The sequence below is a fragment of the Neoarius graeffei genome, chromosome 27 (assembly GCF_027579695.1).
Source record: "Neoarius graeffei isolate fNeoGra1 chromosome 27, fNeoGra1.pri, whole genome shotgun sequence".
Lineage (NCBI taxonomy): Eukaryota > Metazoa > Chordata > Actinopteri > Siluriformes > Ariidae > Neoarius > Neoarius graeffei.
Genome location: NC_083595.1, coordinates 5,777,461 through 5,849,549, shown reverse-complemented (window position 1 = coordinate 5,849,549; position 72,089 = coordinate 5,777,461). Strand labels below are relative to the sequence as shown.

At 46.2% G+C, this 72,089-nt stretch overlaps 2 protein-coding genes across 2 annotated transcripts; one reads left to right on the top strand and one right to left on the bottom strand.

Annotated features, from left to right (window-relative positions):
• Nucleotides 1-44,020: 44,020 nt before the first annotated feature.
• Nucleotides 44,021-54,340, top strand: LOC132874710 (uncharacterized). The gene is made up of 5 exons (XM_060911065.1): nt 44,021-44,079; nt 44,199-44,543; nt 47,669-47,800; nt 48,323-48,405; nt 51,166-54,340. The coding sequence occupies exons 1-5, from the start codon at nt 44,055-44,057 to the stop codon at nt 51,244-51,246; spliced, it is 666 nt and encodes a 221-aa protein (XP_060767048.1). The 5' UTR covers nt 44,021-44,054; the 3' UTR covers nt 51,247-54,340.
• A 5,667-nt stretch (nt 54,341-60,007) lies between these two features.
• LOC132874783 (renin receptor-like) lies at nt 60,008-68,618 on the bottom strand. Its single transcript, XM_060911182.1, has 3 exons — nt 68,490-68,618; nt 66,364-66,480; nt 60,008-60,716 (listed from the first exon to the last, which is right to left on the bottom strand). The coding sequence occupies exons 1-3, from the start codon at nt 68,616-68,618 to the stop codon at nt 60,522-60,524; spliced, it is 441 nt and encodes a 146-aa protein (XP_060767165.1). The 3' UTR covers nt 60,008-60,521.
• Nucleotides 68,619-72,089: the final 3,471 nt, after the last annotated feature.

Here is a 72,089-nt window from a genome sequence, read left to right as displayed (position 1 = left end):
TAACTAAGTCAAAAAAGACTGTGTAGTTCGTGGTGCTGTTCACGACATTTTTCCAAGAGCTGGCGGACAGCGAACATTATATCTGGTCGCCAGGCCACTTCTAAAGCTGCACTGTGCCTCTAGGAGGTGTTTCTCCATGCAAGGTCACACTCTGCTCAGAATAATGCGGGTGAAGACCTTTCCAATAACAGAAAGTAGCGTGATCCCACGATAATTGCCGCAGATGAAGCGGGATTGCTTCTTGAAGATAGTAATAATGGAACCATTTTTCAGGTCCTGAGGCACCCTCTCTTCCTCCTAGATGGTAAGGAGGAGCTCATGGAGTTCCACGAGAAGGGTAGGACCACCTGCTTTAAGAACCTCTGCTGGGATAAGGTCTGGACCAGGAGCTTTGTTGTCAGCCAGATGGTGAAGAGCTGACTTCAATTCCTTGGTTGTTGGGGGTGCTTTGAGATCGGTGAGTGGCTCCTCCTGTGGTATATCATCGAGAACGCTAGCGTCTGCTGTCCCTGGCTGGTTCAGTAGGGCACTGAATTGCTGTTTCCAGCGAGCTAAGATGTCTTCTTTTTCGGTCAGTCAGTTGCCACCTTCATCATTGATGGGGCTCATGTAGAGGGACTGAAAATCCGCGATCGCGGAAAACGGACGGAAATCGCGGAATTATGCATCTGAAACGGAATTTTTTTTGTCAGAAATGGAATCTACACATTCTAAGCTTGGGGAGGCTGGGACCTCCCCTGCCCGAGCTACGGGCGTCCAAAGTGGGGCTGGAGCCGCCGATGGGAAAACGAAACCAAAGCCGAGCACCGTGGCTCTTCGTCCCGAGGCGCGGGGCTAGCGGGCCCTGGCAGGACTGGTTCTTTGGGGAGAGGGCAGAGGTCTCTGGCTGTCAAGTTTGGGGCGGCTGGAACCTCCCCTGCCCGAGCTACGGGTGTCCAAATTCGGGCTGGAGCCCTGGATAGAAGCGAAACCTAAGCGCAGCGCCGCGGCTTGCCTCGGGGCAAATTACGTCCCGAGGCGCGGGGCTAGCGGGTCCTGGCAGCACTGGTTCTTTGGGGAGAGGGGAGAGGTCTCTGGCTGTCAAGTTTGGGGCGGTTGGGACCTCCCCTGCCCGAGCTACGGGCGTCCAAATTCGGGCTGGAGCCCGGGATAGAAACAAAACCTAAGCAGAGCCCCACGGCGCACCTCGGGGCGAATTATGTCCTGAGGTGCGGGGCTGGCGCGCTGTGCCCACACTGTTTCTTTGGGGAGAGGGCAGAGGTCTCTGGCTGTCAAGTTTGGGGCGGCTGGGACCTCCCCTGCCCGAGCTACGGGCGTCCAAATTCGGGCTGGAGCCCTGGATTGAAAGGAAACCTAAGCGCAGCACCGCAGCTCGCCTCGAGGCGAATTACGTCCTGAGGCGCGGGGCTAGCGGGCCCTGCCCACACTGGTTCTTTGGGGAGAGGGCAGAGGTCTCTGGCTGTCAAGTTTGGGAAGGCTTCTTTAAATATAAACTACATTTCGAGCACAAGAGGCTGGTGCTAGCAACATTCAAACAGCCACAATAAAGCTATGCAGAAGCCTCCCCGCCACCAGATACCTGAAACAATAACTTTATATGTTAAAATGTACTTGAAATAATCTTAAACCTAGTTTTCAGTGCCAAAAAAAGCATTTGCGAAAGCATACGAGTTATTAATTGTAGCAAAATCAAAGATATAAACATCAAGTAAAATATAATTTTATTGTAACATATAACAAAGTGGGCTAAATGTCAGTTTTTAAATTTTATTAGTTTTTTTCTAAATTAAATATCAAATTATCTGAAACGGAATTGAAACAGAATTCACTATCCTCTGAAACGGAATTTGCTGTTTTTTGAAATGGAAAATCAGAAGCTCTAGGCTCATGCCACTCTCACGTCGCTGATAAACAAATTTGACCGACTGAAAAAAGGATCTAGAATCATGCCTTTCTGCATGCTGTTCGATTTCTTTGGCAAGATCCAGCCACCACTGGTCTTGGAGGTGGCGAATTTCCCTTTGGCAGATGTTCCTGGCAAGTCTGTAGCGCTCACGGTTTTGCTGGGTGTCACTGCCAAGTACAGCCTGGAAAGCAATTTGCTTCCGGTGCAGTAGGTCCGTGATAGTTGGATTATTTTCATCGAACCAGTCCCGATGATTGCGCTTTTGATAGCTGATGGTGGTAGCAGCGCTAGAATGGAGAGTATCCTGAAGGTTTTCCCAACATTGTTCGAGGGGCTGGTGTCCAGCACGGTTGCTTGGTAGGTTCTTACAGATGGATTCGTGCAGTTGCTCAGCTTTGCTAGGGTCCTTCAGGTTGTTGACATTGAATCGCTTAGGCGCGTTGCTTTTCCGCTTTTGAGCTGAGAGAAGGAAGCGGAGTTTCAGACGAGCGCATACCAATTTGTGGTCAGTCCTGCAGTCTGCGCTGCGACAAACCCTTGAATCAATTATGTCGCTCTTGTGTTGTTTAACAATAATATAATCGATGAGGTGCCACCTTTTTGACCTTGGGTGTTGCCACGTCCCCTTATGGATGTTCGCATGGGAGAAGAGTGTTGGTAATACAAAGGCCAAAATGGGTACATAATTCAAGCAATAGGGTGCCTTGATCATTCATGTCACCAAGCCCGTAACGGCCAATTACATTTGGCCAGGCTTCTGAGTCTGTTCCAACGCGGGTGTTGAAATCACCAAGCAGGAAAACTCTGTCGAGTCTGGGAGTTGCAGTTAAAACTTCCGATAGTTGATCATAGAACAGTGCTTTCTCCTCGGGTGGTCTTTTGAAGGTGGGGGCGTAAATACTAATCACTGTTGCAGTGAATTTATCCAGCTTGATCCTCATGCTCATTACTCTGGAGCTAATTCTCTTCCAGCTGATCACAAGGGGGCGGATGGTGTTCTTAATTACGATAGCGACTCCTTCAAGCTTAGGTTGTTCAGGGGGTCTTCCAGAGTGGAGAAAGGTGTAGTCTCCTTCTACGAATTCGCCTTCACCTGGTATACGACATTCACTGAGACAGGCAATGTCGATATTAAGGTGTTTAAGCTCTAAGGCCATCAGGGCTGAATGGCGCTCTGGGGCCTGGCGTTTGGTGGTAGCTTCGTCAGACATAGTCCTGACATTCCAACAAGCTAGTTTGACTTGCTTGGGGTTCTTACAAGCAGATCTGGGTTGATCAGGGCCACGGGGTCTTTTAGGTTTTACCCAGGGGCCGTCATGCTTGCTGTTAAGCTGCCCAGATCCACGGCGTACTAATTGGAGTTGATGTGCTTTTAATGGGTCCATAGCGGGTAAAAACTACCATTGCTCAGGGTTGCTAGCCCCTTGCAGTGGGCAAGCAGGCTGCCTTCTTCCGTACTTGTGTTCCTCAGTGGTTCAATTTTGGAGTGGAATCATAACGAGACACAAATCACCAGATCAAAACCAAGGAGGCTGACTTAAGGACCAGTGGGCTAACCCAAGCAGGGACTGGTCCTGATTTGTTTTCGGGGTTTACTCCCTTAGATCCGCCGCATTCTGCAAGACCAGGGGCGGCGCTTGGAGCCACAGCGTGCGGTCTTCAGCATAGAGGCTAGATGGTGTGATTAGGGGCAAAGGATCACTGGAGGGGTAGTACCTTTCTGGTCGGCCTATTCCATCTGGCATCCAAGACTGGTCTCCCCATATCCAGCGGCATGCGATGCGTGCATAGGTATTCACCCCCAAAAGTCAATACTTTGTAGAGCCACCTTTTGCTGCAATTCCAGCTGCAAGTCTCTTGGGGTATGTCTCTATTAGCTTAGCACATCTAACCCCAGGCGGCATGGTGGTGTAGTGGTTAGCGCTGTTGCCTCGCAGCAAGAAGGTCTGGGTTCGAGTCCCGTGGCCGACAAGGGCCTTTCTGGGCAGAGTTTGCATGTTCTCCCTGTGTCCACATGGGTTTCCTCCAGGTGCTCCGGTTTCTCCCACAGTCCAAAGAGATGCAGGTTAGGTTAACTGGTGACTCTAAATTGACCGTAGGTGTGAGTGTGAATGGTTGTCTGTGTCTGTGTCAGCCCTGTGATGATCTGGTGACTTGTCCAGGGTGTACCCCGCCTTTCGCCCGTAGTCAGCTGGGATAGGCTCCAGCTTGCCTGCGACCCTGTAGAACAGGATAAAGCAGCTAGAGATAATGAGATGAGACATCTAACCCCTGGGATTTCTGCCCATTCCTCAAGGCAAAACTGCTCCAACTCTCAAGTTAGATGGGTTGCATTGGTGTACAGGAATCTTCAAGTTATGCCACAGATTCTCAATTGGATTGAGGTCTGGGCTTTGATTAGGCCATTCCAAGACATTTAAATGTTTTTCCTTTAAGCCAGGATTTATGGCTTTTTTCTGGCCATTCTTCTATAAAGCCCCACTCTGTGAAGTGTACGGCTTCAAGTGATCCTCTGGACAGATACTCCCATCTCCCCTGTGGATCTTTGCAACTCCTTCAGTGTTCTCTTTGGTGTCTTTGTTGCATCTCTGATTAATGCCCTCCTTGCCTGGTCTGTGAGTTTTGGTGAGAGGAGCCTTCTCTTGTCAGGTTTGTAATGGTGCTATATTCTTTCCATTTTGCTGTAATGGATTTAATGGTGCTCCCTGAGATGTTCAAAATTTGGGATATTTTTATGACCCAACCCTGATCTATACTTCTCCACAACTTTGTCTCTGACCTGTTTGGAGGCTCCTTGGTTTTCATGTTGCTTGCTTAGTAGTATTGCAGAGTCAGGGTCCTTCCAGAACAGGTTGATTTATACAGACATCATGTGACAGATCGTGTGACACTTTGATTGCACACAGGTGGATCTTAATCAACTAATTATGGGACTTATGAAGTGAATTGGTTGGACCAGCTTTTATTTAGAGGTTTCATATGAAAGGGGGTGAATACCTATGCACACTCCAGATTTCTGTTTTTTCATCTTAATTATTGTTTGTGTCACAATAAAACAATTTTCACCTTTAAAGTGGTAGGCATATTGTGTAAATCAAATGGTGCTAACCCCCCAAAAAGCCATTTTAATTCCAGCTTGTAATGCAATAAAACAGGACAAACACCAAGGGGGTGAATACATTTGCAAGACACTGTATAGACTGTAAGCAGAAACCATGAATTTCTGAAGTTGTCTGAGGTTATAAAGTTGTTTGCTTGCTTTCTTTATTGTGTTCTGGGTGGAGTGTGACCAAGAGACATCTTTGGTGATGTGCACACCAAAGTATTTGAAGCTGACCGTCCTGTCCACAGGAATCCTGTGTCGTTTCCAGTCTGCTGAAGTCCACAACTATATCTTTGGTTTTACTGACACTGACTGCAAGGTTATTACCCCAGCACCACTGAGCTAGGTCATCCATCTTCTTCAGGTAGGCCTGCTTGTCACTGTTCAGATCAATCTTCATTGTGTCATCAGTGACTGTGATAACAGAATTAGGAGTCATGCATTTGTGGAAAACAGTCAGGGCCTCAGCACACAGCCTTGGAGGATGGTGATGATGGACTGAATGTATAGCAACCCACCTTTACCACCTGTGGTTGGCTGGTGAGGAAATTGTTTAGCTCAAGAATCTCATTTTCATGACCAGGAGATGAGGGAACATGGGTATTGAAAGCCGAACTGTAGTTGATGAATAGCAGTCTCGTAAAGTTCCCCTTCTCCTTGTCTAGGTGGGATAAAGTGGAGTGTAGCAGGTAGAAGATGGACTCCTTGGTGGTACTTTTGGGTCTGTAGGCAAAATAGTGAGGTGCAAATGAGCTGTAAAGGGAGCAGTGGATGCAGTCCTTCACGAGCCTTTCAAAGAACTTTACCACCATGACCATCACTTCATCAGGGCTACATGATGGTAGTCATTCCAGCCCCATGAGATGAAACGTCCCCAGAGGTGGAAAAACTGGATTGACAAAGTAAAAGTCCTGCTTAGGTTTTCCTTCTGCCTGTGCTCTCAACACAGGTGATTTCACCAATTAGCTCATCAACCTGGCTTAGGGGATGTGGTAATTAGGATCAGCTGGTTCATTGAACTGGCTGGAGCAAAAATGTGGCAGGGTTTTTACTTTCTGCACCCGGGTTTTTTCCACCTCTGAACGTCCCCACAACTTAATCATATAAGAATAACATCCTTTTAAAAACAGCCAAATGAACAATCAATAATTAGTGTGCTTTTTTTTTTTAATTTACAGGGGTGCTTCAAAGTTTGTGAACCCTTTAAAATGTTCTATATTTCTGCATAAATATGACCTAAAACATCATCAGATTTTCACACAAGTCCTAAAAGTAGATAAAGAGAACCCAGTTAAACAAATGAGACAAAAAATATTATACTTGGTCATTTATTAATTGAGGAAAGTGATCCAATATTACATATCTGTGACTGGCAAAAGTATGTGAACCTCTCGGATTGGCAGTTAATTTGAAGGTGAAATTAGAGTCAGGTGTTTTCAATCAATGGGATGACAATCAGGTGTGAGTGGGCACCCTGTTTTATTTAAAGAACAGGGATCTATCGAAGTCTGATCTTCACAACACATGTTTATGGAAGTGTATCATGGCACAAACAAAGGAGATTTCTGAGGACCTCAGAAAAAGCGTTGTTGATGCTCATCAGGCTGGAAATGGTTACAAAACCATCTCTAAAGAGTTTGGATTCCACCAATCCACAGTCAGACAGATTGTGTACAAATGGAAGAAATTCAAGACCATTGTTCCCCTCCCCAGGAGTGGTCAACCAACAAAGATCACTCCAAGAGCAAGGCGTGTAATAGTCGGCGAGGTCACAAAGGACCCCAGGGTAACTTCTAAGGACCTCTGCATGCTCTTGCGACAAGGCTTTCGCAGATAGTTTTTCGGAGACAGTTGTAATTTATCGTTGAGCGGGGAGTAATAGGCGTGTGTGATGTTATTCACCGCCATAACGCAAGGGGTCGCGAAATCGCTAGGAGTAGTTGGTGGGTGTGGTTAGTGGGGTGTTTATCCTCCGGTTACTTGTAATGACTAGAACTGGAGTCGTATAGATGTACGTACTTCCTCACTTCCTCGATCAACTGCTCTTCGTGCTGCTCCATCTTCGCTCGTGTTTTTAAAAATGGCGGTCGTGAAAACAAAACAAACCGGGAAAGTAGGGAAGCGGAAGTGCGTGTACAGTGGATGTAGAGTGGACCAATCAGAGCCCTCTTGTCTGCGATGCTGTCTGCGAGGCTTCTGCGGTGGTCACAATTTTTGGGAGGTGCACGCAGAGCGTCTGCGAAGGTGGGGGGGCTACGCAGACGCTATCTGCGGTGCCGTCTGCGAGGACTGGGTTGTCAGCATAAATTGGCCTTAAGCAACTGAAGGCCTCTCTCACATTGGCTAATGTTAATGTTCATAAGTCCACCATCAGGAGAACATTGAATAACAATGGTGTGCATGGTAGGGTTGCAAGGAGAAAGCCACTGCTCTCCAAAAAGAACATTGCTGCTCGTCTGCAGTTTGCTAAAGATCATGTGGACAAGCCAGAAGGCTATTGGAAAAATGTTTTGTGGACGGATGAGACCAAAATAGAACTTTTTGGTTTAAATGAGAAGCGTTCTATTTGGAGAAAGGAAAACGCTGCATTCCAGCATAATAACCTTGTACCATCTGTGAAACATGGTGGTGGTAGTATCATGGTTTGGGCCTGTTTTGCTGCATCTGGATCAGGACGGCTTGCCATCATTGATGGAACAATGAATTCTGAATAATACCAGCGAATTCTAAAGGAAAATGTCAGGGCATCTGTCCATGAACTGAATCTCAAGAGAAGGTGGGTCATGCAGCAAGACAACGACCCTAAGCACACAAGTCGTTCTACCAAAGAATGCTTAAAGAAGAATAAGTTAATGTTTTGGAATGGCCAAGTCAAAGTCCTGAACTTAATCCAATTGAAATGTTGTGGTGAGCAGTTCATGTGAGGAAACCCACCAACATCCCAGAGTTGAAGCTGTTCTGTACGGAGGAATGGACTAAAATTCCTCCAAGCCGGTGTGCAGGACTGATCAACAGTTACCGGAAACATTTAGTTTCAGTTATTGCTGCACAAGGGGGTCACACCAGATACTGAAAGCAAACGTTCACATACTTTTGTCATTCACAGATATGTAATATTGGATCATTTTCCTCAATAAACAGGCTAACAGCTGAGCGGCGAATGCTGGCTGTCCCAGCAACTTGCTACCAGGCTACATGGGTCCAAAGAAGATCCCCACTGCTGAGGAAGTCGATGAGATAAAAAAAGTCACTCGACTTCATAACTGAAGAAGTTTCTGTGGTCAGGCTGCAGCAGAAGAGCATATTGGACTTGGTGGAGGAAGTGAAAACGCTACAGATCCAGAATGCGGAGAAAGACAAGCGGATTGCCTACCTGGAAAGCCGAGTGGCCAACCTGGAGCAATACTCCAGAATGAACGATGTTGTCGTTACCGGGCTCCAGGTAAAACCTCGGTCATACGCTCGGGCAGTGACTGCTATCAATGGGGGGGAGCCCGGGGAGCTGGATGTGAGCTCCACGGAGCAGCAGGTAGCTGCTTTCCTGCAGTCCAAGGGAATTCACCTCGACTGCGATAACATAGAGTCTTGCCACCCGCTACCAAGGAGGAACACCAGCGACAAGCAGACAATCATCATGAGGTTTGTCAACAGGAAACATAAGACCGCACTATTAAAGCAAGGGTACAAGCTAAAGGGATCCAGCGTCTACATAAACGAGCATCTGACCAAACAAAATGCAGAGATAGCCCAGGGGCGCAGATAGGATTTTTGAACTTGGGGAGACTGAGCTGTCAGCAAATGATTCCATTTTGTGTGTGTGTATATATATATATATATATATATATATATATATATATATATATATATATACACACACACACACTACCGTTCAAAAGTTTGGGGTCACTTTGAAATGTCCTTATTTTTGAAAGAAAAGCACTGTTCTTTTCAATGAAGATCACTTTAAACTAATCAGAAATCCACTCTATACATTGCTAATGTGGTAAATGACTATTCTAGCTGCAAATGTCTGGTTTTTGGTGCAATATTTCCATAGGTGTATAGAGGCCCATTTCCAGCAACTATCACTCCAATGTTCTAATGGTACAATGTGTTTGCTCATTGCCTCAGAAGACTAATGGATGATTAGAAAACCCTTGTACAATCATGTTAGCACAGCTGAAAACAGTTGAGCTCTTTAGAGAAGCTATAAAACTGACCTTCCTTTGAGCAGATTGAGTTTCTGGAGCCTCACATTTGTGGGGTCGATTAAATGCTCAAAATGGCCAGAAAAATGTCTTGACTCTATTTTCTATTCATTTTACAACTTATGGTGGTAAATAAAAGTGTGACTTTTCATGGAAAACACAAAATTGTCTGGGTGACCCCAAACTTTTGAACGGTAGTGTGTATACATGTTATTTCACCTCCCTCACTGCCATCATCAGGAACTACCTGCAGGCCAGGACAATGATAACATTTTAACATAGCCTATGGAAATCCAAAGTTTACACATTACCATCACGCACAGAAATTGCAAAATTAGTTTTAAAACCGCCAAGTTCCAACTGTTAAACATAGCGAGAGGCTGGGCTACGTGTGTGTGTGTAAAGTGTAAACCAGTGCATCCTGACTTTCTAACTATGCCTGTGTGTTGCGTGAGCGGCAGTCAGTCAACAACTCTTTGCAAAGTTTCCTTATGAAACAATATGCTCGCTGAAATTATGGCAGGGAACGCCAGATTAAACATTAAAACTGCCTTCTGAGCACTGTATCTACAGGCTACCACCGAAAGAAGGAGGCTACCAGAAAGGCATCTCTACTCCGTACGATTTTACTTTCACTACGACATTACTTTGAACAGACTATCAAAAAATTGCAAGGTGATGTGATAAAGTAAGGCACAGTTTACTTACAGTCGTTGTTTGTTTGTTTTTTTGAAAAAACGATGCAATCGTTTTCTGCCTTTTGGCACCCTTCATCATGCCGTGTTGGGGTCCTGAACTAGGAGGCGCTGTCAAACTTGTTATGGGTAACCATAGCAACCAAGCTCGAGCTCACAACCTGTGCAGTCTGCGCAGTTGCAACTATGTCTGTACTGCTGTGCACCTCAATAAACCGAATGGTAATTAGTCTTTTGATTTTTCCGTGAGGTTTGCCTTATGCAAAGAAAGACAGCATAGACGTTTTTTCCTCCCTGTAAGTGGGGGGGGGGGGGGGGGGGGACGACCGAACGAGGTGAATTTAAATCTGGGTGGGACGAATCCCCCCCGTCCCCCCCTCTATCTGCGCCCGTGATATAGCCAGGAGTGCACACGTTTTAAAGAAATCGAGGAAAATTCAGAACACTTGGACTACAAACTGTAAGGTGTTTATTAAGCTAAACGGTACACCTGAGGAGGCCAAAGTATTGGTTGTTAAAAACATTGAGGACCTGGAAAAGTACCAGTGACCATCATGAGCGGGACCATAAGCCAGACATCTCAGAGGATTACGGAACAGGATTTATTGCAACTAAAATCATTTGAGTATACTGATTACAAATCACAGGATTTGGAATATGATATAGACCCGGACATTAATTTCTTCTCTGCCATTAACAACTGCTATTATTACACTGATGAACAGTTCAATCGGAGCATTAAAGCAGATGGCAAACTCTCAATTATCCACTTCAAGAGCAGCAGCATGTATGCAAATTTCAATCTCATCAAGGAATATCTACATCAGTTTTTGCAACCGTTCAGCATTGTAGTAATATCTGAAACTTGGATACATAACGTCAAAGGCACGAACTTTGAACTGGAGGGCTATGAATTCAACTACATGAATAGACAAAACAAGAGTGGAGGTGGAGTGGCCATATTTGTGGATAGGGCCTTGAAATTCAATGTGATGGAAGGTATTTCAACAGTAATTGACAACACACTGGAATGCATAACAGGTGAAATTTGCAGAGAGAAACATAAAAATGTAATTGTTAGTTGTGTATATATAGAGCTCCAGACTCTAGTACTGAGGTCTTCAACAACTGGATAGAGGAAATGTTTTCAAAAGTGAGTCACAAAACAGTCTTCATATGTGGAGACTTCAGTATTGACCTGCTCAATCCAAATAAACACAAAATGACAGACAATTTTATCAACACAATGTACAGTATGGCCTTATTCCCGAAAATTACTAGACCCAGCAGAATCACCTCACACGGAGCCACCCTCATAGACAATATATTCACTAACAGTATTAATGACAATTTAGTAAGTGGACTATTGATAAATTATTTCAGTGATCATTGACCAGTTTTCACAGTTTATGAAACAAAATTTGGGAATAATAAACCGGAAAAAACACAACTTTTCAGACAACTTGGATCGGAGGAATCAATGAACATTTTTAGACTTGCTGGCACAAAACTGGGATGAAATATACCAACTAAAAGACATAAAGCATATGAGGAATTCTTGAGGATATTTACATCATCTCATCTGATTATCTCTAGCCGCTTTATCCTGTTCCACAGGGTCTCATTATATAATAAAAATTGCCCAGTTGTTCAATGCCGTAAAAAAGTCAAACATACAGTATGTCCATGGATTACAAGGGGTTTACAAAATGCCTGTAAAAAGAAAAATACATTGTATAGAGAGTAAAGCAGAAAACTTGAGAGGCAGAGGATAGATATAAAAAATATAAAAATAAATTAACTAATATGATAAGGACTGGAGGCGGCACGGTGGTGTAGTGGTTAGCGCTGTCGCCTCACAGCAAGAAGGTCCGGGTTCGAGCCCCGGGGCCGGCGAGGGCCTTTCTGTGTGGAGTTTGCATGTTCTCCCTGTGTCCATGTGGGTTTCCTCCGGGTGCTCCGGTTTCCCTCACAGTCCAAAGACATGCAGGTTAGGTTAACTGGTGACTCTAAATTGAGCGTAGGTGTGAATGAGAGTGTGAATGGTTGTCTGTGTCTAATGCCGCTTTTCCACTACAAACGCGGCTGAATCGGGCTGAGCCGTGCCGTGCTGAGTCGAGCTGAGTGGGGCTGTTGGAGTTGCATTTCAACTACAACCGCGCTGAACCGTGCTGGCTGGAAGTGGGTGGACACATTGGGTGGAGTTAGCGAAAGTGGGTGGACGTCACGTGATGTCGTTAAGCAGCGCAAACAGTGACATCAATGAGCTTTTAAGCGGTAGTCTCACGACCCGGATAGTAAACAATAAACATGGAGGACATGGAGTCGTTAGTGTTGCTGGTCTTGGTGCTGTGGCTTGTTGTCACGACAACGCCAACAGATACTGGCAAGAGCGTATAGATGAGGCGAGGCGCATAAGGCTTCAGAAATTCTCGTAATTCGTAATTCTCCTTCTTCCGGGTTTACGGTGTTTACAGATCCCAGCGTGCTCGCGGGGCGTGTGTGGGCATGTGAGGACACTCCTCCTCACCAATCAGTGCACAGGGGAGTGTCTGCTCATGCCCCCAGCCTCACTCGGCTCGCTTTGGCTCGCTTCAGCCCCACTCCAAAACGGTGCGAGTTTTAGGGGCTAAGCAGGGCTGAAGCGAGCCGAGTCGTGCTGTTCTTTGGTAGTCGAAACACGAGCCGTGTCGGGCTGAAGTGAGCTGAAAAAGGGTAGTGGAAAAGGGCCATATGTGGCAGCCCTGTGATGACCTGGTGACTTGTCCAGGGTGTACCCTGCCTTTCGCCCGTAGTCAGCTGGGATAGGCTCCAGCTTGCCTGCGACCCTGTAGAACAGGATAAAGCGGCTAGAGATAATGAGATGAGATTATAAGGACTACTAAGAATATTATAAGAAATTATTAGACGAAAACAGAAATAATATCAAAATAATTTGGAGCACTTTGAACAGTATTATAAAAAAAAATAGGTTAAGACCAGGGCTTTACATTAGCACCCGCCCACCCACCAAATGCGGGTAAAATTCAGCTTTGGCGGGTAATAACTTTAGTCTCACTAGCTACTTTGGCGGGTGGTTTATTCTGTGGTATGACAATATATTTTAATTGTAGTTTTCTCTGAAGGCATCTGATATAATAAACACGTTGCAATGTAATATTATGCACCTACAACTCCCATGAGCACATGCATAAACATTCTGACAACATGTTAGAATTGTTTAGAACGTTCGTTAACGTCTCAGATAAAATCAGTGATACGGTAACCTGCGGTTAATGAACGAAGCAACAAAGTTGCTGACGACTGACAAGCGCACGATGTGGCGGCATATAGCTGGAGTTTCAAACCCTGCTGCTCAGGAAAAAAGGGGCAGAGATGAGCAGGGCCAGAGCAGCATTTTAAAATCACCGAGCGTGGTATTAGTAGTAAACTTGTGTCGACAAATGGATATACATTTATAATTAATTATATGATAGTCATAGAGAATTGATATCTGAATAGTTGAAGTAATAATTAATATAGTGTGTGTATATATATATATATATATATATATATATATATATATATATAGAGAGAGAGAGAGAGAGAGAGAGAGAGAGAGAGAGAGAGAGAGGGGGAGAGAGAGAGAGAGAGAGAGATAGTCAAGTTTATTTGTATAGCGCTTTTAACAATAAACATTGTCACAAAGCAGCTTTACAGAATTTGAACGACTTAAAATATGAGCTAATTTTATCCCTAATCTATCCCCAATGAGCAAGCCTGTGGCGATGGTGGCAAGGAAAAACTCCCTCAGACGACATGAGGAAGAAACCTCGAGAGGAACCAGACTCAAAAGGGAACCCATCCCCATCCGGGCAACAACAGACAACATGACTATAACATTAACAGTCCTAACATAAAGTCAGCTTCTTTGATGCTACAGTATAAACCCCCCCACCGACGGAAACCTGAGCGCAAAACCGTTCACGACAACCGTAGTCCCAAAGTTAGCAAGTCAACTGCAGTCCCCAGCCACAAAAGCACCACTGCAAGAGTCCAGAGCGTCCTCCAGGCACAACCCCCAACTGTCCACATGGGGCTGCCCTCCACAGGAGCAATGCGATGAGACTCCAACCAGACACAGGGCACCAGGATGGATCAGGCAGGTCCGAGGAGCAGAAGAGGTCAGCATCTCGATCCCAGGACCGACATGTAACTCAGAAGGACAGAATTGGGGGGGAACACAGGTTGTTAGGTATGCCCAATGTCACCTGAATAAGTAGGAACAGTATACATATTGCACTGAGTACAAGCAGGGACTCCGGCAACTAACTATGACAGCATAACTAAAAGGGGAGAGCCAGAAGGTAACACAGGAATGAGGGAGCCCCGGGACATAAAGCATCAGCCACTACACCGTCAACAAACTCAAGTGAGCAAGCGAGTGGGGACTGACAGCATCCATACATCCCAGTTTACCAAAACACTCTATGTCTGAGGATGCTCCAGATCTACACCTTTACCTCATAAACACCATTAACACAAGGCTTGATTAACAGATATGTTTTCCACCGAGACTTAAACGCTGAGACTGTGTCTGATTCCCGAACACTACTTGGAAGGCTGTTCCATAACTGTGGGGCTTTGTAAGAAAAGGCTCTGCCCCCTGATGTAGCCTTCACTATACGAGGTACCAGCAGATAGCCTGCACCTTTTGATCTAAGTAGGCGTGGCAGGTCACAGAGGACCAGAAGTCCACTCAGGTACTGTGGTGCGAGACCATTCAGTGCTTTAAAGGTCAATAGTAGTACAACCCCGATTCCAAAAAAGTTGGGACAAAGTACAAATTGTAAATAAAAACAGAATGCAATAATTTACAAATCTCAAAAACTGATATTGCATTCACAATAGAACATAGACAACTGTAAGACTCCCTATGTGTGGGTGGAGCACTGAGGACGGCAGGACAGAGATCAGGTTTGGAAAAGGCTTTATTGCCACACTTTTCAGTGAACAACGTTATTTTCGCCAGACAGACACACACACACACACACAGCCAGCGTCTAGTCCGGGGATGAGAGCCTCTGCTCTCACTCTCCCTCCTTAAATAGGGCGCGGTCACTGGGAAGACACACACAAACACAGGTTAATTGTTCTCAGGTGTCATGATTCTTCCACTTACCTTCCCTGACTCCGCCCTCCTGTCACAGACCGGCGCTTGACCACGCCCCCGCTGCCACATACCCCCACCGCCCGACTCAGGCCGGGCGGCCGTCCGGCCTGCAGCCGACTCCCCCCCCCCCCCCCCTTGACGGGAGAGGAAGTCCGCCACGACCATCTGCGCCCCCGGCCTGTGGACCACCTTGAAATTAAAGGGTTGGAGCGCCAGATACCAACGGGTGATCCGCGCATTGGCATCTTTCATGCGGTGGAGCCACTGGAGGGGCGCGTGGTCCGAACAGAGGGTGAAAGGGCGCCCCAGCAGGTAGTACCGGAGGGCGAGAACCGCCCACTTGATGGCCAGGCACTCTTTCTCGATGGTGCTGTAGCGCCCCTCATGCACCGACAGCTTCCTGATGATATACAGGACAGGGCGGTCCTCCCCCTCCACCTCCTGGGACAAAACCGCCCCCAGCCCCCTGTCCGACGCATCGGTCTGCAACATAAAAGGGAGAGAAAAGTCAGGGGAGTGTAGAAGTGGCCCCCCACACAGCGCAGCCTTTACCTCTGAGAAAGCCCGCTGGCACTGCTCCGTCCACTGGACCGGATCTGGTGCCCCCTTTTTAGTGAGATCAGTCAGCGGGCTGGTGACGTCCGAATAATTAGGTATAAACCTACGATAATAGCCAGCCAGCCCCAGGAACTGTCTCACCCCCTTTTTGGTCTTGGGCCTCGGGCAGGCCGCAATTGCTGCCGTCTTATTAATTTGGGGACGCACCTGCCCGTTGCCCAAGTGGAAGCCCAGGTACCGTACTTCCACCCGCCCAATTGCACACTTCTTTGGGTTGGCTGTGAGCCCCGCTCGCCTCAGCGACCTAAGGACAGCCCTCAGATGTTCGAGGTGCCGCTGCCAGTCATTGCTATAGATGATGATGTCATCTAGATATGCTGCCGCATACGTGGCGTGAGGGCGGAGGACTCTGTCCATCAGCCGCTGAAAAGTCGCGGGCGCCCCAAACAGCCCAAACGGAAGGGTGACGAATTGGTGTCAACCAAACGGTGTGGAAAAGGCCGTTTTTTCTCGGGATAGTGGAGTCAAGGGGATCTGCCAATATCCCTTCGTCAAATCCAGTGTCGAATAAAATCGAGCAGTGCCAAGTCGATCGAGCAGCTCATCAATATGAGGCATTGGGTACGCGTCGAATTTAGACACCGCGTTGACTTTTCTATAGTCCACACAGAACCGGACCGACCCGTCGGCCTTGGGTACCAAGACCACCAGGCTGCTCCAGTCACTGTGGGACTCCTCGACGATGCCCATTTCGAGCATGGTCTGAAGTTCTTCCCGAACCACCTTTTTTTTGTGTTTGGGTAGCCTGTAAGGGCGGCTACGCACTACCACCCCCGGGGGTGTCTCTATGTGGTGCTCTGTGAGGTTAGTGCGACCAGGCAGGGGCGAGAACACATCCGAAAACTCGGTCTGCAACTGGGCAACCTCCGTGAGTTGGGTCGGGGAGAGGTGGTCTCCACAGGGGACCGGAGAGGTACGTGATGCCAATGTTCCTTTTTGAACCTCCGGCCCCAGCTCCGCCTTCTCCGGAACTACCGACACCAACGCCACGGGGACCTCCTCGTTCCAGAGCTTAAGCAGATTGAGGTGGTAAATGTGTAGTGCCCCACCCCTGTCCGTTCGCCTCACCTCATAGTCGACATCCCCGACTCGCCGTGTGACCTCAAAGGGTCCTTGCCACTTGGCGATCAATTTGGAGCTCGACGTGGGCAACAGTACGAGTACCTTATCTCCCGGAGATAAGGTAAGGCGCGTACCCTTGTTGTACAGGCGGGCTTGCCGTTCCTGGGCCTGCCGCAAATTCTCCTGAGTTAGGTGGGTGAGCGTGTGGAGTTTTGCGCGCAGGTCCATAATGTACTGAATTGCATTCTTACTTTGTGAAGGTCCCTCCTCCCAATTTTCCCGCAGCACGTCCAGGATGCCGCACGGCTTACGCCCATATAATAATTCGAACGGGGAGAACCCCGTGGAGGCTTGGGGACCTCTCGCACTGAGAACAGCAAGGGTTCGAGCCACTTATCCCAATTACGTGCGTCCTCACTTACGAATTTTTTAATAATATTTTTGAGGGTGCGGTTGAATCGTTCTACCAAACCGTCTGTTTGTGGGTGATACACGCTGGTGCGGATCGGCTTAATCCCCAATAACCCATACAGTTCGCGCAGTGTTCGTGACATAAACGTAGTGCCTTGATCAGTCAGAATCTCTTTCGGGATTCCAACTCGGGAGATGACGCGGAAGAGTGCCTCTGCAATACTGCGTGCTGAGATATTGCGCAGAGGCACGGCTTCCGGGTATCGCGTTGCATAGTCCACCAGAACTAATATAAAGCGGTACCCTCGTGCTGACCGGTCTAATGGCCCGATGAGATCCATCCCAATTCTCTCAAACGGGGTCTCGATTAATGGTAGAGGGCGCAACGGCGCTTTTGGAATGGCCGCTGGGTTTACTAACTGGCATTCGTGGCATGCCGTACACCACCTACGGACATCGCCGCGAATCCCCGGCCAATAGAATCGGGCCATTATTCGGGCTAGTGTTTTATCCTGCCCCAAGTGTCCAGCCATGGGATTAAAGTGAGCCGCCTGGAATACCAATTCCCGGCGGCTCTTCGGAATTAAAAGCTGCGTGACTCGCTCTTTAGTTTGAGTGTCCTGCGTCACTCGGTATAATCTATCCTTCATAATCGCGAAGTAGGGGAAGGACGGGGTGGCGTTCGGCTGGAGCGTTTGACCATCGATTACTCTCACTTGGTCAAACGCATGCCGCAGAGTCTCGTCTCGCGACTGCTCTAATGGGAAATCCGCGAGGGATTCCCCAATAGAGAGAGGAGGAGCCGGCGGCTCCTCACTCTGACGCGGAGATGACGTAGACGGCTCTGTGACAGCTGCTCCCGCCAAAGCGACACCGGGACCTCCCCCTGTCAAATGGCAGGACCCACTCTCGACTAGGTGTGTCATTAAACCCCGAAATCCCGGCCAATCAGTCCCCAAAATTAACGAGTGGGTAAGGCGAGGATTAACCGCCGCCTTCACTATAAATCTTTCCCCTCTGAAAATAATGTGGACCAACACCAAAGGGTAGCTGTGAAAAGCCCCGTGCACACACAACACCTTCACCCCTTGTGCTCCCCCCAATGCCTCACTTTGAACCAGGCTTTGGCGAATTGAGGTCTGATTACAACCAGAATCCACCAACGCCTGATATGTAGCCCCTTGGATACTCACCGGTATGCGATACGCTCCGGCCCGATCGAGGGCGGCCTCTGGCGCGTCGGGGATCCGAACCACTGCACCCACTTCCATTGCTGTGCACTGCTGATGCCGGTGGCCCGGCTCCCCGCAGCGCCAGCAAACCGGCCCGGGCTTTCCCTCTGCACCAGTGATCTGGGGCTCACTCACCTGAGGTGGGGGAGAGACAGACACAGAAGGGAGAAACGGGAGGGCACCGCGGGTGCGGCGGGCCGGCTGGGGTGGAGCCAGCCCCCGCCTCCGCGGTGGGGGAATGGGGCGAGGACGGGACACAGGAGGAGAGGGAGAGAGAGAGAGAGAGAAGAGGAGAGAAGAGACGATGCCATCTGCTGTCCTGCCGCCGGGACAGCCGCCAGATGATTCTCCGCCAGCTCGACTGCCTGATCCAGCGACGCCGGGCGGTGGCACTGGACCCACTCCGCGGTTCCGGCTGGTAAGCGGGCGACGAACTGTTCCAGTACCACCTGGTCGACGATTCCCTCGGCGTCGCGATTGTTGGCCCTCAGCCACCGCCAGCAGGCGTCCCGGAGCTGCTGGCCGAACGCGAACGGCCGGCCGACTTCCTCCAGTCGCAGCGCGCGGAAGCGCTGGCGCTGTTGCTCCGGTGTGCGCCCCACGCGCTGGAGGACGGCCCGGCGGAGGTCCGCGTAGGCCAGCCGGCGGTCGGCGGGGAGCTGTAGCGCGGCCAGCTGTGCCTCTCCCGTGAGCAGGGGGAGGAGGCGCGCCGCGCGCTGCTCCATCGGCCACCCCGAGGCTTCGGCGACCTGTTCGAATAACGTGATGAACGCCTCGGGGTCGTCCTGCGGGCCCATCTTGGTGACAATGAGGGGAGACGGGCCCGCGGCCGGAGCGCTGGTGGACCCCGCCGACGCGAGGAGATGCTGGAACGCCTCGCGATCTTCCTGCTGGGCCAGCACCAGGGCTTCGAAGCGCTGCTCCTGCTCCTTTCGGAGCGTGATGAGTACCTGGTGCTGGCTTTGCTGAGCCGTGGCGAGGGCGTGGACCAGATCGGCGAACGGGGAGGATTCCATGGGGCTGCTGGTTTGGTGCTCCACTCCCGGGTTTCGGCACCACTGTAAGACTCCCTATGTGTGGGTGGAGCACTGAGGACGGCAGGACAGAGATCAGGTTTGGAAAAGGCTTTATTGCCACACTTTTCAGTGAACAACGTTATTTTCGCCAGACAGACACACACACACACACAGCCAGCGTCTAGTCCGGGGATGAGAGCCTCTGCTCTCACTCTCCCTCCTTAAATAGGGCGCGGTCACTGGGAAGACACACACAAACACAGGTTAATTGTTCTCAGGTGTCATGATTCTGCCACTTACCTTCCCTGACTCCGCCCTCCTGTCACAGACCGGCGCTTGACCACGCCCCCGCTGCCACAACAACATATCAAATGTCGAAAGTGAGACATTTTGAAATTTCATGCCAAATATTGGCTCATTTGAAATTTCATAACAGCAACACATCTCAAAAAAGTTGGGGCAGGGGCAATAAGAGGCTGGAAAAGTTAAAGGTACAAAAAAGGAACAGCTGGAGGACCAAATTGCAACTCATTAGGTCATTTGGCAACAGGTCATTAACATGACTGGGTATAAAAAGAACATCTTGGAGTGACAGCGGCTCTCAGAAGTAAAGATGGGAAGAGGATCACCAATCCCCCTAATTCTGCACCAACAAATAGTGGAGCAATATCAGAAAGGAGTTCGACAGTGTAAAATTGCAAAGAGTTTGAACATATCATCTACAGTGCATAATATCATCAAAAGATTCAGAGAATCTGGAAGAATCTCTGTGCGTAAGGGTCAAGGCCGGAAAACCATACTGGGTGCCCATGATCTTCGGGCCCTTAGACAGCACTGCATCACATACAGGCATGCTTCTGTATTGGAAATCACAAAATGGGCTCAGGAATATTTCCAGAGAACATTATTTTTGAACACAATTCACCGTGCCATCCGCCATTGCCAGCTAAAACTCTATAGTTCAAAGAAGAAGCCATATTTAAACATGATCCAGAAGCGCAGACATCTTCTCTGGGCCAAGGCTCATTTAAAATGGACTGTGGCAAAGTACAAAACTGTTCTGTGGTCAGACGAATCAAAATTTGAAGTTCTTTATGGAAATCAGGGACACCATGTCATTCGGACTAAAGAGGAGAAGGACGACCCAAGTTGTTATCAGCGCTCAGTTCAGAAGCCTGCATCTCTGATGGTATGGGGTTGCATTAGTGTGTGTGGCATGGGCAGCTTACACATCTGGAAAGACACCATCAATGCTGAAAGGTACGTATATCCAGGTTCTAGAGCAACATATGCTCCCATCCAGATGACGTCTCTTTCAGGGAAGACCTTGCATTTTCCAACATGACAATGCCAAACCACATACTGCATCAATTACAGCATTATGGCTGCGTAGAAGAAGGGTCCGGGTACTGAACTGGCCAGCCTGCAGTCCAGATCTTTCACCCATAGAAAACATTTGGCGCATCATAAAACAGAAGATATGACAAAAAAGACCTAAGACAGTTGAGCAACTAGAATCCTACATTAGACAAGAATGGGTTAACATTCCTATCCCTAAACTTGAGCAACTTGTCTCCTCAGTCCCTAGACGTTTACAGACTGTTGTAAAGAGAAAAGGGGATGTCTCACAGTGGTAAACATGGCCTTGTCCCAACTTTTTTGAGATGTGGTGTTGTCATGAAATTTAAAATCACCTAATTTTTCTCTTTAAATGATACATTTTCTCAGTTTAAACATTTCATATGTCATCTATGTTCTATTCTGAATAAAAAATGGAATTTTGAAACTTCCACATTATTGCATTCTGTTTTTATTTACAATTTGTACTTTGTCCCAACTTTTTTGGAATTGGGGTTGTACTTTATAATCAATATGAAATTTGATTGGGAGCCAATGCAGTGTGGATAAGACGGGTGATGTGTTCATATTTTCTGGTTCTAGTAAGGACTCTTGCTGCTGCATTTTGAACTAACTGGAGCTTGTTTATGCACTTATTGGAACATCCAAACAGTAAGGCATTACAATAATCCAACCTGGAGGGAACGAAAGCATGAACTAGTTTTTCCGCGTCATGTAGTGACATTAAATTTCTCATCTTAGCAATATTTCTGAGATGAAAGAAAGCTATCCGGGTAATGTGATCAATGTGAGTTTCGAATGAAAGACTGGGGTCAATAATCACTCTGAGGTCTTTTACTGCTGCACGTGAAGAAACAGAAAGGCCATCCAGAGTTACTATGTAATCGGAAAACTTACTTCTAGCTGCATGTGGTCCGAGTACAAGTACTTCAGTCTTGTCAGAGTTTAGCAGAAGGAAGTTAATAATGTCCTTATGCAGTGTCTAATGTCCTTAACACATTCCTCAATTCTATTAAGCTGGTGTCTCTCATCAGGTTTTGCAGAAACATACAACTGTGTGTCATCAGCATAACAGTGGAAACTAATACAATGTTTACGAATAATATCACCCAGAGGGAACATATATAGAGAAAAAAGCAGTGGACCCAAGACAGAACCTTGTGGAACACCAAACTTTACTTCACTACGTCTAGAAATATCACCATTTATATCAACATACGGCAGCACAGTAGTGTAGTGGTTAGCGCTGTCGCCTCACAGCAAGAAGGTTCGGGTTCGAGCCCCGTGGCCGGCGAGGGCCTTTCTGTGTGGAGTTTGTATGTTCTCCCCGTGTCCGTGTGGGTTTCCTCCGGGTGCTCCGGTTTCCCCCACAGTCCAAAGACATGCAGGTTAGGTTAACTGGTGACTCTAAATTGAGCGTAGGTGTGAATGTGAGTGTGAATGGTTGTCTGTGTCTATGTGTCAGCCCTGTGATGACCTGGCGACTTGTCCAGGGTGTACCCCGCCTTTCGCCCGTAGTCAGCTGGGATAGGCTCCAGCTTGCCTGCGACCCTGTAGAACAGGATAAAGCGGCTGGAGATAATGAGATGAGATATCAACATACTGATAGCAATCAGTTAAATAAGAGCTGAACCAGGAGAGGGCCGTTCTCTTAACTCCCACAGCATTTTCTAGTCTATCCAGAAGAATGGAATGATCAATGGTATCAAATGCTGCACTAAGGTCAAGCAACACAAGCAGCGAGACACTGTCCTGATCAGACGCCAACAGTAGGTCGTTTACTACTTTAACCAGAGCTCTCTCTGTGCTATGATGAGGTCTAAATCCTGACTGATACATTTCATGGATGTTATTCCTATGTAAATATGATCATAACTGCTGTGCCACAGCTTTTTCAAGGATCTTGGAGATAAAGGGGAGGTTTGATATTGGCCGATAATTGGACAGCTGACAGGGTTCAATTACTTCAGGTATTATCTGTTTGAATAGATGTGTGGGTAAGGGATCTAGAGCAGGGCTTTTCAAAGTGGTGGGCGTGCCTCCCCTAGGGGGCACCAGAGTTCTTCAAGGGGGGCGCAACTTGAGGAAAAATAAACCAGAATAAGTTACTATTGCGGACATTTAGCGAACTTCAGCTAGCCTTTGCCAGAGACAAAATGGATCGATTTTTAGTACCTAAAGCTACAGTGAGTGAGGAGACAGAGTCTGGGCCAAGCAAAAAAAGAAGGATGACCACGATTATTTAAAGTTTGGATTTTCATGGACTGGATCTGAAGATGCTCCACTGCCACAGTGTGTTGTCTGCCAAGAGGTGCTAGCTAATGATGCTATGAGATGTTTAAAATGTGTAAAACAAGATGTTTTAAAAAAAGCACAGATGTTTAAAATGTGTAAAACGATGTTTTTTTAAAAAAAGCACAGATGTTTAAAATGTGTAAAAAAATGATTTAAAAAAGCTCATGTTTTAAATGTGTAAAAAAGATGTTTTAAAAAGCACAGATGTTTAAAATGTGTAAAAAAGATGTTTTAAAAAGCACAGATGTTTAAAATAAGTAAAAAAGATGTTTTAATAAAGCTCATATGTTTTAAATGTGTAAAAACAGATGTTTTCAAAAAGCACAGATGTTTAAAATGTGTCAAAAAAAAATGTGTACAACAACCATTTTTTTAAAATACGAATGGAACATTAAGTATAGCAACAACAAAAATTGTAAGGGGGGGGGGGGGGGGGGGGCGCTGTTGTTTATTTGCTCTCTGAGGAGGGGCTGACTCTCCCACACTTTGAAAACCCCTGAACTAGAGGCTTTTGATGCCGAGATTAATGAAAGTAATTCAGTTTCTCTAAGGGGAGTAAAACATTCTAATTGATGATCTGATACAGTTATATTGTTAACTACAGGGTCACTTACATTGTCTGACCCTAAATTAATAGTTTGAATTTTTTGTCGGATATTCTCAGTTTTGTCATTAAAAAAATTTGTGAAGTCGTTGCTACTACATACTGCAGGTGTGCATGTGTCTATAGTGGACTTATTCCTGGTTAATTTTGCTACAGTATTAAAGAGGAATCTAGGATTATTTTTATCTTCTATTAGGGAGGAGAGATATGTTGATCTAGCAGCACTAAGAGCTTTTCTATACTTCAGGAAGCTCTCCTTCCACGCTAATTTGAACGCTACCAATTTTGTTTGATGCCATTTATGTTCCAATTTTTGATTGGTCTGTTTTAATGTGCGAGTGTCATCATTATACCAGGGTGCTAATTTTTTTTGTCTCTGACCATTTTCCTTTTTAGAGGAGCTACATTATCTAAAGTATGGCGGAATGTTGACTCTAAGCATTCAGTTGCCTGATCAAATTCTGCAGGGGCTGACAGTGACCCAATCAAAGTTGATAACTCTGGGAGATCATTTATAAAGCTCTGTGCAGTAGTTGACGTTGTAGGTACAGTCCCTTTTAAGAAACTACATTTCCCATCAGCCAACTTCCACGTTGACCTGCGTCACGCCTGGGCAGGAGCACCAACGTTACTTCCTCTCTGAAGGCATAAATAACGGAACAACGCTTCCGTCTTCCTCTTTTCCGTCCCGGACTTCAAGCTGTCTGGACACAAAGAGGCTGCTCACCCGAGCAAACCAGAAAAAGACCTCTTTCTTGCAAGATCCACGATTTAGCGCGATTTCTTTCTTACCCTTGGCCAAGGTAGACTCCAGAGTCGCGTGATCTTTAACTCAGTCAAGTTACAACCGGTTTTATTCGTATTAGAAGTGACGTCATGACTGCCGCCCAAGCAGTTTTAATTCAAAGTTAGGAAAGCGGCTGGACCCTTTCTTTTTTAACTGAAGCGCTGTGCACCTTGTTCTACAAAGATTTCCTTCCCACGAGCTACGAAGCGTCGGACCAAGAATTCTTTGTTTTTCTACAGAAGTCTCTACAGGCTCCCGTGGAACTCAGCCTCTCCAAGAAATTCCCTGTGCTTCATGGAGATCTCCACAACAGTGAAAACTCCAAAAGTCTCGGGACATCTTCTCATAATCTCGCGTAAAAGCAAAATACGGAAGCAAGACTGGCATTTTTAGGCATAATTAAACCTAGTCTTAGGAATTAGCTTTTATTGAACTAGTGTGAATTTAAACTCAGGAACGGCTTAATTGTTTACACTGTAGACACGGAGCGTGTTGAATTAATTATTGTTTAATCTCTCAATTGTTGAATAGACAGGCTGTGCATGCTTCTCTATCTTTTCTAACACCTTAATTCCATTCTTATACATATCTTGACCTCATCAAGATTTCAGTGGATTTAGTAGTGTTATGAGCTAGCTTCCCTTTGTCTTAGCTTAGCCACACGAGGCTAATCTAGGCCTATACAAACACGTGGTCACCAGGCCTCACCAGGCCTGACACACACAAACACACCTTAGCTAGCAATCTATGCTAACTCTTTGTTCAGGCCACACACATGCTAACTCTTTGTTCAGGCCACGTGGCCACTCACAAACACACCTTAGCTAGCATTCCTTTGTCTCAGCTTAGCAACACAAGGCTAATCTTTGTCTCCATACGTGGCCAACACACCTTAGCTAGCAATCCATGCTAACTCCTTTGTTCTCCTCAAATCCCACGTGGTGATCCCTACACCACGTGGACACACACGAACATACCTAGCTAGCATCCCACGCTAGCCTTCTGCTCAGGCCATAGGGCCTTTCACACACACACACACACACACACACACACACACACACACACCATATCATATTTGTATATAATGATTTCAACTGTTATTATCCATTTTTATCTTTGTTATAATAAATTCCATTATTATTGAAACTGTGTGTCTTTATTTGTTGTGCCTAATAATATACTCGAAGTTGCCCAATCTCAAAAGAATTCTAAAAGGTGCATATGAGTTATGTAATACGGTAAGTGATCATAATAATTTGGAATATGCCATAATTTAGCTGTTTGGTAATTTATTATTAAGCACCAAAATTAATGGTACGATTCAATGAGACTGATTCAATGAGACTGATTCAATTTAAACAATTCAATGAAAATGATTCAATTTAAATGATTCAATGAGACTGATTCAATTATTTAATGAGACTGATTTAATGAGGTTGATCACTAATTATCAACTGCACCTACAACTTGTATGTATGTTTAATACAGTAGCGTGGTGAGGTGCATATATTATTACTCAGACATATTTTGAATGAGAGGAGATAATGTTCTGAGAGAACTTCAGACTGTGGAAGTGTGACTATATTTTCTACGTTTAACCCAAATGTTAGTATTAAATCAAGGGTGTGACCACCATTATGGGTCGGTCCTATGACATTCTGATTAATTCCTACTGAATCTAAAATGGACACAAACGCTGTTTTCAAAGGGTCTTCTGGGTTATCGAAGTGAATATTAAAATCTCCGACAACTAAAGCTTTGTCTAAGGAAATAACCAGATCTGAGATAAAATCTGCAAATTCAGAAAGAAACTCAGAATATGGCCCCGGGGGCCTGTAAATAATAAGTAATGGAATTAACTGGGTAGACTTATTTTTAGAGGCTACATACATTATATGAGTATGAAGAACTTCAAATGTATTAAATTTATAACCAGGTTTTTGCGTTACACCTAGATAATCATCATAAATAACCATGATGCCTCCTCCTCTGCCAGTGAGACGAGGCTGGTGTATATAACTGTATCCAGAGGACTCGCTTCATTTAATGCTATATATTAATTTGGCTTAATCCATGTTTCAGTTAAACAAAGTACATTAAACTCCTGATCAGTAATGAGTTCATTAACCATTAGCGCTTTAGATGTAAGAGATCTAATATTTAATAGCCCCACCTTTAGATCAAAGGTGCTGGCAGCAGCTGTACAGTCAGAATGATCTAATTTTATATTGATTAGGTTACTGGAACAAACTCTCTGAATATTTCTACCTTTTTGTTGAGCTCAGGGAACAGACACAGTCTCGATGTAGTGGACCCTGAGTGACGACTCTGTGCAGCTAATAGACAGTCGGTTTAGCCTGTTCGTCTGCTCCCTGGCCTTGGCTCTGGATTGTCAGAAATTAACTAGGCCTGTTCTGAGACTATGAGCTATGCTGCAGGAAATGAGAGCAGCACCTTCCCGAGTGGGATGGATACCGTCCCGCCCTAACAGGCCAGCAGTACCCTCAAAGTTAGCCCAATTATCTATAAAGCCCACACTGTTTTCAAAGCACCACCTGGACAACCAGCAGTTCAGCGACCATAACCTACTGTAAGCTACATCGCCACGCCGCATTGGGATAGGGCCAGAGCATACTACAGCATCGGACATCGCCTTTGCTAATTTAAACACCTCTACAAAGTTACTCTTAGTAACCTCAGACTGATGAAGGCGTACATCATTAGCTCCTGCATGGATAACTATCTTTGAGAACCTGTGCTTGCCTAGGACCCTAAGATTACCTGCTATGTCCGGCGCCCTGGCTCCCGGTATACACCTGACTAAAGCTGCTGGTGCCCCTAAAGGCTGAGCTAATTTCACGTGCCGTATGATAGAGTCCCCTATAACCAGACCTCGAAAAAAAAAATATATATATATATATATATATATATATATATATATATATACACACACACACACACACACACACACATATATAAATAAAATGTGTGTGTATGTATATGGATCCTGGGTATGACGTTAAACTGCAACCAGTGATGGGACCACCATTTGGTTGTGGGGTGTGTGGAGTGACCCCTTAGCTATCACTACTCCCAGGCCCGCTCTGGCCTGGAGCGGCAGCATCTGTAAGGGCTCCAACTATGGGTCAAATAGTACATTTAGTTTAGCCTAGTTTTGGCTCAGTGAGATGGATTGTGTTGTGTCGGCGGATGAGCTGGTTTTATTTCCTGGCCAATGGTGGCACACACGAACGACCTAGCTACTTGACTAAGGGTTAAATAGTAGACGGTCAATGGTCTCAACTGAGAGCGAATGAACTGCACCCGGCCCTTTGTGTCGGTTAGGGCAGTCCGGATCTTGTATTGCATGCCGGTTCAGCCAACAAATGCGGCCATCCAACTTGGCCAGGATGTCAGATCTTTTCTGTCTTCTGCTCGCTGATGGATGGAGGAGAGAGTGGTGACAGTCCTAGGGCAAGCTGTCACTACTATATTTTGCCTAGGTGTTCGTGCTGGGGGCTTGACACCGTCAGCTGCTGGACTACAAATGATCGGATAGGGGTCCTTCGGTAGGGTGTCATGCATCCGAGCAGCCCTATTTAGGGATGGCCTGCTCGCCCAAGCAAAGGTAAGGCCCTAGAAAATGTGGGCTAAAAAGTCACCGGTCACCCCTTTTCTCCTGGTCATACAAAAACATTATTTAACAAATTAAACATTGTGTGCTGGAATGTGCGCACACTGCCTGGGCTTCAATACCTTACCCAGTGCACAAACCTCAACTTGAAAAACAGCTGAGTTGGATAGAGAGCTCGCTAGACTTAACATTGACATTTGCGCTCTCTTGGAACCCCACCTCACTGAGTCGGGATACATCCGCGAAAACGAATATACGGTCTTCTGGCGTGGTCTAGCCGCTGAAGATCAAAGGCTCCATGGGGTAGGCTTTGCTGTCAAGAATAGCCTCTTACCCTTCATCGACACCCCGACTTCCACAAATGAAAGACTCATGACAATGAAACTCAACACCTGCTCGGGACCGGTCCATCTGATCAGCGTCTACGCTGCTCCTGATGAAGTAAAGGATTCCTTCTATGATCTCCTCCGAAACACCCTTGTGAACATTCCCTGGAAGCATCCCGTGTATGTTCTTGGGGATTTCAATGCTAGAGTTGGGGCTGATCATGATTCTTGGCCCCGTCAGATCCATGGCATAGGCAAGGTAAACGAAAACAGTCAGAGAGTGCTAGAGCTATGTGCAGAATTAGACCTCTGTGTGACTAACACGTATTTCAGTGGCCATAAGATGAAGGTGTCTTGGCACCATCCCCGATCCGGTCACTGGCATCAACTCGACCTCGTACTAGCCCGTCGACGGTTGCTCCAAAGCGTCCATCACACCGTGTCGATGCACAGTGCTGACTGTGACACAGATCACACTCTTATCCGGTGCATAGTCCGACTTTCTAAGCCAACGAGACCAAAGATCAATACCCCCCAGAAGCGCCGCATCCCAAAAATGGAAACTCACAACATGAGTGGTCCGGGACTGTTTGAGTGATTTAGAGACAGCCTATTGGAGGCTCTTGATGCCCCTTCTGCCAACAGCACAACATCTTGTGACGACAAATGGTCAAAGCTGCGTGGCACCTTGCAGCAAGTAGGGAAAGACACATTTGGTCTCTGAACTAGGAAGCGGCCAGATTTGTTTCAGGCCAATCTAGACTAGATTAGATTAGATAAAACTTTATTGATCCCTTTGGGTGGGTTCCCTCAGGGAAATTAAGATTCCAGCAGCATCATTACAGATAAACAGAGAAAAGAAATAGAGAAACTTATTGATAAATTAAAATAAATTAAGTATTTACATATACAAATATATTTAAAAAAAATAAGGTAAGGGGAAGAGGGGAGGAAGGAGGGGAGAAAAGGTGGGGGGGCGGTGGTAGGAGAGGTATTGCACTTTATATTGCATATTGTCCAGTATTGCTTATTGTTAGGCTAGGCTACTACTGCTCCTTCCCATCCTCTGTCCTCCTGTTACCCCTCCTCCCCCTCAGAGAGGAGTTGTACAGTCTGATGGTGTGAGGGACATTCTAGACAAGATTGGTCCAGTTTTGGATGAAAAGAGGAATTCCAGACTGACCTATGTCAATGCACCCAACCCAGTGAATGAAGCAACTATGAAAAAAGCTCATGCCAATGCACAATGCGTTCTCAGAGAGACACAGAGGGAGTTCTGGGACAACGTTTGTGAAAATGTTCAGAGGTGCGATGACCGTGGTGACATCACAGGTGTCCACGTGACCCTGAAGTTTGTTCTAGGGCCACCACCTCAACTGACTGTGCCTTTGGAAGACTCTGATGGTAACATTTTGTTGGAGAAACCCGACCAACTCAAACGCTGGGTTGATTACTTTAGCTCTCTCTACAGCAATCCCGTACCTTTTGATGAGTCTGCGCTGGACTGCATAGAACAACTCCCAGAATTGACGTACCTTGACAAAGATCCCACCTTGCAAGAAATTGAGAGCACCCTAAAGGACATGAAAAGAGGCAAGGCACCTGGGAGTGATGGTATACCTCCAGATCATCTTAAATTTGACGTCCCTGTCTTGAAAGAACACCTGCTCGACCCGTTGTTATCATGCTGGCGTGAAGGCCACGTCCCACAGGATCTCAAAGAGACAAAGCTGATGACCCTCTTTAAGAACAAGGGGTCTAGACAATTCTGGGACAACTATAGAGCCATTGCTTTGCTCAGTCTGGTCGGTAAACTCTTCGCCCATGTAATTCTGAAGAGATTACAGGTTCTTGCAGACAGAATTTATCCTGAATCTCTGTGCGGCTTCTGAAGGCATCGATCCACCATCGACATGGTCTTCACTCTCCGTCTGTTTCAAGAGAAATGCACTGAGCAAAACAAACCTTTGCTGGCTGTTTTCATAGACCTAACCAAACCCTTTGACTCGGTCAGCCGTGAAGGTCTGTATCTGGTACTACACAAGTTAGGCTGTCCACCTAAACTCCTAGCTATCATCAAGGCATTTCATGACGGAATGTCTGCTTGCGTAGATTTTGATGGTGACCTATCAGAAGCCTTCACAGTGAATTGCGGAGTTAAACAGGGATGTGTGATGGCACCAACTCTGTTTGGCATCTTCTTATCCACCCTGCTACATATCGCTGTTCCAAACCCTGAAGGCATAGCCCTCAGTACCAGGAGTGATGGCAAACTTTTCAATCTTGCGCGCCTCAGGGCAAAGTTGAAAACCAGCACAGTCCTGATACACGAACTAATGTTCGCTGATGATGCCACGTTTTGCTCTCATAGTGAAGCCGAGCTACAAGGCATGTGTGACGCATTCAGCAATACCTGTGACAAATTTGGCCAAACGATTAGTGTGAAGAAGACAGTTGCCTTCTCAACAAATGCACCCCCTCCTCACATCACCATCAATGAGAGCCCTCTTGACATGGTCAAAGACTTCCGTTACCTAGGTTCCACGGTCTCGTCTTCTGGAAATCTAAACCGTGAAGTTGACTCATGCATTGGCCAAGCTGCCTATCTGTTCGGGAAACTGAAAAGTCATGTTTGGGACAGCAAGTATCTTACAATCCATACCAAAGTGCGCATATACCAAACTTGCGTACTGTCCGCTCTGCTCTACGGTAGTGAGACATGGGCTTCTCATGCCCACGTTGAAAGGAAACTTAACAGCTTCCACCTTAGATGCCTCAGAAAAATCTGTGGGGTTACATGGATGGATAAAGTTCCAAACTTGGAGATCCACAAAAGATGTGGCACCACAAGCCTGTATCCAATCCTGAAACAACGTAGACTGCGTTGGTTGGGCCATGTGTCCCACATGGCCCACTCTCGTCTCCCCCACCAAATTTTGTACAGTCAGCTTGCAGGTGGCAAACGCAACGGGGGCATCCAAAGCTTTTGCTTCGTCAACATTTGCAAGCATGACCTGAAATTATTCAACATTGGAGCTGATTGGGAGAACCTCGCCCAAGATCATATTTCTTGGTGGCACAAGCTCCACCAAGGCGCCAAAAAACTTGAAAATGATCTGGTGACAAAGGAGTCTGACAGAAGACGTAAGAGACATGAACCTTGCCAAACAACAGAATTCATCTGTGAAACCTGCGGCAAGCTGCCCACGGTCGTGACCATCGGCGCTGAACAGACCATCCGACAGGACGTAAAAGACTTTGATATATATATAAAATGTGTGTGTGTATGTGTGTTGTTGTTGTAGTAGTAGTAATACTTTATTTGTCCCAATAGGGCAATTATTTTGCAGTGATAGCATCCATATTTACACACACACACACTTCCACAGAACATTTCAAAACACAGAATTTAAAAAAAATTAATAGAATAAGAAGTGGTTGGGGGGGTATAGAGGTTATCTCTGTTTCCTAGTAGAGTTCAGTAACTGGACAGCAGACGGTATAAAGGAGTGTTTATATCTGTTGGTTTGGGCTAATGGATATTTGAAATGGGAGCCAGAGGGCAAAGCCTGAAATTCGCTGTGCAGAGGGTGGGTGTAATTTGACAGGATGGGTTACTTACTTACTTACTTACTTTATCCTTCTGCTTGTGCCTGGGGGGGCGTCGCGGGGAGATGTAGACGTCTCTCTGCAGCCAGGTGAGTAGCCTCCTGGAGAGTCAGGCCATGTGCATGGAGGGTCTCTGCTACTCCCTCTATCCATCTGCGGCGTGGTCTCCCTCTGGCCCTGACACCTGAGTGTCCGGTGGTGTAGGCTCTTAAGGCTGGCTGTGTGGTTGGCATTCTCGTCAGGTGACCAAACCACTGTACTCTCTGCTTGGCGATGAACTGTAGGACAGGTTTGGTTCCAACCATCTCTCTAACCACTTCGTTCCTCAACCTGTCTCTCTTTGTCTTTCCAGCTGCTCTTCTCAGGACCCTCATCTCACAGCTTGTGAGTTTTCTCTCCTGTGCTCTGTTCAGGGTCCAGGTTTGGCACTGGTATGTGAGTGTCGGAACGAAGATGGCATTGATCAGTCTCGCCTTGGTCTCCATAGGAATACTTGGGTGCCTTAGTAGAGGTGCTAGCTGGTAGTTGACAGAGTTTGCTTTCTTTATTCTTGTCTCTATCTCTCTGTCTAATTTCCCATCCTCTGTAAAGATGCTCCCCAGGTATTTAAACTCCATGGTCTGTTTGAGGAGTTGTCCATTAACTGTGATCTCCAGTCTCTCTGGGCAGCGGCCAACTGACATGGATTCTGTCTTCCAAATGCTGATCTTCATCTCGTGACGATCGCATGCACTGTTTAGCTCATCTGTGTGGTGCTGGAGTTCCTCCTTGCTCTCGTTCAGGATACATTGATCGTCAGCAAAAAGCAGTTCGTTCAAGGACTCTGGATCTGGGTTAGCTTCCTTTGTGATTTTATCCATGTACACTATGAACAGTAGAGGTGAGAGTACGCATCCTTGTCTCACTCTGGACATTATCTGGAACCAGCTGGAGAGACCATTTGGTGTTTGTACTGCACTCTGACTGTTATGGTAAAGTGCTCTTATGTTCTCTAGAAGTTGGCCCTTTACACCGTACTGTTCCCGATCGAAAGCTTTTTCCTGATCAACAAAGACAAGGCGGAGATGCTTTTGGTACTCGCAAGCCTTCTCACAGAGTTGTCTGAGTGCAAAAATTGTGTCCGTGCAGCCCCTCCCTTTCCGAAAGCCGAACTGGGCTTCACTGAGCATCGGGTCTACAATTGCTCTTGTGCGTTGTTCAAGAATTTTTGCAAATATTTTACCCATGTGACTGATGAGGGAGATGCCTCGGTATGTGCTGCATTCTTTCTTGTTCCCTTTCTTCTTCCATATCGGTATGACAATCGATTTCCTCCAGTCCTCCGGCACACACTGTTCCACCCATACTTTCTGGAAGATACTAGTGAGCCGTCTGATGCCAGTCTCGCCACACGCTGTGATGGCTTCTACAGGGATCCCGTCAACCCCTGCAGCCTTGTTCTTTGGACTGGTCTTCACTGCTCTCCGTACCTCTTCCTCTAGTATGCTGGGTTCCGTGTGCTCTGGGTAGGTGGGGTTGAACTGGATGTGACTGTTGTTCTCATCAACCGGGTTGAGGAGACCTATGAAGTATTGCTCCCATCGCTGTTTAATCTTGTCCTCCTCATATATGGGGTTTCCATCCTGATCGTTTATCACAGGGGTGGGGTTGTAGGGTTCGTCTCTGAGTCGCATGGCTCTGACACTCCTATAGAACTCCCGTGGTGACCGTTTGCAGAGTTCACTCAGTACCTGTCTGTAAGCCTTCCATGAGGCGTCCTTTGCATGTTTCACCTCTCTCTTGCTCTTCCTTCTGGCTATTCTGTAGTTCACATAGTCTTCGTGTGTCTGTGATTTTACCCATACTTTGTAGTCTCTTCTTTTCCCGTACTGCCTCTTTCACCTCATCATTCCACCACTTTGTGGCTTTTCTCTGACCTCTTCCATATCGCTTCATCCCACATGTGTTCTTGAGGCAGTCAAGGAGTGTGTCTCTGAAGATACACCATGTTTCTTCTACGCTCTTGTCCCGTGTGTCTTCTTGCTCTAGTCTCTCTGTGACTCTCCGTTTTATCTCTTCTTGTGTGTCCATGTTCTTCCGAAGTTTGTGTAAGTTAATCTGTGGCTCATGTGGCACCTTTCATCTGTGGTTCCCATTTTTCTTCCCTCTCATACTCATCAGCACTGGTCTGTGATCTGTGTCCAGCCCGGCGTTTGGTATCACCTGTGCATCGTGGACTGTGGTCCTCCTGGATGCTCTGGTGAGGATGAAGTCTATCTGGGATGAGACTGTCATGTCGCTCCACTGATACCAGGTCTGGGTGTGGCTGGGGCGATGTTGAAAGAGAGTGTTTGTGATGACCAGATCATACTCTGCACATAGACTGGAGTTGCATTCTGTGTTTTTGTCACTGTGGGGGCCAAGATGTGCTGTCCATGGGTCTCTCCTTCTTCCTACTCTTCCATTGAAGTCACCCATGACAACTATTTCCTCCTCATCAGCCACTAGAGAAAGACTGTCAGAGAGTTGTTCAAAGAACCTGTCCTTCTCCTCTTCTATGTAGGAGTCATTGCATGGTGCATATACTTGGAAGTAATTGGTTATGCTGTTGTGGCAGCGAGGGCGTGGTCAAGTGTCGGTCTGTGACCAGAGGGTGGAGTCAGGGAAGGTAAGTGGAAGAATCACTGCACCTGATGTTAATTAATGTGTTTGTGTGTCTTCCCCAGTGACCGCGTCCTATTTAAGGAGCGAGAGCAAGAGCAGAGGGAGCTCTCTCCCCAACCAGACGACTTGAGTGTGTGCGTGCGTGTGTGGCTGGGAGAGTAAAATTTGCACTGAAAAGTGAAAATAAAAATGTTTTGTGAACTCAGTTCTGGCCTGCCGTCCTTCTGTGCTCCACCCACCCATACGAACTGCCACAGTGGTGCTGAAACCCGGGACTTGGAGCGCAGAAGCAGAACAGCACCATGGAGTCCTCCCCTTTCGCCGACCTGGTCCACACCCTCGCCACGGCCCAGCAAAGCCAGCACCAGGCGCTAGTCGCCCTCCGGAAGGAGCACGAACAGCGGTTCGAGGCCCTGGTGTTGGCTCAGCAGGAAGATCGACAGGCGTTCCGGCACCTCCTCGTGTCGGCGGGGTCCACCAACTCCACCGCCATGGGCCCTTCCCCCCTCACCCTAACGAAGGTGGGCCCGCAGGACGACCCCGAGGCCTTCCTCACGCTCTTTGAGCAGGTAGCAGAGACCTTGGGGTGGCCGGTGGAACAGCGCGCGGCGTGCATCCTTCCCCTGCTAACGGGAGAGGCGCAGCTGGCCGCACTACAGCTCCCCGCCGACCGCTGGCTGGCCTACGCGGACCTTCACCAGGCCATCCTCCAACGTGTGGGGCGCACCCCCGAGCAACAACGGCAGCGCTTCCGAGCTTTGCACTTGGAGGAAGTCAGCTGGCCATTCGCGTTTGGCAAGCAACTCCGGGACGCCTGCTGGCGGTGGTTGAGGGCCGACAACCGCGACACCGAGGGAATCATTAACCAGGTGGTACTGGAGCAGTTCATCGCGCGCTTACCAGCCGGAACCGCAGAGTGGGTCCAGTGCCACCACCCGGCGTCGCTGGATCAGGCAATCGAGCTGGTGGAGGACCATTTGGCGGCTGTCCCGACGGCAGGACAGCAGACAACCTCTTCTCTCCTCTCCTCTCTCTCCCTCTCCTCCTGTGTCTCATCCTCGCCCCATTCCCCCACCGCGGAGGCGGGGGCCGGCCGGCGCCACCCCAGCCGGCCCGCTGCACCCGAGGTGCCCTCCTGTTTCTCCCTTCTGTGTCTGTCTCTCCCCCCCCCCAGGTGAGTGAGCCCCAGAGCACCAGTGCAGAGAGGAAGCCTGGGCCGGTTTGCTGGCGCTGCTGGGAGCCAGGCCATCTCCAACAGCAGTGCTTGGTAATGGAAGTGGGCGCGGTGGTTTGGATCCCCGACACGCCAGGAGCCGCCCTCGATTGGGCCGGAGCGTATCGCATACCGGTGAGTGTCCAAGGGGATACATATCAGGCGTTGGTGGATTCTGGTTGTAATCAGACCTCAATCCACCAAAACCTGGTGCAAGATGAGGCATTGGGGGGAGCACAAGTGGTGAAGGTGTTGTGTGTGCACGGGGATGTTCACAACTACCCTTTAGTGTCGGTCCACATTTTTTTTCGAGGGGAAAAATTTATAGTGAAGGCGGCGGTTAATCCTCGCCTGACCCACTCAATAATTTTGGGGACAGATTGGCTGGGATTTGGGGAATTAATGAGTCATCTAGTGAAGAGTGGGTCCTGCCGTAGTTTAATAAGGGGAGATCCCGGTGTGGCGTTGGCAGGAACAGCTGTCACAGAGCCGTCTACGTCATCTCCGCGTCAGAGTGAGGAGCTGCCGGCTCCTCCTCTCTCTATTGGGGAATCCCTCGCGGATTTTCCATTAGAGCAGTCGCGAGACGAGACTCTGCGGCATGCATTTGACCAAGTGAGAGTAATCGATGGTCAACTGCTCCAGCCAAACGCCACCCCGTCCTTCCCCTACTTCGCAATAATGAAGGATAGATTATACCGAGTGATGCAGGACACTCAGACTAAAGAGCAAGTCACGCAGCTTTTGATTCCAAAGAGCCACCAGGAATTGGTATTCCAGGTGGCTCACTTTAATCCCATGGCTGGACACTTAGGGCAGGATAAAACACTAGCCCGACTAATGGCCCGGTTCTATTGGCCAGGGATTCGCGGCGATGTCCATAGGTGGTGTACAGCGTGGCACGAATGCCAGTTAGTAAATCCAGCGGCCATTCCAAAAGCACCTTTGCGCCCTCTCCCATTAATCGAGACCCCATTCGAAAGAATTGGGATGGATCTTGTCGGGCCATTAGATCGGTCAACACAAGGGTACCGCTTTATATTAGTTCTGGTGGACTATGCAATGCGATACCCGGAAGTGGTGCCGCTTCGCAATATCTCAGCACGCAGTATTGCGGAAGTGCTCTTCCACATTATCTCCCGAGTTGGAATCCCGAAAGAGATTCTGACTGACCAAGGCACCTCGTTTATGTCATGTACACTGAATGAACTGTATGGGTTGTTGGGTATTAAGCCGATCCGGACCAGCGTGTATCACCCACAAACGGATGGTTCAGTTGAACGGTTCAATCGCACCCTCAAGAATATAATTAAAAAATTTGTAAGTGAGGACACACGTAATTGGGATAAGTGGCTCGAACCCTTGTTGTTTGCAGTGCAAGAGGTCCCCCAAGCCTCCACGGGGTTCTCCCCGTTTGAATTGTTATATGGGCGTAAGCCGTGTGGCATTCTAGATGTGCTGCGGGAAAATTGGGAGGAGGGACCTTCACCAAGTAAAAATGAAATCCAATACGTTATTGACCTGCATGCAAAACTCCACACACTCACCCACCTAACCCAGGAGAATTTGCGGCAGGCCCAAGAACGACAAACCTGCCTGTACGACAAGGGTACGCGCCTTAGGGAGTTCGCACCGGGAGATAAAGTACTCATACTGTTGCCCACATCGAGCTCCAAATTAGTCGCCAAGTGGCAAGGACCCTTTGAGGTCACACGGCGAGCCGGGGATGTTGACTATGAGGTGAGGCGAACGGACAGGGGTGGGGCGCTACAGATTTACCACCTCAATCTGCTCAAACTCTGGAATGAGGAGGTCCCTGTGGTGTTGGTGTCGGTGGTTCCGGAGAAGGCGGAGCTGGGGCCAGAGGTTCAAAAGGGAACATTGGCATCATGTACCTCTCCGGTCCCCTGTGGAGACCACCTCTCCCCGACCCAACTCGCGGAGCTTGCCCAGTTGCAGACCGAGTTTTCGGACGTGTTCTCGCCCCTGCCTGGCCGCACCAAGCTCATACAGCACCACATTGAGATGCCCCCGGGAGTAGTAGTGCATAGCCGCCCTTACAGGTTACCTGAACACAAGAAAAAAGTGGTTCGGGAAGAACTCGAGGCCATGCTTGAAATGGGCATCGTCAAGGAGTCCCACAATGACTGGAACAGCCCGGTGGGCTTGGTACCCAAGGCCGACGGGTCGGTCCGGTTCTGTGTGGACTATAGAAAAGTAAACGTGGTGTCTAAATTCAACACGTACCCAATGCCTCATATTGATGAGTTGCTCGATCGACTAGGCACGGCTCGCTTTTACTCGACACTGGATTTAACAAAGGGTTATTGGCAGATCCCCTTGACTCCATTATCCCGAGAAAAAACGTCCTTTTCCACACCGTTCGGCTTACACCAGTTTGTCACACTTCCTTTTGGGCTGTTTGGGGTGCCCGCTACGTTTCAGCGGCTGATGGATAGGGTCCTCCGCCCCCATGCCACCTATGTGGCCGCCTACCTCGACGACATCATTATCAATTAGCAATGACTGGCCGAGGCACCTCCAACACCTGAGGGCCGTCCTTAGGTCGCTGAGGCAAGTGAGTCTCACAGCCAACCCGAAGAAGTGTGCGATTGGGCGGGTGGAAGTACGGTATCTGGGCTTCCACTTGGGCAACGGGCAGGTGCGTCCCCAAATTAACAAGACAGCAGCAATTGCAGCCTGCCTGAGGCCCAAGACCAAAAAGGGGGTGAGATGGTTCCTGGGGCTGGCTAGCTATTATCGTAGGTTTATACCTAATTATTCGGATGTCACCAGCCTGCCGACTGATCTGACTAAAAAGGGGGCACCAGATCCGGTCCAGTGGATGGAGCAATGCCAGCGGGCTTTTTCTGAGGTAAAGGCTGCACTGTGTGGGGGGCCACTTTTACACTCCCCTGACTTTTCACTCCCCTTTATGTCACAGATGGATGCGTTGGACAGAGGGCTGTTTTGTCCCAGGAGGTGGAGGGGGAGGACCGTCCAGTGCTGTATATCAGTAGGAAGCTGTCGGTGCATGAGGGGCGCTACAGCACCATTGAAAAGGAGTGCCTAGAGATCAAGTGGGCGGTCCTAGCCCTCCGTTACTACCTGCTGGGACGCCCTTTCACCCTCTGTTTGGACCACGCGCCCCTCCAGTGGCTCCACTGCATGAAGGATGCCAACGCGCGGATCACCTGTTGGTATCTGGCACTCCAACCCTTTAACTTCAAGGTGATCCACAGGCCGGGGGCGCAGATGGTCATGGTGGACTTCCTCTCCCATCGGGGGGTGGGGAGTCGGCTGCAGGCCGGACAGCCGCCCGGCCTGAGTTGGGCGGTGGGGGTATGTGGCAGCGGGGGCGTGGTCAAGCGTCGGTCTGTGACCGGAGGGCGGAGTCAGGGAAGGTAAGTGGCAGAATCACTGCACCTGATGTTAATGTGTTTATGTGTCTTCCCCAGTGACCGCGCCCTATTTAAGGAGAGACAGCGAGAGCAGAGGGAGCTCTCTCCCCAACCAGACGACTTGAGTGTGTGTGCGTGTGTGGCTGGGAGAGTAAAATTTGCACTGAAAAGTGAAAATAAAAGTGTTTTGTGAACTCAGTTCTGGCCTGCCGTCCTTCTGTGCTCCACCCACCCATACGAACTGCCACAGCTGTATTTTTTCCCTGATCGTGATCTTGATGATCCTCTCTGAGATGTAGACTGTGTCTGAGAGATTCTTTGCTGTGTCAGGGTGCAGGATGAACCCTACTCCATGGGTTGCCCTTTGATTTTGCTCCACTCCACTCCACACTAGGACAAAGTTGGGGTGGATTTCTTTACATCCTTTCCCCTTCCTTCTGCAGTCTGATATACCCATAACTGGGATGTTGTGCCTTTCCATAAACTCTACAATCTCTGGCTCCTTGTCCCTTAGACCACATACATTCCATGTTCCTATCTTTGTCAAAGCCTGTCCGTTCCGGGTCTTTCCGTTCTGGTCCATCCGTTTACATCTCCTTTTGTTTCTACGAGCAATGTAAGCCACTGCTGGCTTGCTGGGCCTGTCGCAGCTTCACCAGAGCCCCGTTAGCCAGATGGGTCGGTGTGCCGATGTTGTGGGCTGTCCAAACTCCATCTGTTACCATCTCCCACGACGAGGGGTTGGACTTTGGGAGACCAGGAAGGATTTAACCTTCTTAATTACCTGTTCCTCATACAGTGCGGACATACTTTTCTGTTGAACACCAGTAACACTACTACACACCTTAATAACCTTAGATATGGTGTTTTTCTGTTTCACATTAAGCAGGGCATACCAACAGATGGCTGAAAAAGTCAGTATTGACTCAGTGAAAGATCTGTAGAAAAGTGTCATTAGAGATTTATCTACATTAAACCTTGCCAGCTTCCAGAGGCAGTATAGACATTGCTGTCCTTTTTTATACAACATCTCTGTGTTACCGTTAAAACTTAACTTATCGTAATGAAACCCAAATACTTGTATTGTTGGACTATTTCAATGTCCTGCCCATTGATGATTGTTTTGGTGTGGTTACAGTCTTTGTGCCTAAAATCAATACACGTCCTTAGTCACATTTAACTCCAGAAAAGCTTCCTGACACCAGTTCACAAAGTAGTCTATGATGGGGCCATGTGATGTCTCATTGTCCTTCAGCAAACTCACAATGACACTGTCATCTGCAAGCTTTACAAAATGTTGGCTGTCCATCCCAGATCGACAGTCGTCTGTGTAAAGGATGGAGAGGAGAAAGAACACAGCCCTGAGGAGAGCCTGTAGATGTAAAGGATAATCCAGACCAGTGGGCATTTACTCTCACTCAATGGGATCTGTTGGTGAGGAAGTCAAGTGACTTAACTCAAGTGAATTAAAAATAAAAAATCCCTGACTAAAATATTTTTCATAAAATCACCCGTTCCACAATTATTGGCACCCATAACAATTCCTAGAAAATAAATGTAATTGAAGCATTTCTGTCATTTCTACTGTAGTTTATAAAGTTGATCAGAGTATCTAGGAACCTTTAATTAGTAATTCATCACATCCTGTTTCCCTGGATGTGACACAGAGGCCTATTTCTCTTATCCACTCTTCAAAATGGGAAAGACAAGAGAACACACCATTCAAGTAAGGCAGATGTGTGTCGACCTTCATAAGTCAGGCAATGGCTACAAGAAAATAGCCACTCACCTACACCTGCCCATATCTACAGTCAGAGGAATCATCAAGAAGTTTAAAACAACTGGAACAGTGGCAAACAAGCCTGGATGAGGATGCAAGTTTATCTTGCCACCACGCACAGTGAGGAGGATGGTAAGAGAAGTAAAAAGTTCTCCAAAGCTCACTGTTAGAGAATTGCATCAAAGAGTAGCATCTTGGGGTCACAAAGTCTCCATAACAACCATCAGGCGCTATCTACATGCCAACAAGCTGTTTGGGAGGCATGCATGGAAAAAGCCTTTTCTCACTTATAAGCATAAACATAAACATCTGGAGTTCGCCAAGCGGTACTGGGACTTCAACTGGGACCGTGTGCTTTGGTCAGATGAAACTAAGATAGAGCTTTTTGGCAACAAACACTCTAATACATCACAAAAGATGAGTATGCGGAAAAGCACCTCATGCCCACTGTGAAGTATGGGGGCGGATCGGTGATGCTGTGGGCCTGTTTCTCTTCCAAAGGCCCCGGGAACCTTGTTAGGATGCATAGCATCATGAACTCTTTGAAATACCAGGACATTTTAAATCAAAATCTGGTGGCCTGTGCCCGAAAGCTGAAGATGGGTCGTCACTGGGTCTTTCAGCAAGATAATGACCCTAAACGCAGCCAAATCTACACAAAAATGGTTCACCAGACACAAAATCAAGCTCCTCCCATGGCCATCTCAGTCCCCAGACCTCAACCCAATTGAAAACCTGTGGGGTGAGCTGGAGAGGACCCAGGACTCTGGATGATTTAGAGAGATTGTGCAAAGATGAATGGTTGAATATCCCTCTCTCTGTATTCTCCCATCTTGTGAAATGTTATAGGAAAATATTAAGTGCTGTCTTGTTGGCAAAAGGGAGTTGTACAAAGTATTAACATCAGGGGTGCCAATAATTGTGGCACACATGATTTCATGTAAAAGAATTATTTCTTAATGTGGGATTTTTTTCCCACTGAATAAATGCACTTGAATTAAAGGTTGGATTTTTCTCTTTTTTTTGCACTGTTGTCCTATATTATTTAAAAAAAAATAATTTATTCGAAGCCGAAGAACATATCTTAACGAGGGGTGCCAATAATTGTGGAGGGCGCTGTATATATATATATATATATATATATATATATATATAAGGAAGCTAGATAATCAATTTATATTTACTTATGAAGTGGGTGGGATTAAATAAATTTTTACTTCAGCCCACTCCTTTTCGGACATGTAAACTCAAAACTGCTTAGTGCGTCCTTGTTTGTTTTGATATTATTACCTGTATTATTTCTAGTTTATTTTCTAATTTAGTGGCTTTTTACGTGTTCTTGTTGCAAATGCTGTTTTGCTTTTCTTGTTTTCTGTTTATTCATTGTTTGTTTGCATGTTCAAAATAAACGATCATCATCAATTAATAAATGACCAAGTATAATATTTTGTCTCATTTGTTTAATTGGGTTCTTTTTATCTACTTTTAGGACTTGTGTGAAAATCTGATGATGTTTTAGGTCATATTTATGCAGAAATATAGAAAATTCTAAAGGGTTCACAAACTTTCAAGCACCACTGTACATAAACGCAAAGAACATTTAAAGACTGGAAAAAGACTGGGTGGATTTTTTCCCCCCTGATATTTAACAGTCCAGTTGGGGTGAGTCTGTGCCCTTGATTGCCTCAGACCCCTGTTCTTGACTGACAGATGTGGAACCTGATGTGGTCTTCTGCTGTTGTAGCTAATCCACCTCAAGGTTTGATGTTTTGTACACACTGAGATGCTTTTCTGCTCATCACGGTTGTAAAGAGTGATTGAGTTACTATATCCTTCCTGGCAGCTCAAACCAATCTGGACAGTTTGGGGTGAAAATCAAAAAGCACAAGTCTGTCTTCCAAATTAGTGCAGAATAATTAGCTTTAATGTGGTGAAATTTACATCTGTTATAAACACATCACACTTTTTTTTCTTTTCTATTAGAGGGCTGTGGTTTGGTCTGCATGCAGCTGACTCTGAGCTCTGAGATGGAGTGATACTGATTTTCACTCTCAAGTTGTGATTGTTGTGGATTAAATCTTTATTTAAATAAATAGTTAAAGGAAATATTTTGCCCTGTATATCAATAATGATGCTCTGAGTGTAAAGTTTAAAAATGGAAGATGGCTATAGCTTTAATACACACCTCTCCTTGCCTTTGATATTTTACTTGGAGTAAAATATTTTCATCAAATGAATCCAAGGCTCCATTCTGATTCTGTACTTGAGTGTATAGATGAAGTAAATGTGTACAGGGAATGAAAAACAATGACTTGGAATATTGTAATAGTTGTGATTCATGGCTAAGAGTAAATGGCTAAGTAAGCAGTGAAGCAGTTGGTGTTGAGCTGTTACACAATAATCAACAATCAGAATGGGGTGGTGTGATCAAGCAGAGTTCCCAACAGCACCATCTGAAGAGCTTTATTTCTCTAATACCACAGCAGTTTGACAAAAATTTAATTGAATTAAGACAAAAAAAACTCAGCTTGTGAAACTCTTCTGTGCTAAAACTTTCCTGTGTCAGTGACCTTACAACCTTTTACAAAGTCGTCCCACCTGAGGCTTAATACACACATTTTAAATGAGTTTATTATTAGCCTTGGATTATCTCGAGTGTCCTCTGTATTAGTCCCTGTTACTATAGAAATGATTTTGAACTCCTCCCAGAGCTGCTGCTGTAGAAAATGAACCCAGTTCGGGAATCTGACTGCTGTCTTGCTTGAATTCTTTTGTAAAGTCTTATAAAATTTCACACTGATGGAATTAATGCAAGGTTGCATTTTGAAGCACCTTTAAACTGTGGAGGAGATGAATGAAGGAGGGGATAAAAGTTGTGGTCAAAACGTCAACATACACTTCCGCACACTTCTGCATCTGAACATCAGCAGGCGTGCTTCCTGACTAAATCAGACTCGCTGCAGTGCGTTTCGAGCTTCTGGACAGCGTTCAAATGTCATCATGAGGATGTTTCAGCTCCACGTTTGTAAGTAGATTCACAAGTTTCAGATTCAGTTTGAACTTTCCCTCCTGTAACTGCATTACTTTGTCTTCTGAAATATTTGTGTGGTGTTCTAATAATTTTAACGTGTGTTTCTTATCTAGATCTACTTGTGTGCTGTGGAGCTGCAGAAGGTTTCATCGAGAAGTCGGTGAATTTGGGACAAAATGTGACTCTAAAGTGTGAGGTGTCTGTACATGATGTGTTCTGGTTCCTGATGAAGCCGTCAGAACCTCCAGTTTATATATTACTCTCTTTCTCAAGCCAGTCCCTGGATGCACAATACAGTAACACGACCTTCAGCAAGACTTTCTCACTGCAATATAACAGCAGTTTATTTATTCACAATATCAGTACTAATGAATTAGGAGTGTATTATTGCATTCAATCTGGTTCACCTCCCGACATCAGCAGTGGAATCAGACTTTACATCCAGAATCACTCAGCTGGTGAGTTTATTTAAACCAAAATTAAAATAATATCCTTTAATAGTCGTGTTGAACAGGTTTTGAATTGAAGCAACTTTTGTTTAGTTTTAATTTGAATGTATAAATGATTTGTTTTTGGATAAATTTCTTTTGAGACCGGGCAAAAACGCAAACATTTCTTCTAGTTATAAAATTATACAGTGATTTTTGAGGTCCGTGATAATGAAAATGTGATTATTTTTAAGTTACAACTCCCATTATTGGAGTTGTTGTTATATTTATTATTGTCTTACTAGTCGGCATGTAATGATTCAATTCATAATTCAATTTGATTCCCAATATTTGGTTCAGGATTCGATTTTCCCATGATATTTACAACCCCGATTCCAAAAAAGTTGGGACAAAGTACAAATTGTAAATAAAAACGGAATGCAATAATTTACAAATCTCAAAAACTGATATTGTATTCACAACAGAACATAGACAACATATCAAATGTCGAAAGTGAGACATTTTGAAATTTCATGCCAAATATTGGCTCATTTGAAATTTCATGACAGCAACACATCTCAAAAAAGTTGGGACAGGGGCAATAAGAGGCTGGAAAAGTTAAAGGTACAAAAAAGGAACAGCTGGAGGACCAAATTGCAACTCATTAGGTCAATTGGCAATAGGTCATTAACATGACTGGGTATAAAAAGAGCATCTTGGAGTGGCAGCGGCTCTCAGAAGTAAAGATGGGAAGAGGATCACCAATCCCCCTAATTCTGCGCCGACAAATAGTGGAGCAATATCAGAAAGGAGTTCGACAGTGTAAAATTGCAAAGAGTTTGAACATATCATCATCTACAGTGCATAATATCATCAAAAGATTCAGAGAATCTGGAAGAATCTCTGTGCGTAAGGGTCAAGGCCGGAAAACCATACTGGGTGCCCGTGATCTTCGGGCCCTTAGACGGCACTGCATCACATACAGGCATGCTTCTGTATTGCAAATCACAAAATGGGCTCAGGAATATTTCCAGAGAACATTATCTGTGAACACAATTCACCGTGCCATCCGCCGTTGCCAGCTAAAACTCTATAGTTCAAAGAAGAAGCCATATCTAAACATGATCCAGAAGCGCAGACGTCTTCTCTGGGCCAAGGCTCATTTAAAATGGACTGTGGCAAAGTGGAAAACTGTTCTGTGGTCAGACGAATCAAAATTTGAAGTTCTTTATGGAAATCAGGGACGCCGTGTCATTCGGACTAAAGAGGAGAAGGACGACCCGAGTTGTTATCAGCGCTCAGTTCAGAAGCCTGCATCTCTGATGGTATGGGGTTGCATTAGTGTGTGTGGCATGGGCAGCTTACACATCTGGAAAGACACCATCAATGCTGAAAGGTATATCCAGGTTCAAGAGCAACATATGCTCCCATCCAGACGACGTCTCTTTCAGGGAAGACCTTGCATTTTCCAACATGACAATGCCAAACCACATACTGCATCAATTACAGCATCATGGCTGCGTAGAAGAAGGGTCCGGGTACTGAACTGGCCAGCCTGCAGTCCAGATCTTTCACCCATAGAAAACATTTGGTGCATTATAAAACGGAAGATACGACAAAAAAGACCTAAGACAGTTGAGCAACTAGAATCCTACATTAGACAAGAATGGGTTAACATTCCTATCCCTAAACTTGAGCAACTTGTCTCCTCAGTCCCCAGACGTTTACAGACTGTTGTAAAGAGAAAAGGGGATGTCTCACAGTGGGAAACATGGCCTTGTCCCAACTTTTTTGAGATGTGTTATTGTCATGAAATTTAAAAATCACCTAATTTTTCTCTTTAAATGATACATTTTCTCAGTTTAAACATTTGATATGTCATCTATGTTCTATTCTGAATAAAATATGGAATTTTGAAACTTCCACATCATTGCATTCCATTTTTATTTACAATTTGTACTTTGTCCCAACTTTTTTGGAATTGGGGTTGTAAAAAAAAAAAATTAAATGAAGAAAATTTTATTACCAAAAAAAGCAAAGTTTTTCCTATTCTTTTTCAACTTAAATAGTACTTTTGTTTAGAAAAAAAAACTTTTCATTTTCTTAAGTCAATAATTATTTGCCCACATTTGTAAAGGCTGAAGTAAAATATAACAGCCTGTTAATTAAAATGTCTCATCTCATCATCTCTAGCCGCTTTATCTTGTTCGACAGGGTCGCAGGCAAGCTGGAGCCTATCCCAGCTGACTACGGGCGAAAGGCGGGGTACACCCTGGACAAGTCGCCAGGTCATCACAGGGCTGACACATAGACACAGACAACCATTCACACTCACATCTACGCTCAATTTAGTCACCAGTTAACCTAACCTGCATGTCTTTGGACTGTGGGGGAAACCGGAGCACCCGGAGGAAACCCACGCGGACAACATGCAAACTCCGCACAGAAAGGCCCTCGCCGGCCACGGGGATCGAACCCGGACCTTCTTGCTGTGAGGCGACAGCGCTAACCACTACACCACCGTGCCGCCTAATTAAAATATTTCTTTTGTAAAAAAAAAATTAAAACATTAACAAAAAGGCCTTTTCTTAATAAATTTATGAACATTTGTATTTCCTCCATTTGCTGCTTCTGTTTTTTAATCTTTCAGCAGTCTGTAAAAATAGAGCTCCGATTTCTTGTGAAATCTATTTGTACAGTCAATTGCACAATCCGCTACTGTAGATCCTCTGTAGTCTGAACAGCACAACTACAGTCAGGAAAAACTGAGTTTATGCAAACTGATAATCATGATTGATTTTTTTTCATCTATTTGAATAATCATAAATTTGTATAGTGATTTATCATCACACGATACATCGTTACATGCTTAAGGAATAGCTGTTATCTTCATTCTAAAGGTTTTGTCCGTGCAAAGTTAAATAATACAAATCTCAACAGTGCTAAGAAACAGATTAAATATTATTGTACACATTTAATAAGTGTAAAATTAATTAAATCTATATTGCAGGCGTCTGTGGAATTTAAGTCTGTGTAAAAAGTTTGAGAACCCCCAGACCTTCAACCACGTCTGATATAAAACCTACAAGACAAAACATGTTTAATGTGGTTTGTTTAACGTTCCAACTATTTGTTGTTTTTCAAACTGTTTCCAGAGAATCAGGGGTGTAAAATTGAGCAGAGGCAGAATCAGACAATCAGTACACCTGGAGAAACCCAGAGAAACCTCGTTCCCATTCTCACCATATTAGTAATAATGAACCTGGCTCTGGCTGTTACAGTTACAGGTGGGTTTTATTTACTGTATATTCTCATGACGTGTAAAATAAAGAATGTAGTGTGAGTATAGTTTACTCCTGCACAACTGAAAATACAAATCTGGTCTTCTGGTTGTTCTAATAGTCTTCATGTTGTCTATTGACCTTAAATGAGATTCCTAAAAGGTTCACGGGCACCATATTCAGATAGACGGTCTACAAGTCCAAAGTGATCTCTTTTTAATTGCATGCTTGTGATATATTTCTGTAGTTAAAACGTGTTATTTTGTCCTGTTCGATAGGCCTCGAATTCTAAACTGCCTGTGGCTAAGTGATGTGTTTAGTCTTTATACAGGGATACAAGAAATGTATATCACATTACCATTTTACCGCTAGATATGCGTCACTGCTTAATCAGTGTTCTAATTCATATAATGTATTATTAATAGTTATTGACACACAGGGCTTGTTCATGTGTATAATAAGGACAGGCTAATGCAGTCCTGGCTCTCGCTGGGTTAACTTCATATTTTTCCATTTTAATTTTTACAGTTCGTCACTGCAGAAGATCTCCAAAAGCTCCAGCACAAGCTCCAGATCCTGGTTTACAACTGTGTCAGGACGCCAGCCTTGTGGTAGGATAACTGCTCACTCTTTTGCTGCTTTTTTTTTTAAACAATACTTAAAATGATTTTGTGAATCTAAAACGCTTCTGCAATCAGGACATGTGCTAAAGTCTGTTGTGGATTCTGTTTCTATGAGTGTTCTTCATTTTTCATCACTGACATGAAGAGATAAGTGAGGTGTTTGAGTCACTGTAGATGTGGGCACGGTGTTGACTGTTGCGAAGACAAAGTCCCACATGCAAAAGATGTATCGTGCTGCACAGATCAAAATGCATTAACGTGTGTGAGAAAGTGATGCAAGTTGGTAAAACGTTTTAAAATCTATGGTATAGAGCGCCCTGATTTGCTTTAGTACAGTTTTGCGTTTACACTTTAGAATACATTAACAAAGCGATGAGTGCACCAGTGATATTGGAGATCATCAGTGTAAGTCAGCTTACTAAAATAAAAAATAAAAAAAATAGAAGACATCCACTTTAATGTATCGGAGCAACAAATGTGACTCCGATACAAGTGAAAGTTGTCCAGTCAAATTTTTACTTAAGTTAAAGTACTGAAGTACTTGCTTTTAAAAATACTTAAGTATTAAAAGTACATTTTCTGTCAATGCATCTGTAGAGCTCTCTTAGGTGTGGGTGGAGCACAGAGGACGGCAGGACAAAGCTTCAGGGAACAACAGGCTTTTATTGCCAGACTTTTCAGTATAACAATCGTTCGTATTTGGTAAATACATACACACACGCTGTGTTCTTGTCCCGGGAAGAGCTCTCCTCTGCGCTCCCTCTGCCTCCTTAAATAGGGCGCAGTACTGGGAAGACACACAAACACAGGTTAATTACCGTCAGGTGTAGTGATTCTGCCACTCACCTTCCCTGGCTCCGCCCTCCTGTCACAGACCAGCGCTTGACCACGCCCCCGCTGCCACAGCATCGTTGTATTATTGCCACAACACTTATAATACCTAACGCCTCTGAAACCACCAACTGGATTTACTGACGAACTTGTAGAACCTGTAGAATAAAAACCTTTAAACACACATTTCTACATTCTGTTTATTTGGCAAGATTATGGTAAAACATATTTCTGAAAGGACTTCAGATAAGTTAACATTATTCATGTTAGCGTAACTCCATTTTTACATGCTAACTAACAGTGTGCAAGTTAACTAGCGATGTGTTATCATTAGCTGTGGACAAGGCGATGGCAACTTGGCGGGCAAATCTATAGAAAGTCATTTGACTAACCAGACTGCACAGCTATTGCGACGTTATCACTAGCTCTAAAAGCACAGACAACTTCATTGCAAGCTTTCTCTTGGAATAAAACATTTATATACTTAAATATGCTTCCGCAGATTGGGCAGCGAGTTTTTATAGGCTGTGATGTGGTTCGTTTTCAGCAAACAAAAACAATTAAAACAAAATGACTCTTTAATCCTTACAGAAAACTGAAACATGGGTTCTTGGTAGGAGCATGAGTGCGTGCGTTCTCCAGAAGAACCGCCTCCTTCCATTCTGCCATCAACTGATCGTGTTAAATAACGCTGCTGAGAACTCACTGATCTTGATTTTATCCAGTCTGTGGATGTGACGTGACCCTAGTGATTACTGATCGGCTCTCTGTGTCAGCTGTGAAAAAACCAATCGCGTTTTAGAAAAGAAAAGAAAAAAAACATCCACTTTCAAAGCTGCTTCATAGTAACTAGTAACGAGGACCTGGATAGAAATGTAGTGGAGTGAAAAGTACGATATTTGTCTTTCAAACGTAGTGAAGTTAGTCATACATTTCAAAAAAATAATAATAATAAAGTACAGATACTCAAAGTGTACTTAAGTACAGAACTCAAGTAAATGTACTTCTCTGCTAACACTGGATAATACACTCATTAAAAATGGTTTAGAGGACTGAAACTTGCTCATATAAAGAGTTAATAAATAAATTAATATGAACTGAAAATAAGGATTTGGTGACTGTTTGGAAATAATCCTATTACTAGTTCAACTAGAATTGCATCCATTTAATGATTTGTACACATGCTGCCATATCAAAGTGTGTAATTTAATGTACTTCTTATGTATAAAAAATAGAGAGTATAAACATACAAAGTGAAGCAGCTGTTTGTTCTTTGACCTTACTGAGGATAAAACTATTATGGTTTAATATCTTAAGCCTGGCGTACACGGGCGATTTTCCGTCACAAGCGTATTGCGATTTTTGGATGCGAGTTTCCCCTCTCATGTGCGTGTTATCTGCGACCAGTGGGCGATTTGGGGAGGAGGATGCAAGTCACATGAAAATCACATGACTTCGTGGGCAGGATTGACTTAGCTTTTGGAGGTGTTTGCTTCGTTGTCGCAAAGACACGCACACGTGGCGATATCTCTACAACAAGTCAGTGACTGGCAAATTTTTTTTTTTGGTCTGTCAAGCATGTTTGATACCTGCGATCTGTCGCAAGCAACAAAAAAAAAAAAATCACCATCGCAAATATCCGCACACAAACCAGTTTTTCGCTTGCGTCAAAAAAAAAAAATCGCCCGTGTGCGCCGGGCTTTAGTCACAGAATTGTCAGATAGAACTTAATAATTCCTGTGCTGTGGTGTTCATACAGCGCACACACACCGGGACAGCTCTGCTCTCGTTTCATCAGGGAACTGGCTCATACTACACTTTCACACAATTAACACACTGCATTTAAGGGTTTTTTTTTAATCTTAAATACAATTTTAACACGTTTATTAATCCAGTCACATCCTGTTATCCTTTCAGTATACTCAGGTGCAGTACGTACTGATGAAAGGATGCATCAGGACAACTGAACTCAACAGCACGCGCTCCTGCAGCCCGTGAACCCGTGACCCGACGCAACACGTGGACTTCACGAAGGTCATCACAGGCAGAAAGAAGCCCCGCTCCTACAGCTACTGATATGTAATGGACAATTCACACGAGTCATTTTGTAAAACCAGACGAATTGATTCAAAAGCATGAACAAACCTTTTTAGACTTTTTGGAGGCCTAAATTTATAGAAGAGGCCTAAAGTGCTTTTCGAGTTGTGAATTAAACCTGGAGTCACTTAAGGAGACGATCTGGAAGATTTGAATAAGTGAGTCATTGGACTGAAGTGAGTCGTGATTCAGACACTTAAGGGTTCCGAGTAGAATGTCAGCCATTTTGAGAAACATTTAAAAAAAGGAAGGAGGGGGCGAGCGTTGTGGTCCCGCTGGCCATGAGATTTCCCAGAATGCACTGACAGTGTTTCAGTTTAAACCCTGAGGTACTGTTATCCTGCGGTTCGACTGGCCTCGATAGTGTGGGAAGTTACATCATTTCAGACTTCTGTGCATTTGAGCTACAAAGTTGGGAAGAAACCACAGACGTCTCCATGCCAGCTAACTGCAATGTAAAGCAATGTATAGTTAGTGTTATAGATTTAACAAATTGATCTAAAGTAAATACCTGTATACACTCATTTAAAAGTAAGAATTTGTTTGCTGAAGCTGCCATTTTGATTTGCTGTTACTTGCTAAACTCGAGGTCCAGGAGATGGAATTGAGTCGAGGAACATTTTCCTTAGTCAGAGATTAGAAATGATGTCTTTGACTAAAGGTCATCACTCAGCATTGGCGTTACACCTTTTGCTCACTTGTTCTGTTCATCCTGCAGAGTTTTGACAAGCTACTCATATTGTTCTCATTTTCTTATTGAGCACAAATCACATCCTGTAAAAATATTTAAAAAAAAAACTAATTTATTCAATTCCCTTCGGTTGTATGGAGCTACATGCAGCTCTTCAGTGATTGAACACTGGAACGTTATATGAGCGGCCAACGTGGAATGTCGTTCTCACCCCCACCTTTTGGTATCATGACGGAAAGAGGCGGAGTCAGTTAACTGGTTACATGATTACACAACCCAAGCCCCACCTCCCAAAGTTTGAACTGCAGCAGTGATGCAGGTAATATATTAGCATTTTCAACTAAGATTTTTAAACACTATTTTAAAATATTTTGTTTCAAGGTGAGATGAAGCAAATCTAAATTAAATGCTTTTAATGGGAAATTATACTGAAACCTCACCTACTGTAACCTTTATAACTGGGAAACAATTACTCTAAACATTGCGAGTCTGTGATACAGGTATTGTTAAAGATTCGTGCATTGTGCTTAGCTCGGTCTCTTTTTTTTCCCCCCCTCATCTGTGGTTTTTGCACCTCTGCCACTGGGTAAGATTGAGTTGAAGGCAGTCTGGCCTTGGAGGAAGTGGCAGAAAGGGCTTTGCTACGTGTGAATTGTGGCTAAAGTGTATTGAGTCTCCTTTTTGAATAGTTTCTCATTCATGTCTTAATCTTTTACTGAACATGAGTTTAAAAAAAAGTGATTCTTTGAGTCAGGCTTGTTTGAACACACCACTGAGTCGTACTCATGAGAATTCATGTTAAGTCACGTGATTCAACCACAAACTCTCCAGAATATATTAGTGAAAAGTGATAACAGTTTCTGAGAATTCTCACTTCAAAAGATCAGATTCGACATGCGCTACGTTCACACTGCAAGGCTTAATGCTCAATTCCGATTTTTTTGTGAAATCCGATTTTTTTGTGAGGTCGTTCACATTAACAAATATATGCGACTTGTATGTGATCCTCAGTATGAACGAAAAGCGACCTAAAAGTGTTCCGCATGCGCATTGCAGGATACGACGACGTCACACGCAGTGAGCATGGCCAGTGTTTACGGAAGTAAAACCGCCCGGTTGAGGTATGACCCATCCAATCTAGCTGGAATAGCTGTATCCCCCCAAATGGAAATCAGCTCCCTAACCTCTGCGTCCTTCCATTGAGAAGATTCAGAACCTTCACAGCCCGAAGCGTCCCTCGCATTGATGTCATGCGCAGGGGCGCAGATACGTTTTTTGAACTGGGGGAGACAAAAAACTGGGGGGGACAAAGCTGGCAGCAAACCAACCCCAACCCCGATATGCCTGTCAAACTTGTTGTTAGTAACCATAGCAACCAAGCTCGAGCTCGCAACCTGTGCAGTCTGCGCAGCTCAACCAACCGAATATCAGTCTTTGTTTTATGTGAGTTGTTGCAACTATGTATACACTGCCGTGCACCTCAATAAACCGAATGGTAATTAGTCTTTTGATTTTTCCGTGAGGTTTGCCTTATACAAAGAAAGACAGCATAGACGTTTTTTCCTCCCTATAAGTGGGGGGACCGAACGAGGTGAATTTAAATCTGGGTGGGACGAGTCCCCCCCCTCTATCTGCGCCCGTGATTATGCGCCATGTTGTTGTAACTTTTTTTGAGAGATCCGCCGCCTACTTCAGCGCAGAATAGTGACGTTTGTGGCTTGTTGATGACGTGTAAGTCGGATGAATGCGACCTGGCGGTTCAGACTGAAGTCGCATATGAAAAGAGCGGATAGGAATCGGAATTAGGACCACATATCCAAACGGCCTGGGTCGGATTTGAAAAAAATCGGATCTGTGTCGTTCATATTGTCAATAAAAGATCGGATACAGGTCACATATGGGCGAAAAGATCGGATTTGAGTCACTTCAGCCTGCAGTGTGAACGTAGCCATGATGACTGGTGGAAAAGGGCTGTAGTGTGTTTGTGGGTTTGGTACGAGCTTGTCCTCGAAAACCAAAGTTCCTTTTTCACAATAAATAGCATGTGACCCTGCCAGAAGCCATTCTCCACTTTTATCTGTAATTCATCAGCAAGTTTTATTTCGGCTGAACTTCAGTCATATGATTGATGGAGGAGAACAACAGGGGAAAAAAAAAAGTTTCAGATGAACATAGCCGGGGACGGAGGAGGGCTGAGAAACTAATCAAGATCAAACATTTCATAAAATATCTCCTCAATCATTTTGTTCTTTTGTCACTGTGACTCACTACTACATGTCATAAAATAAACATTATCAGTTGTAACCAATTGTCTGATTTTGCATGTATATTTTTATTTCCAAATAAAATCATGTCGGTGATCGAGGGTTATGTATATAACCGCGGTTCTATGAGTTTCGGATGACTGCCAGAGGCGGTGCTTTCAGCACATGGATATCCATCACACGAACGTGCAGGTCGAGTAATAGTAACAACAAAGTCACGTGTGACCTGGGTGACGTCACCCCGTGACCCCGGCATAAAAGACCGGTAAACCCAGGAAGTGACCTCTTGGCAAATCTTCTCGTGTACACTCCGAGTGACTGCCAAGCTCTGGCGGTCATCCGAAACTCATAGAACCGCGGTTATATACATAACCCTCGTTCTATTTCGTTTCTCCTGACCGCCAGAGGCGGTGCTTTCAGCACATGGATGACTAATACCAACCAGGTCATGAGGAGTGCCTACCCGTACTCAGTGCTGCTGCGACGGGCCTGGAATGACAGCCGTCGCCACAGGATTATGTGGGACGACATTAAGACGGTAAAACCTGGTGAAGGTGCAGCTGGAAGCCCAGGAGGCTGCGCTGCATATATCTGAAAGGGGCACGCCCTTCAGTGATGCCCATGAGGCCACCACGCCCCGTGCAAAGTGCGCCCTGACAGCCGGAGGAATCGGGGAGCCACTGTGCCTGTAGGCATGTAATATGGCCTCGACTATCCACTTGGATAGCCTCTGCTTAGAGAGCGCCAGACCCCTCCTCGGCCCTGTGTGGCACAGAAACAGGGCGTCACTCCTACGGAAGCCCTCTGTATGGGACACGTACACCCTGAGGGCGCAAACTGGGCACAAAAGTTCTGAGCTCTCACCATGGCCCGCCTCGAACACCGCAAGGCTAAGGGGCTGGTTGACGAAGGTAGCAGAGAGGGTCTTCGGGAGGAAAGAGGGGTTAGGCCACAGAGTGACCCCACTGTCGCCGGAGTGCCACTGCAGGCACTCCCCACTGACTGACAGCGCGTGTAATTCCCCGACGCGCCTCGTCGATGTAATGGCCAGAAGAAAAGCAGTCTTCAGGGAGAGCCATGAAATGTCTGCCGTGAGCAGGGGCTCAAACGGTGCGTCGCAGAGAGCCTGCAGCACCAAGTGAAGATCCCATGTGGGTACCCGGCTCCGTCGGGGGGGTCTCAACCGGAGAGCACCCTTCAAGAAACGTGCCACCAAGGGGTGGGACCCCACGGTCCTTCCCCCAACTCTGGCATGCTGAGCAGAGATGGCAGCTGCATAGACCTTGATGGTGGCAGGAGTAAGACCCCTATCAAACAGAGACTGGAGGAACAGTAGAATGGTCGGCAGGGGGCAGCATGTAGGCTCCTCCCCCCGAGTTAAGCACCAGTTGGAGAAAAGCCTCCATCTGTTGGCATAGAGGGCATTGGTGGAGGGTGCCCGAGAGCTTGCAATGGTGTTGACCACTGCCGGCTCACAAAGACCTAGCAGGGGGTCCGGCCCTTCAGCGGCCACACCCAGAGCTGCAGACGGGCTGGATCCGGGTGCCAGATCTGCCCTCCCAGCTGTGATAGCAGGTCCGTCCTCACTGGCAGGCACCAGGGGTCGCCGTTCCGAAGTTGCAGCAACTTGGGAAACCACACTCGGCCCGGCCACCGAGGGGCGACAAGCAGCAGCCCGTGGTGGTCCATCGCAACCCTGTGTAGGGTTGGCACAATCAGCGGCAGAGGGGGGAAGGCATACAGCAGTTGTCTCGGCCAAGCATGCGCCAGCGCATCCTGGCCCAGGGAGCTGGGGCCGTGGAGGCTGAACCACAGAGGGCAGTGTGTCAACTCCTGGCAGGCAAAGAGGTCCACCTCTGCCCTGCCAAAACGTTCCCAGATGGCGAGAACCACCGCTGGGTTGAGTCTCCATTCCCCGGGATCGGGGTCCTGGCGGGACAGCAGATCCGCTGCCCTGTTGGCAGTGCCTGGCAAGTACATGGCACGCAGGCTCAAGAGATGTCGATGGGCCCACTGCAGAAGTTGGCCGGCCACTTCCAAGCACTGGAGGGACTTGGTGCCTCCCTGGTGGTTGATGTAGTACACTACCGTAGCGTTATCCGTCCGCACCAGAACATGTCTGCCGGCCAGGCCTGGGAAGAAGTGCTGTAGGCCGAGGAACACAGCCCGTAGCTCCAGCACGTTGATGTGCTGCTGTCGCTGCCCTGGACTCCAGTAGCCTCTGACGGTCCGGCATTGCCAGACTGCACCCCAGCCTCCCAGGGAAGCATCCGTGGTGATGACCTCCCTCCGGGAGGGGATAGCCGCCAGCGGAACACCCCGCAGAAGGTGTTGGACGGAGGACGGAGGAGCCTGAAAAAAGTATCCGTCACCTTCACGAGCCTGTGCCCGTGCAGCACCGGGTGGAGGTGGAGACCGTTGAGCCACCTCTGAAGCGGGCACAAGTCCAGGAGTCCCAGCGGGACCAGAGAGGAGGCTGCCGTAAGCATGCCCAGCAGGCGCTGAAAGGTCTTCAGGGCGAGTGACCTGCCCTGTCCGAAGCGGCCAAGCAGCAGGCGGATGTTGTGGATCCTGGTCTGGGAGGGGGTTGCCATCAACGACCTCGAATCCAGGTGCATGCCCAAGAAAGTCGTCTCCTGGCTGGGCACCAGCGAGCTCTTCTTGTAATTCACCCTGAGCCCCAGCTCTGCGACGTGAGAGAGCACAGTCGCGATGTCGGTGCGGGCCTGAGCTGCTGACCGTGAACAGACAAGCCAGTCGTCCAGGTAAGGCAGGACACGCAAACTTCTTGCCTGAAGTGGTGCCAATGCCGCTGCCACACCCCTGGTGAACACACGGGGTGCCAGCGATATCCCAAAGGGCAGAACATTGAACTCGAAAGCGTGGCCCTCGAAGGCAAACCACAGGAACTGCCTGTGGTGTGGCGCAATGGGAACATGGAAGTAGGCGTCTTTCAGGTCGATGGTGGCAAACCAGTCGCCCGCCTGGATGTGGTGTAAGACATCCACTGTATGCAGCATGCGGAATCTCATGGTCCTCAAGTGGGAGTTGAGGGACCTCAGGTCGAGGATCGGGCGGATACCGCCGTCCTTCTTCGGAACCAGAAAATACCTGGAGTAGAACCCACCTTGCTGTCTCTGCCTGTCGACGGGAGAGATTGCTCCTTTCTCCAGGAGGGTGGCGATTTCCTGCCGGAGGACGAGGGACTTCCCCGGATGGCTCACGGTGGTGTGTTTGATCCCACGAAAACGCGGCAGTCGGCGGCAGAACTGGATGCGGTAACCCTCGGTGAGGGTCACCAGCACCCAGGGGTCTGGGGTCAACGCTCTCCAGCTTTGGAGCTGTTCGCTGGAAAAGCGGCCGACCGCCGGCGCACTGATGTCAGCGCCGTCCAGAGCGCCCCCGTCGGTCACCATGGGGGCGACGAGGAGCGGACTGGGTGTAGGGGGCGGCACCGCGGGTCCGGGAGGTGGTGGGGCGACGAAAGTCATCAACCCGTCTGGTCTCCTGGCGGGTGCGTGGCCGAGACAGAGTCCGTGTGGGCCCCCTGAAGGACTGGGCAGCATTGCCATGGTGGTGGACCTGGCGGAGGCCAGCGAACTGCTGTCGCGCCTGGATGACCTGGGCACTCCGGTCCAGGGCTTGCTGAGCGGCCTCGCCAAACAGCTCCCCGGGGACAACAGGGAGAGAGCACAGCACACGCCGGTCGGGCTCGGCCAGAGGGGACTGTGCCAGCCATATCTGCCGGCGGGCGAGGGTGAGATACGACATCAGCCGGCCCAGTTCCCGCGACGAGGAGGCAAAGGCCTGGAGAGGCGCGTCGCACAGCTCCCGTGATGCCGCGCTCGTCCGCTCCAGCATCTGGGCGAGGGCCAGCAGCAGATGGGACATGGAATTGTCAATACGACCCATTCGTGCCGCCGTGTCGTATCCCCGACGACCTCATCGTGCGGTCGCACGGCATTGAGTGCGGGGGCATCGGGCGTCCGAAAGGACGAGGGCAGCCACGGAGGGCTCAATGTTGGGCATCTGCTGGAGGCCGTAGGTAGGGCGTCCTGCATTGCTGCCAGGGCCCTGCAGTCACTAGGGAGGTGGGAAGGCGTTTAGGGTCCGCCCAACACCTCTGTAACTCCCTGATGTATGGGGCCGAGGGCGGAACAGACAACGAGGAAGGCTGTGGAGCCTCTGAAGAAAGCGCTCTGATGCTGGGCCACCGGGGCGTGTCCAACCCCAGATGGGCCAATGCAGCCCTCAGCGTTGGCTGGATGGATGAGCGTCCGCCTTCCGATGCTGCCACGGTGCCATGGCTGGTGGCCTGGGAACCCGCCGGAGAGGTGGAGTCATGACCAACAGACCCACCGCAGTCAAAGCTCTCCGACGCCCGGATCGACAGTTCATCCAGGCCGCATGCATCAACGGCCGGTGACAGAAGCGGTGGTGATGGTGAACGGTCGGGCTGCCAGGCAGAAGGGGTGGCTGCGGGAACACTGCTGCCCTGTGGCGGAGGCTGGAGATTCACCGGCAGGGCCTTCATCTCCTCCAGCTCGGTGGACATCACCTCCACCTTCCGAGCCAAATCGCCCGAGCGCTTCTTTTTCGCCTTAGAAGCGGAGACGCGTGGGGGAGCCCCACGGCGCTTGCTGGGCCCCGCTGCTGCAGCCGGCACCATGTCCTGTCCCCCCAAGGCCCGGGGGATGTCAGACGGAGGATCCAACCGAGCCAGCCTGGCGGTCCGCGCAGCCACACTCAGGCACATGCAGTCTGCGCAGGCCATGTCCGTCAGCCCGTGCCGCAGGTGATCAATACCCAGGCACGAGGGGCACTCGCAGTGGCCGTCCTCCGGCTCGAGGGGGGCCCGGCAGTTGCGCAGCGAGAGAGTAGGTCCATGACACCTGGCTGGCAGAAGGGAACTTAAAAAATAGGGCGAGAACACCCCAAGTAACTATCCCAATATAAACAATCAGGCGGCAATGAAAAAACGACCGGGCGAACACACCCGTCGGGAATATTAACAAGGAGAGGCGCCGTGCGCCACAGAACTGATAAACAGCGGCGAGAAACACCGCTTTAATTTAAATGAATGAAAACCGCTTACCTGAGCGACAACAAGCTGGCCTCCAGCAGTGAGGACACCGCCTCGGAGGGCTAGTCAGCTAACTCCACCGAGCGAGAGCGCTCCGCTTAACGGAGTAACAACAATACGAATACAACACACAAGACAGCCGGCCCGTGAGCAGGCCGGAGGCAAGGCTACACAAAACAAAGCGGTTGATAATATTAACAAGGATAGGCGCCGTGCGCCGCAGAACTGATAACAGCGGCGAGAAACGCCGCTTTAATTTAAATGAATGAAAACCGCTTACCTGAACGAAAACAAGCCGGCCTCCAGCGGCGAGGACACGCCTCGGAGAGCTAATCAGCTAACTCCACCGAGCGAGAGCGCTCAGCTTAACGGAGTAACAAATCAACGAATATAGCGACAAGAGAAAAGAATTGGTGGACTTAACGCAGTTTCTTGGAAGGTGCGTAAGCACAGCCCCAACCCTACGGGTAACGAAACTAACACGCGTTTTGTCCAAATTCCAACTCGCAACCTGCAAACGCGAGAAGATGCAAGAGGTCACTTCCTGGGTTTACCGGTCTTTTATGCCGGGGTCACAGGGTGACGTCACCCAGGTCACACGTGACTTTGTTGTTACTATTACTTGACCTGCACGTTCGTGTGATGGATATCCATGTGCTGAAAGCACCGCCTCTGGCGGTCAGGAGAAACGAAATAGAACTCCATGTTTTAACATCACACCTGGGTGAAATTTTACCACATGCAATTTTAGTTTATCGTCCCACCTCTCTACAATCGCCATCATATTATGTAGTCCAGTGCATCAGGAATAAAAACAAAAATACAGATGATTCAACATGTCACTCGAGCAGGAACACGACACAGAACACCATTACGACACTAGCGTGACGACTTCACACAATTCCACAGCAGTGCACTTACTCAACGAAACCACATCCAGCGTGCTATTAACAAAGGCAAAATACATGCGTCCCGTTCTCATTTAGATTTTTCAGCAAAACAGCAGGGGTCAATAAATATTCTTCATCCTACTTATTCACAAACTGAAATTTCAGAGCGATATATACACATACGCATGGGAGGAATGGAAGTGAGAAACCTGTCTACACACAACACTGCGACGGAATGTAATGCATGATTAGTCCATGCGGATCTTCTGATTGGTCATCCTGTAGATGATGCTGTCGTAGCCCGGGTCCATGTTCCACAAGTTGTACGAGATGACGATGACGGCGAGAGCCAACGCGATCATGAGCCACAGCACGATGTTGAACACGACAGCGTATTCAAAGTTGTACTTGTAGGCCAGATTGTAGGGGCTTCCTGGGTTACTCTGGAACCAAAACAAGTCAATCACAAACACTTAGGGTTAATACGGGGCAACGTGGTTTTATTTTACTAATCCTCTTTTGGTTTTAAAAAGAAGATGCTCTGATTTACCAAAAAGGCAGAGTGCGCTTATCACCTAGAACGATATCAAAAAGGGTGCATTCATCTTAAAGCTCTAAATAGCGGGCGGCGTGTTGCAATAAGCGTTTTGAAACTCGAAGCAGTTTCTCATGGTGCTGCACTGACCACGTGTTGGACAGTCTGTGTGCATGGGCTCAGTCCTTCATAGCTGTAATTAACACACTGTGCAGTGAACACGTCTGACTGTGTGCAAGCTTCTGCGTCTTATAAATCAGAAATGAGGTCAGCTTTGGTGTGGGTTTCACACGTTATCAGAGGGTGGAGAGAAACGAGTGCGCTTGTTTGTGAGAGCTGCTTGCTGGGGGTTAGCACGCTCTGACCAATGTTTCTATTTACAGCTCACTCGTTACTTCCTAGCTTTGTGGCTAGTGAGAGGTGTAAATGTTTGAGCTCTGGAAACCACCTGAAACTCATATCTTTGTACACAATGTAGTACGAAGTCAACACATCTGTGGTTATTAGATTTGACAAATTGATGGCTGACGCCATTTTGTAGCTCCACCCAAATATCTTTGTGACTCAACAGTTAAGACTCTGGGGTGAGTTTCCCAAAAGCCTCTTAATGCTAAGAGCATCTTAACTAGGAGAGTGAGTGTTCATTGTGATGCTCGCTCTACCATTTAACGATGATCTTTGTGCTGTGATGCTTTTGGGAAACTCAGGCCTGAAGGTCATGGGTTCAATCCCCAGCACTGACAAGCTGCCACTGTCGGGCCCTTGAGCAAGCCTCTTAACTCTTTCTGCTCCCGGACCATGGTCACATACCCCGTTGTTGTAAGAGTGTCTGCTAAATGCCTTTAATGTAACGTAATGAATATCGAATGAGACGGGTGGTCTCGGAAGTGTTTATATGAATCACAAGGAGTATTTTAATACGTGTGCGCATCCTGTCATTGCCTGATAACCTCCAGAGAAACTCCTCCCAGAGTTACGACAAGAAAGTGAGACGCGCTTGGCCGCGATGTGGAAAGTCCTGGAGTTGGGTTTGTCGGTGAGCCGCACCGTTTATCGCAGAAGTCAATCTCACTCTGACGAAGCCACAAAATACACATTTGACATAGCTAAGCCTCCTTTAGTGGTGAGCAGCGGTTGTCTGACCTTTCAGATACCCCAGGCAGGTATTTATTCACTGTTCCTTTAAGGTCACATGAGCTACATGCTTAATTCCACTGGTTCTGGAGTCTCACCAGTCAGTTTACATTGGCATTGTGTTGCTGCTTCAGAGTAGGGCTTGGTGGCAAGCAAGTTCAGCGTTTTTGTATCTGGTGCATTAAACCACAAGCTCTTCCTCCAGGCACATGCCTAGTCTTCTAATCTCTAAATGCTCAGAAGGAAAGATTTACCTACATAGAATCCCACAGCTCAGCGTACACAGTGAGGAAACGATAAAAGTGCAAGTTGTTGGAAATAAGTTTCAATATTCATTCAATGTCCAGAAACCACACTTTTTTCCTCGTACAAAGCAACACTCATTATGCTGACTGACCATGTGTTTTCAAACCATAGCAGATCCAAAAGGCCATAAATTAACGGAAAATCAATTAGATCAGACGATTTCACGGAATCATCTGATCCTGAAGGGGTGCGTGACGTCACGTGTGTAGTAATCCAGGTATCGATTTTGTTCATGTGTGCAGCAGTGGTTAGACCAGTCCCGATATGGAATCAGGTTTTGGAGAGAATTCTGATAGTGGCTGGGATTCTTATATGTCGGCTGAAGGGGCAGATAATCATCAAGGATATTCCAGAGTAAATGGTTCTCTTCTCAAACCACCAAGACAAGAAACTGCCAGTTCACGACCATCCCACTCAGCACCACCAGCCAGAGAGAATTGGAATCACAGATGCTTAGTGGATTTTTATTCTAAGATGGTCGATGGAAAATATTTACATGCACCTCAATAAAATATAGAAATATTATCTTTAAAGGTCTCATTGCATCGTTTTTTCATTAATTGTGCGGTGGTCTCTAGTATGAATGAATGCCGTGAGCCGGTTGTGGTGAAAAAAAAATGCTGTGGTTCTCCTGTTTCAGGCTGTTCTAGTTTGGTGGAGGAGTGGGTGGCGGGAGAACGACAGGATTTCAGCTCTTATTCATTAATACTCATGACATGTAAACATGTTACCTCTGATTGGCTAACAGCACTGTGACGCTACCTCCAGCGGGTCAGAACAAGCGGATGTGGGTGTCTTTGTAAAAACTGTTCTGATTGGCTATTATGGTCTCAACATCGATGTTTTGACCAATAACAATGTAGATAACACGAATTTTACATCACATTCAACGAGATTTAAACGAGACTAAAGATGGCGACTTACAAATAATGTGTAAACATCGTTGGAGTTAATAAAGTTTGAACAGCATGGAGGAACATACCCCAACCCCCCAAAATTATTAATAATAAAAAAAAATTCTCAACGGATTTGGCATAATATAAAAAGGTCTTTTTTACTCAGAAAAAGCGGAAATCCCTCATCCCTGCCGAGCTTGTGACTAGGGCTGCACGATATCAGAAAAATATGCGATATTCGATAACATGACTGAATATCTCGATATCGATATGTATCACGATAATTAAATATATGTTTTTCTTACCTCTACTCGCCGTTCTGCCCTGTATGTAGCATTTAAAAAAAAAAAAAAAAATACACACCCAATGCATCGCTTCCATTCCAACATTATTTTTTATTGGAAAAACATGGCTACACCTGCAATGGTGTCCATCAATCATCTTTAAATCTCTTAATTTTTGTGAGCGCAGCAGAAAATGTCTTAAGTTGAAGTAAACAAAAAACTGAAAACTACATTACATTAACATAAAGCATTCAAAATGGCAATTTCAGCGGCTCCCGGGAGATGAAGGTGAGCGACACAGATTCACCATAAACTCAAACACAATCTGTTAATAACACATGCGGGTGAGAGAGCAGTGGTGTGTGTGTGAGAGAGAGAGAGAGCGGTAGCGTGTGTGAGTGAGCGAGCGGTAGTGTGTGAGAGAGAGTGAGAGCGGTAGTGTGTGTGTGTGTGTGTGTGTGAGAGAGAGAGAGAGAGAGAGAGAGAGCAGTTGTGTGTGTGCGCGTGTATGTGTGTGAGAGAGAGAGAGAGAGAGAGAGTGAGAGAGTGAGAGAGGTAGTGTGTGTGTGTGTGTGTGTGTGTGTGTGTGTGTGTGTGTGTGTGTGTGTGAGAGAGAGAGAGCGGTTTTATGTTTTAATGCTTCTGTACAGCAGTGTTTGTCCCAGCGAGCCGCCCCACCACTGTTTTACAGGTACATGTCTTGCAAAGTACCCGAGTTTGCAGTCCATCACCCCTCCCGAATCCAAAGTACTTCCAAATAGCAGACGTGCATTTTTTTTTTGGAAACCAGTTCCTCCTCACACAAGTTTGTCTAACCACACTTGCTCCCGCCTTCTGCCATCACCACGAGGCTTTTACTTGTTTTGCAATAGGGGGCGGAGTTATCCCGCGGCGCTTGTTGACATTCAAATGTGATTGGACGGCACAGAAAAATGTGCCTTTTATCGAAATTTAAGTAATTTTTGCAGTATGTGTATCACAAACTATGATATCGCGATATCGATACTTTTTCGATATATTGTGCAGCCCTACTTGTGACCATGTCATGCATGCTAACGTGGAGAATACGAACATGCTATTTTGTAACAAAAACCTTCGAACAAAAAGGTCATGTTTTGCTTACAGCTTGTGAGCTGGTGGTCGATCGTCTTGACGGTACAGATCCAGGGATTAAAAACAACCTCGAAGCAAAACCACTACTGAAGGCACCGAAGTTTGAAAAGTCACTGTGGTTGAAATGATCAGAACACAGTACTAACGCTGCATTACACTTCGCTGGGGGTGTTCCAAAGATAAATTCCAACCATTTCTTCTTCACCTCTTCTATCTTGGGCAAGAAATGCAACGATGTGTTACTGCCACAAATAACACAGGCACGAACTTGTTCAGACATGTTTTCAGCTAGCTGTTAGGTCCTCTTCATTAGCTACTGACGAGATGGGCTCTGCTATCTCTCCTCGCGCTTAAAGCTGAACTTCCTTCCCGTGGGCGGTCGCAAGCCAAGGTGGGCGAGGCCATGACTACTAATTTTTGAACTTACGCAAGTTCGTAGGGCTTTTTCTGATTCGCTTGTTTTTCCGACTATTTTCTTCCATAAGCTAATACAGGGAATGGGGGTAGAATTACATTTTCACATGCAGCATGCATATGCAACTCGGAGTGAACTATGGTATTTCAAAAAGAGCCAGTATTAAACGTTTTTGGTGGAAGGGCACCTTTAAAACGTACACTTATTCAGTGTAATTATTGAAAATATGAAGTGATGATAGGGGAATTGACAAACTGTCCAAATGTCATTTATTAAATAAATGGGTTTCTTTTTTGCTCTAGTAATTCCCATGTGGTCGCTCTGGTGGTGATGGACACTTGATGAATCAGATTTATTATTAGTCGGCGACACGAAATCTGCCCCCTTTGTTTGCAAACCTCACCCACTTTTGCTTTAGATGAGGAGCATTTCTCAAAAAATTGTGAACTGAATGTCCTGTTGTATCGGGATTTGAACATCCAAACACAACGCAGTGCTTTCCCATCGTTATTTTTGTAAGATTCCAACAACAATGTCTAATTTCAGCGCGTAAACAAGCACGGAGTCAGATGAACCGAAATGACCCAGATAACCGGGTTTCCACACGTGACGTCATGCGAGATTAACCCTGAGGCAAGGCTGCCTTTATCCGGAAGCCGTGACTTATCGATAGTTTTGTGCTTGATAATTTCTCCCCCCTGCTTTAACTAATTCATTTTGGTTGTTACTAGTAATATTCATTATAAGGCATTACATACACTTTAAATCCTGTTCAGTTCGTGATTAAATAGGAACGAGGCTTGTGTGGATCCAGAACCAGTGTTTTAAGTGTTAAACTGTGTGTTTGTCTCTCTGGCTGGTCTTTGTTGAGGGTGGGCTCTGAGGCCCTTTTTTTTTCCCAAGGTATTGCATGCATGCTTTTTTAAAAAGACCCTTGCATACATCCTGAATCTTAGCAAAGTCAAATGGGTCACGGGGGATAAAGTTCAGAGCAGAGAAAATACAGCTGCGAAGGACGTCACATGTTTGTGATGCACAAGATGAGGGGCAGAACAGAAAATACCCAGCCTTTATATGGCTCTTCATAACAAGAGATTAATTCTTTAAAGCGTTTAAGTTTCACTAAAGGAGAAAGTGCAGTACAGGAGCTAACAATTTAACACTGAATTTCAATTTTAGAAATCCAAATTTATAAAGCCATCATGTCCATTTCCACTCGTCCTTCATTCTAGCAGGCAGCGTGACCTGGCCGAGTGTTTTAGCTTCTGGTAAAAGAAACAGTGCTTATGACCACAGCTGAAAATAAACACGCCGCATCCTTAACAGACCCTTGTGTGAATACCGTGACCCTGCGTAAAGCATCATGCAAATATGCAGACATCAAAAGTGCTGAATTTAAAAACTCACAATCTGCTTCGCCTCCAGGATGGAGCGCGACTTCCTGGTTAGCGGAGTCTCAAACGTCTTCACCGTCACCACCTCCACCACCGCATTGCTGCCATAAACGCCGAAGACGTCAGCAAACTAGAGAACATGATGGAGATGAAGAAAGGGTTTAATGACGTAAAATATAAGCCGTCACTACTGCCGTTAAATCTCTCCTCGTCAATCCGAGATTTGTATTTGCGGCCATCACTAAAACGTGTTTACTACAGCTGTATACAAATGTATATTATTTACAGTTGAACTCAAAATTATTAGCCCCCCTTGTGGAATTGAACATAATTCTTGATTTCTCCATGAAAATGACCATTGACAACAAATGTTTTTATTCTTGAAATAAATGCACTATGAAGACATTGTCCAACAAGTTTCATTACGATATCTTATTATCACACTGAGTTTCAACCAAAAACAGCAAAAGTGAGATGTTCAAAATTATTAGCCCCCTGACCATTAGTAGTCAATTGTGTACCCTTTTTGACCCACAACTGACAACAACCTCTTGGAATAGTTTTTCACTAGGTTGGCACAGGTCTCCTGAGGAATTTTGGCCCATTCCTCCATTGCAAACTGTTCCAACTGGCCCAAATTGGATGGTTTTCGTGCATGGACGTTCTTTTTCAGCACTTGCCACAGGTTTTCTATTGGATTGAGATCTGGGCTCTGTGCAGGCCACTGTATGACGTTGGTCTTGGTATCCTTGAAGTATTGCTGGACTATTTTAGATGTATGCTTTGGGTCGTTATCTTGCTGGAAGACCCAACGACGACCTAAGCGCAAAGTGAGAGCAGACTTCTGCATGTTTTCCTTCAGTATTTTTAGGTAATCTTCCTTTTTCATGGTGCCATGCACCCGAACCAGACTGCCTGTACCTGAGGCTGCAAAACAGCCCCACAGCATGATGCTGCCACCACCATGTTTAACTGTGGGAACTGTGTTCACAGGGTTGAAGGCCTCTCCCTTTCTTCGCCATACATAGGCAATGTCCATATGCCCAAACAGCTCCAATTTCGTCTCATCTGACCAAAGCACAGACTTCCAAAACTCATCTTTCTTCTTCAAGTACTCACGGGCAAACTTTAGTCGGGCTTTGATGTGACAATGTTTTAGTAAGGGGGTTCTTCTGGGACGATAGCCCCGAAGCCCATTCCGATGAAGAGCCCTCACAACAGTGTGCCTTGACACACAAACTCCAGAAGAGGCCAGGTCAGCAACAATTTCCTTTGCAGATGTACGGGGCTCTTTACGGACATCTCTGACAATTTTTCTTTCCAGAGTTCTTGAGATCTTACACTTGCGTCCACGACCAGGTTTGTTCTTGACCGAATTTGTCTCCTTGTACTTGGCAATGATGCACCGAACTGCAGTTCTGGAGACTGTAAACCTCTTCGAAATGGCAGTGTAGCCTTGGCCCTTGTCATGAGCCTCCACAATCTTTTGTCGGAGTTCAAGACTTATTTCTTTAGTCTTCGGCATTGTGACAAATAGTAATCCTCCTCATTCATTCAAATGCCCTGTTCCTTGGAGTCCTTTTAAACTGTTGAATGGAGCCAATTGACTACAGGTGTTGCTAGGAAGCCAATTGATTGCACAGGTGTTGTTTAAAAGCTGATTGGTTAATTAACTGTGTTTTAAAAGCAAGAATCCACATGGGGGCTAATATTTTTGACCAACTCATTTTTACCATATTTCATATAAAGACAGCCTAAAACTAATTTCATATTCCAAAATGCACCACAAACATCTGAATAGTACTGGTGATTGTTTGTGTATATCATTTTATCAATGCTTTAAACATTTGGAGGATATTTGGGAAAATGTTCCAAAATTTAAGGGGGGGCTAATAATTTTGAGTTCAACTGTATATATGCAATGTGTGCAAGAGTGACGTTGCTACAGAGCCTCAACGCAAGTGAAAGTCAGTTTACAACCTTTTTTTTTTACTCTTTTCTGACACTTTCAAAAGGTGTTTGTGGTGAACGTGATGGTGCACAGGTGCAGGTTTAGGAAGAGTTTCCCCCATTTAACCACATGCAATAGGATCTGTTTGCTGAAAACGTGTGGTGTGGTTTTTCACCTTCTGCAGCTACCAGAATCTTCCGGGCGTCTTGGAACTGGGGGGAGTCCGGGCCGTAGCGCCGGGTGAGCTCCTCCATCCCAGCCAGCTCCAGAGAGAACAGATCAGGAGCCTGGTCCTTAGCCAAGTGCTTGTGTCTCATCAGCTAGAGAGAGGGGGAGGGACAGACAGAAGAGAGAGAGGGGGAGGGACAGAGAGAAGAAGGAGAGAGGTGGTCAGTGTTTCATTCATGGCCAGAGGCTCAGTTCCCAAGACTCAGAGGATTTCAAGCAGATTTTCTTCAGAGCTGTTGCAAAAATCAACATCTCATAGACCCATCCAGCTGTTGTCGTAAAAATCAAAGTAAGGCTCCACCCCAAAACAGCACATGTACTACGTACATACACAGGGTATAGTGAGTGCAAGGAGACCCTATTAATGAATACGAGCAGTAGCCAGGCAGCTGACAGGTGTGTGTATGCAGTCAGCCTGCTGCAGCGTCTTATCATTTTGGCTTGTGAACATGCGCGTTAACGATACCATAAACACAAAAGGATGGCGCACACCCTTTACATGGAGTCTACAGCGCAGTCCAGGAATACAGGATGTTATTACAGTGTGGGGAAATAAGGAATTTTAAGCAGACTGTCACAGGACAGACAAGTCTGAAATGTTCTATCCACCCAAGTTTCAGTCTGTCTGAATGACGGGCCAAAGGCCCAGAACAATGCGGCCAGGGGTCCAGGGCCCACCTTCAGGCCCCGGAAGCTGAAGGGCTTTAGATGCCTAGAGATGCTTCTCAGCTATTTCCAGGCACATTTCTGTCATCTTCAAAGGCCAAATTACACTCGACATTAATTGCTGATTACACTACAAACTGAATATAATTTACAAGAAAATGTCAGAAGGGTCAAGAAAAACATGTTTAAAGTTGGATCCTTTTTTGGGGGACGGGGGGGAGGGTCCTAAATCCGCACCAGATGGCTGTAGTAGTTACTAGAGTCTCTGATGTTAACTTACCAGAGCAGAAATATCATGCAACACTTGAATCTCGAATAGGAACAGCAGATCAGCCTGGACAAGAAAGTGAAAAATAAATGACATTATTAAAAAAAAAATTTTTTTCAAAAATCAGCCAAAGGAGTCTAACTTACTAAGAACAGTCAATGTCAAACATCAAGCCTGTTTCTATGGCAACCGCTCTAAACTTATGGTAACCGTATGCTCCACCCAGCGCAAAACGGAGCCGAAACAGGTCGTTCATTTTCAGTGATGCTGATTCTGATTTGCAACATGATGTGGGCGGGGTGTGTCGAGTCACGCAACACACGAGTGGCACGGCCAACATAGGACACGCGATTCATAATGCCCGGTCTGAGTGGCGGTGTGTCTCACTGGTCCACACGTGATCTGATCGTTCAGGGACGCACGTTCATGCCAAGGTTCAATTTACAGAAAAAGACTTTTATTTTTAGTATGCAGTCTGAAGCTAACTTGTATGGATACGACATTTGCTTACTAGTTCGCAGCTCCCAGTGAAATCATAGTAACCGAGCAAAAACGAAAAACATGACACGCCCACAGACGAGCAGCACAGAATGATTTGCTTTCGGTATCGCTTACTTTTACATATAGGTTTTCTTTTTTCTGCATCATTGAATTGTCTGAAACCAAATTTTCCTACCACAGGAAGTTGTCTAATACTGAGCAGCCATGGAGGAGATATTACGCAACACCACCTTGTTTTAAAAACATGCACAAAAATCAAATCGTTTGTTTGTTTTCGTTTATTGCCAGTTAAGCAGCTGTGGCTATTTCATGGCAAATACAGGTAATAAATTTAACTTGACATAATCAAAACCAACAATCAAATAAATACATTAAATAAGTTTGTTTACATCAATACACTTTAAAAAAAAAGTTTAAAACCTTTAAAGGTGGGACCTTATTAAAAATATCAAATATACTATCTTCTTTAAAAAATTTCTGTCTTTTTACTCTAAGGGCAGAGCAAGATAAAATATGCTTAATTGATAAGAGACTACCACAAAGATCACAAAGGGGAGGTTCACCTCCAGTTAATAAAAAACCATGGGTGAGTCTAGAATGTCCAATTCTACACCTTGTGTACACAACTTGATCATGTCTGCATGAAAATGACTGGGTTATCACTTGTTTCACTGTATTACATACGTCATGCAGCTTATTTCCAGCACATTCATCCCATTCGGCTTGCCATATATCACTTATGTAAGAACAAAGCACAGGTTTAATGTCAGAGACAGGGATTTGGCATTGAGAAATGTCTTCATTCAGGGCTCCTTTAGCAGCACTGTCTGCCTTTTCATTACCACTCAGGCCCACGTGACCAGGGACCCAGCAAAAAATAATGTCCATGTTAAGTTTAGTTAGGTGATCCACTTTAAGTATTTTGGTAATCAGGGGATGATCAGTCTTTAAAAACTCTGTGCAAATTAAAGGATTTTTGTTGATTGGACTATGTATTCAAGGCCCAAGAGCAAGGCTTGGGCTTCGGCTGTAAAAATAGAGCACAGGTTTGGGATGCGTATTCCACGCTGGTTAGAAGCGACTACCATTGCTGACGACACACAAGTATCTGTTTTTGAGCCATCAGTACAGATTGGGATGTGCAAAGGGAAGCGCTGTCTTGCATCAAGGAAACAACTCTGGTACTCGTTTGGATGTGTGCTAGATTTCTTTCTGTGACTTAGGTCCTGCACAATTACAGGTTGTCTCAAGGTCCAAGGGGGAGTGGAACAGACATATGAAGATTGCAGACTGTCCAGATCAATGTTCAAGTCCTCCAGGAAGGGTTGTATGCGTATTCCAAAAGGTCTGATAGACCTAGGTTTAGCTTCATAAAACTGCAAAAACTGGGGGTGAAAGACAGCACAGTAAGCAGGATTATTTCTGTTTGCTTTGAGTTTGATTGCATACTGTAGAGCAAGTTTTAGGCGCCTTAACTGAAGGGGGGGGGGGGGGGGGGGGGGGTTCTCTTGCCTCCACGTACAGGCTCTGAAGGCTCCCAAGGTCAGTCTTAAGCCTTGATGATGCAGTGTCCAGCGTCTGAATGTATGATTTCCTTGCTGATCCGTAGACAATGCTCCCATAGTCCAAACGGGACCTCACTAGTGCTCCGTAAAGACGCAGCAGCACAGTCCACTCTGCTCCCCACTTTGTCTTTGATAGAACTTTTAAAATATCCAAAGTTTTAAAGCATCTCTTCTTGAGACATTTCATGTGTGGAATGAAGGATAATTTATCAAAGGTAAGTCCAAGAAATTTAACTTCTTTCACCACTTGAATTGGTGCACCATCCATGTAGAGCAGAGGATCATGATGTAATGATCCAAGTTGACAAAAATGAGTACAGACAGTTTTAGATTTAGAAAACTTGAAGCCATTTTGAATCGACCAAGTACTGATCTTGTTTATGCATAATTGGAGCTGTCTCTCAATTGTACTCATATATTTTCCTCTGTAGCAGATACAGAGGTCATCGGCATAAAGGCTGCAAAACAAATGTGGGCTGATTGCTTGTCCGATGCTATTGATTTTGACACTGAATAGGGTGACTGAGAGAATGCTGCCTTGAGGGACTCCTAGCTCTTGA

Coding starts and splice junctions, on each gene's coding strand:
- LOC132874710 (XM_060911065.1), top strand. CDS start 44,055: ATGAGGATGTTTCAGCTCCACGTTT. Junction 44,080..44,198: donor GATGTTTCAGCTCCACGTTT/GTAAGTAGATTC, acceptor TTTCTTATCTAG/ATCTACTTGTGTGCTGTGGA. Junction 47,801..48,322: donor TCTGGCTGTTACAGTTACAG/GTGGGTTTTATT, acceptor TAATTTTTACAG/TTCGTCACTGCAGAAGATCT.
- LOC132874783 (XM_060911182.1), bottom strand. CDS start 68,618: ATGAGACACAAGCACTTGGCTAAGGACCAGGCTCCTGATCTGTTCTCT. Junction 66,481..68,489: donor AAGACGCCCGGAAGATTCTG/GTAGCTGCAGAA, acceptor CATGTTCTCTAG/TTTGCTGACGTCTTCGGCGT. Junction 60,717..66,363: donor TCCTGGAGGCGAAGCAGATT/GTGAGTTTTTAA, acceptor TTTTGGTTCCAG/AGTAACCCAGGAAGCCCCTA.